The sequence below is a fragment of the Acomys minous genome (assembly GCF_964271855.1).
Source record: "Acomys minous genome assembly, chromosome: 12".
NCBI lineage: Eukaryota > Metazoa > Chordata > Mammalia > Rodentia > Muridae > Acomys > Acomys minous.
In genome coordinates this window covers 73,026,769-73,097,662 of record NC_140493.1, presented here as the reverse complement: position 1 = coordinate 73,097,662, position 70,894 = coordinate 73,026,769, and the positions used below count along the sequence as shown (strand labels likewise).

General features: G+C 44.7%; 2 protein-coding genes and 1 pseudogene across 3 annotated transcripts in view; 1 reads left to right on the top strand and 2 right to left on the bottom strand.

Moving 5' to 3' along the window:
* Nucleotides 1-23,372, bottom strand: part of ATAD5 (ATPase family AAA domain containing 5) — a 46,310-nt gene extending 22,938 nt beyond the window's left edge. Inside the window, exons 1-7 of the mRNA XM_084750416.1 lie at nucleotides 22,891-23,372; nucleotides 16,136-17,928; nucleotides 10,709-10,817; nucleotides 7,028-7,189; nucleotides 5,674-5,800; nucleotides 4,014-4,095; nucleotides 1,700-1,884 (exon numbers count right to left, since the gene is read on the bottom strand). Coding sequence (XP_084606542.1) covers nucleotides 1,700-1,884; nucleotides 4,014-4,095; nucleotides 5,674-5,800; nucleotides 7,028-7,189; nucleotides 10,709-10,817; nucleotides 16,136-17,928; nucleotides 22,891-22,959 — 2,527 coding nt within the window. The 5' untranslated portion in view covers nucleotides 22,960-23,372. The remainder of the gene's footprint in view (nucleotides 1-1,699; nucleotides 1,885-4,013; nucleotides 4,096-5,673; nucleotides 5,801-7,027; nucleotides 7,190-10,708; nucleotides 10,818-16,135; nucleotides 17,929-22,890) is intronic.
* An 8,488-nt stretch (nucleotides 23,373-31,860) lies between these two features.
* Nucleotides 31,861-34,450, bottom strand: LOC311578383 (transmembrane protein 256-like; annotated as a pseudogene). Its single transcript has 3 exons — nucleotides 34,434-34,450; nucleotides 34,175-34,356; nucleotides 31,861-32,290 (listed from the first exon to the last, which is right to left on the bottom strand). The product of its transcript is annotated as a transmembrane protein 256-like (transcript).
* Nucleotides 34,451-34,545: 95 nt separating this feature from the next.
* On the top strand, nucleotides 34,546-70,629 carry CRLF3 (cytokine receptor like factor 3). The gene is made up of 8 exons (XM_084750467.1): nucleotides 34,546-34,769; nucleotides 48,858-49,065; nucleotides 53,492-53,579; nucleotides 54,244-54,421; nucleotides 58,445-58,667; nucleotides 60,167-60,299; nucleotides 68,371-68,483; nucleotides 69,320-70,629. The coding sequence occupies exons 1-8, from the start codon at nucleotides 34,629-34,631 to the stop codon at nucleotides 69,580-69,582; spliced, it is 1,347 nt and encodes a 448-aa protein (XP_084606593.1). The 5' UTR covers nucleotides 34,546-34,628; the 3' UTR covers nucleotides 69,583-70,629.
* The last annotated feature ends 265 nt before the right edge of the window (nucleotides 70,630-70,894 follow it).

Genomic DNA, 70,894 nt, shown 5'->3' with positions numbered 1-70,894 from the left:
TAGCGTCTGTTTAAGGTTTTGATTTTTTGTTTGGTTATGCTGTTTGTTTTTAGACAGAGCCTCACTAAACTTGCTGTGTCCCTCAGACTGGCCATGAACTACAGATTCTCAAACCCAGCCTCCCAACAAACCCAAATTTAAACATTAGAACAATATCCTTCAAGGTCCCTTACATCAGAGTTGCAAAGATGACAAAGGGGTAAGAAAAAAAACCCTCTGCCTTCTTTGCTCTGCATAGGAGCATCATCAGTAAACTTGAATGTAGTGATTAGGAGGAAAAGGATAAAATACACTTGTAATCACTAAAAATCATCAGAATGCTATAGAGCCAGAAAAAGTACCCCATTTTTCTTTAAAAAAACAAACAAGCAAGCAATTTTTTGAGCTGGGCATGGTGGCACACACCTGCAATCCTAGCACTCTGGGAGGCAGAGGCAGGTGGATCTCTGTGAGTTAGAGGCCAGCCTGATCTACAAAGCAAGTTCCAAGGCAGCCAGGGCTACACAGAGAAACCCTGTCTTGAAAAACCTAAAACAACAACAACAAAACATTTATTTCTTTTTAAAGCATTTCTTTCTTTTTTAAAGACAGGGTCTCATAATGTAGCTCTGGCTGCCCTGGAACTTGCTATGTAGACCAGGCTGGGTTTGAACTCACTGACATCCTCCTGTTTCTGCTTCCTAAGTGATGGGATTATTATACTTTGCATGTGTTCCTGACTGCATGTTTAATGTTCTACATGTGCATAGGTGCCCATCAAGGACAGAAGAAAGTCTTCCCTCCTGAATACACAAATCCCAGATCTCCTGGAGTCACAAGTGGTTATAAGCCTCCATGTGGGTGCTGGGACTCGAACCCAGGTCATCTGCAAGAGCAGTAAATGCTCTTAGCCACTGAGCCTTTTCCCAACACTTTGTTCTTTGTAAAACAAACAAACAAAAAACAGAGTTTCCCCAGGTGGTGGTGGCACACATCTTTAATCCCAGCACTCAGGAGGCAGAGGCAAGGTGGATTGCTGTGAGTTCAAGGCCAGCCTGGTCTACAAATCAAGTTCAGGACAGCCAAGGCTACACAGAGAAACCCTATCTTGAGAAAAAAAAAAGAAGAAAGAAAGAAAGAAAGAAAGAAAGAAAGAAAGAAAGAAAGAAAGAAAGGAAAAACAAAAAAAGAAACAAAAAAACCAGAGTCTCACTATATAGGCCAGAAGGGTCTCAAACTCGTGATCCTCCTGTGTCACGCTCCAGGTGTTTGGGAAACAGGTGTGTGCCACTCTCCTTAAAGTGTATCCTTACCTTTACCTTTCACTGTGCTGAGGGTCAACCCTATGCCTCCCATATGCACGCAGGCAGGTACTCTATCAACTAGGGACACCCCCAAGGTGTCCCTATTTTTTTTTTTTTTAAAACACCATCTTACATAGTATCAGATTAGTTCTCACAGGGGAAGCTAAATACTTAGCCCATAATCCCAACACTCAGGAGGCTAAAGCAGAAGTGTGGCTGAATTTCAGGTCTGGAATACATTCGTTTAAAGCCACACTGGGCAACAGACTAAGAGACCCTGGCTCAAAAATAAATAATACACTCGAGGCTGGCCTGGTCCATGTAGTGAGTTTCAGGCCAGCCAATCTATACAGAGAAACCCTGTGTAAGTAAACAAACAGACCCACACATAAACACAAACAAGCAAACAAACTTACTGCCGTCCTTCTGCTGCACGTGCACAGCCCTCTGGAAACTGGTACTCACTGCATTGTATGACTCTAATACAGCCGCTTTCTTTGCAATCTGTCGTTTCAGTAAGTCTGGCAAACCACTCATTAGGAAATCACGCTTTGCTTTAAATTGTACATCACAATCATGAGTTTGTTCTGATGAGTCTTGACTTTGAAGAAAATTATTGAAAGAAAAAAAAAAAAAGCAAAAATTATAAGCACCTAAAAGAATAATTCCCAGGACCCACAGCATGGAGGTCATGTAAACAACTGTTTACATATCTATACAACATGTGTGTATAGACATGTAAATAAATAAATTGATTAATGTAATAAAAATAATATTTTCAAAGTAGCCAGGTACAATGGTGCATGACTTTAATCCCAGCATTCAGGAGGGAAAGGCAGGTGGATCTCTGTGAGTTCTGAGTCCAGACTAGTCTACACAGTTAAGATCTAGGACAGCCAGAGCTATACAGGGAGGCTCTGTGTTAAAATAAATAAAGTAAAACAAAATAAATAATAAACTATGTAGGGCCAGTGAAATGGCTCAGCAGGTAGCGGTACTTGCTACCAAGACTGATGACCTGAGTTTAATCTCCAGGACGAAGATGGGAGTAGGAAAAACAAATCTCTGGGCTATACACATCCATATACACAATAAGTAAATAAATAAATGCAAAAAATTTTTAAAGAATGAACTATCTAGAAAATAAATATTTTAGACTTTTATCTTCAGGCTAGTGAGACTGCTCAGTGGTAAAGATACTTGCCAGCTGAAGAGATAGCTCAGAGGTTAAAAACACTGGCTGCTCTTCCAAGGTTCTGAGTTCAATTCCCAGCAACCATCTATAATGATATCTTATAACCATCTCACAACCATGTACAATGAGATCTGGTGCCCTCTTTAGGTGTGCAGGCATCCATGCAGGCCAAACACTATATATGTAATAAAAAAATAAATCTTTAAAAAAAAGGTACTTTAGAAAGGCACTTGCCACACAAGCCTGATGAAACTGAATTCCATCCCTGAGACCCAAACAAAGGAAAGGACAATTCACCATTTTCCAACATAGGGATACACCTGCACAGACAGACCACACACAAGAAAAATGAAATCTTAAAAAAAAAAAAATTTCAAAACTAAGCACACCCAATGAATTAGATGGTAAGCCAGGCGGTGGTGGTACACACCTTTAATCTCAGCACAAAGTAAGTCCAGGACAGCCAAGACTAACACAGAGAGACCCTGTCTCAAACAACAACAACAACAACAACAACAACAACAACAACAAAAAGCTGGTAAAATTCTTTTTTGTTTATCTACTCATGTTAAAGACAAATATGTATACATTTAAAAAGAATGTCTACATTAAAAAACAAACAAACAAAACTGTCTTAGCAAGGCAGTGGTGGTGCGCATCTTTTAATACCAGCAGGCAGACCTCTGGGTTCAAGGCCAGCTTGGTTCTACAGAGTGAGTTCTAGGACAGCCAGGGCTACAAAGAGAAACCCTGGCTCGAAAAACTAAAATGATGATGATTAAACAAATAAAAACAAAAACTGTTTTCTGAGACAAGAGTTTTTCTGTGTGGCCCTGGCTGTCTTGGACTTGTTTTGCAGACCAGGCTGGCCTCAAACTTACAGAGATCCGCCTGCCTGTGCCTTCCGAGTGCCAGGATTAAAGGCGTGCGCCACCATGCCTGGCTTGACATTTTTTTATAAGTACACACACACATACACATAAAACAAAAATACCCCAAAAGACTTATTGTGTTAGCAAACAGCTGAGATCCCAGCATTTGGGAACAGAAGCTGAAAGACTGTCAGTCTCAGAACAGCCTGGGCTGTGTTTTCCTGCATGTATGTCTGTGTAAGCATGTCAGAAACCCTGGAACCAGAGTTACAGACCGCACCATGTGGCTGCCGGGAACTGAACCTGGGTCCTTAGGAAGAACAGTCAGTGTTGTTAACCACTGAGCCATTTCTACAGCCCCCATCAATAATATTTTATAAAAAGTTATCCCAGGGCTGGGGAGAAGACGTAAGTAGGTAAAGTACTTGCCATCCAAGTGTGGAAATTGGAGGTGTGATGCCAGGACCCACACAAAAGCTGGGTAATGGAGGCATCTGCCTCTAGCCTCCAGGTACACCATACACACACGTGAGCACATCACAAACAGGCATGGGCACACACACACACACACATTTCAAATGGTCATTCGAATCTAATTAAACAAATAAAAATAACTTGTAGTCCATAAAACATTTAATGTTTAAATATTTGTATTGAACTGACCTGCTGTCATCCAAATCAAAGACAGGAATGGCTGTTCTTTTAGTCTTTTTGGCAAGAAATAAAGGAGCAATTTTCATTTTTCCTTAGAAAAATCAATACTTCAGTTAGTATTAAATGTTACCATCCCCACATATTTTCAATTGTTTTCAAAATTATATTCTAAAAATTTTAGAATCTAGCTTCTTAATTATAAAAATACTATATAATAATGCTTCACCAACTTGGTAATGCCAGAATCCCCTGGAATACTTTTATTTTAACTACAGAATCCTATACAGTACGTCTCAAAATTTTGCTTAACATCTAGGGAAATACCTAAAGATTTTTTTTCCTTTTTTTTTTTTTTTTTTTTGGTTTTTTGAGACAGAGTTTTGTATCTTGGACAAGCTGAGTTTTATCCCTGAGGCTCAAGTATAAACCACAAAGTGGAAGGCAAAGACCACACCTGAATTGTCTTGCACCCATCTTGCAACCTCCCATGGGTGTAGACATACAAATCAAGCCGGGCGTGGTGGCGCACGCCTGTAATCCCAGCACTCGGGAGGCAGAGGCAGCTGGATCACTGTGAGTTCGAGGCCAGCCTGGTCTACAAAGTGAGTCCAGGATGGCCAAGGCTACACAGAGAAACCCTGTCTCGAAAAACCAAAAACCAAACAAACAAACAAACAAAAAAAGACATACAAATCAACCAATTAATAAATAAAAGATAATGAAATGTGTTAGTGAACACAGAAAAATTTGAAAGACAAGTTTAGGAGCTGCCAAGTATATTTATAGAAGTACAGTAATTTAAAGTATGTCCAAAAACAAAATTTAAAAATAAACATGTTCAGCCAGGCATGGTAGCGCATGCCTTTAACCCCAGCACCCGGGAGGCAGAGGCAGGAATATCACTGTGAGTTCGAGGCCAGCCTGGTCTACAAAAGTTAGTCCAGGACAGCCAGGACTACCCAAAGAAACCCTGTCTCCAAAAATGGAAACAAAACAAAGCAACTAGCCTGTAACAGGAAATCCTGTCCCACAAAGCAAACAAAAAGAGAGGCAGAAATGTGCTTGGTAGCATGCGTGCAATCCCAGCACTCTGGGAGACAGAGGCAGGTGGATCTCTGTACATTGCAGGCCAGCCTGGTCTACAGAGTGAGTTCCAGGATAGCCAAAGCTATCAGAGAAACTCTCTCAAAACCAAAAGAAGAAAAGAAAAAAGCCAGGCAGTGGTGGTGGAGCACACCTTTAATCCCATCACTCAGGAAGCAGAGGTCTGTAGATCTCTGAGTCTGAGGCTAGCTAGTCTATTGAGTGAGCTCCAGCACAGCCAGGGCTATATAGAGAAACCCTGTCTTAAACAAAAAACAAACAAACAAACAAAAAAACCAAATAAATAAACAATACCCTCCCCCCAAAAAAACCCAAACCATACCAAAACTAGGCCTGATGGTATATGCCTTTAATCCCAACATTTCATTAGGCACAAACAGACAGATTTCTGTAGCCAGTTCCAGGCCAGGGCTACATAATGAGAGACTATCTCAAAATAATAAAACAAACAAAACACCTAAAATTTCTATTTTATAGGAAAAGACATTAACTTTACACCAGAAAATTCAGAATTAAACGCTCCCAAACATTCTACTATTCATAAAATGGTATTAAATCCAATTACCAGGGCTAAGTTTAGAAGGCTTGTTAAGAGTTTTTCCTAGTACATCATTCAGATTCTGAAGTTTCTTCTGATTTTTCTCTGGTTGCTTTATAGAAGTTGGACTTGAATCTATTAGTATCACAGAGTCCTAAGAGAAAGGGGGGGAGGGAAACTTTAATACAATATTTTCCTCTCATTCTTAGCAGATTCTAATAATCCCAGTCAATGCCTAATCCTCAGATAGTTCTGAGCTAATTGTTTCCATATATATATATATATATACCTGATAACACAGCCTGTGACTACAACTTTTAGGGATTGGGGTGTAACAGAGAAAATGAAGGAATTCCCTTTTCATTATACTTGCAGATTCTTTCTTACTACAGATATTTGCAATTTCAACATATAGCTCGCTAGCTAGCTTGCTTGCTTTCTCTCTCTCTCTTTCTTCCTTTGAGACAAGTAATCTCACTTTGTACCCCTGGCTGTCCAGACCAGGCTGGCCTGCTTCTTTCTGGGGTGCCTGGGTTAAAGGCATGCAACACCATGCCCATCTTCTTTCTTTTGAAAAGGTTATTATCAACCAGGCACAGTCTTTAATCCCAGCACTCAGAAGGCAGAGGCAGGTGGATCTCTGTGAGTTCGAGGCCAGCCTGGTCTACAGAGTCCAGGATAGCCAAGACTACAAAGAGAAACCCTGTCTATGATATAGTAAACAAAAACAAAAACAAAATAAACAAAAAGTAGGATTGAAAAAGTTCAAAGCCTATACATAACTCTGAATATATTCCAACACACTGAACTACTTTTTTAAAGATAAAGTCTCAGGTAGACCAGACTTCCCTTGAACTTATTATGTAGGCTGAGACCACCATGAACTTCTGATCCCTCTAATATACGTTCCTAGTGCTAAGTAAGATTCCAGGTATGCACCACAACACTTTAAGTTTTGAACTGCATACTTAAATGGCCAACTCTACCGGATGTGAATTATATCTCAATAAACCTATTTTAAAAGATAGGAGGTAGCGGCTTTTAGAAGGACAGTAAGAGCTGAGTAGAGAATTCTCAGAGAGAAGACAATACTTGGAATGTGAACTTCAAAGTGAGAAAATAAAATGAAAAGTAGGCTATCTGGGAAGAAATGAGTAATTTAGTATGACCGTGGTAAAGAACTGCTCGAGAACCTGTTCAGTTTACAAGCCCCCTTGAATGACCTGAGACTTAGACTATATCCTGAAAGCCAAAGGCTTTAAAGCAGTGCGTCTAGCACACCCATAGCTCATCGCATGCGACCGTATTATAAAGGTTGCCCTCTCCTACTTCTGTAACAAAACCAACAGCGATTGTTATCAATAGATGCTTGAGCACTTACATCTGTCTCTGGTGACGTCCCCCTTTCAGGAAGTATCAGGTGCCTGGAGGACCGCCTCAAGGGGACCACTGTTTCCTCAGCCTCTGACCCATTGACTCGGAAAGCTTTTGCTTTCTCAATCAGTTGTTTTGCTTTTGATATACTTTTTGAAGTACTGTTTGCCTAGACAAAATTTCAGATTATTAATTCAGGTCACAGCAAGAATTCTTTTTTTGTTTTGTTATTTTGTGTTTTGAGACAGGGTTTTTCTGTGTAGCCCTGGTTGTCCTGGACTCAATTTGTAAGTCAGGCTGGCCTCAAACTCTCTGCCGGCCTCTGCCTCCCGAGCACTGGGATTGCCAATGTGTGCTACCCTGCTTGGCTTAAGAATTTCATATTTGGTGCCGAGCATGGTGGCGCCTGCCTTAAATCCCATCATTCCTGAGGCAGAGGCAGGTGGATTGCTGTGAGTTTAAGGGCAGCCTGGTCTACAAAGTGAGTCGAGGACAGCCAAGACTACACAGAGAACCCCTGTCTCGAAAAACAAAACTAAACAAACAAACAAAAAAAAAAAAGGAATTTCATATTTGGGGCTGAAGAGATGGCTCAGAGGTTAAGAGCACTGTCAGCTCTTCCAAAAGTCCTGAGTTCAATTCCTGGCAACCACATGTTGGCTCACAACCATCTACAATGAGATCTGGTGCCCTCTTCTGGCGGGCAAGCACACACACAGACAGGGTGTTGTATACATAATAAAGTAAATCTTTGGGAAAAAAAGAATTTCATATTTAATATTAAAAAACCAAATATATAATAGAAAAATACTTACATCACAATAATCAATCAAGAAATTACTGTTCGCCGGGCGTGGTGGCGCATGCCTTTAATCCCAGCACTCGGGAGGCAGAGGCTGGTGGATCGATGTGAGTTCGAGGCCAGCCTGGTCTACAAAGTGAGTCCAGGACAGCCAAGGCAACACAGAGAGACCCTGTCTCAAAAAACAAAAAACAAAAACAAAAAAAAAAGAAATTACTGTTCACAGCCGGGCGGTGGTGGCGCATGCCTTTAATCCCAGCACTCGGGAGGCAGAGGCAGGCGGATCACTGTGAGTTCAAGGCCAGCCTGGTCTACAAAGTTAGTCCAGGACAGGCAAGGCTACACAGAGAAACCTTGTCTCGAAAAACCAAAAAAAAAAAAAAAGAAATTACTGTTCACATTTTCACCAGGGACCCCAAATGCAAATGTATTCAGCAATAGTCTGCCTTTTTTTTTTTCCCCGAGACAGGGTTTCTCTGTGTAGCCCTGGCTGTCCTACACTCACTTAGTAGACCAGGCTGGCCACAAACTCAGAGATCCACCTGCCCCTACCTCCCAAGTGCTGGGATTAATGCGTGCACCACCAGTGCCCGGTCTAGTCTGCCTTTTTTTTTTTTAACCTATAATTGTCCTAATAAAGGTATCTACGTGTTTGTAAAATACCCAGAGGGAGAGGCTCAGTGTGAGAATTTAAGTTTAAAACCCCAGAACCAGATGGGCAGTGGTGGTCACGCTGTTAGTCCAAGCACTGGGGAGGCAGAGGCAGAGAGATCACTTTGAGTTTGAGGCCAGCCTAATCTATTGAGTGAGTTCTAGGACAGCCAGGGCTACAGAGACAAACCCTGTACCAAAAAGCCAATATAGATAAATAGACACAGACACACAGAAAGATAGATGACAGATTCCTATAAATGAATGAATGAATAAGTACCTATGAATGAATGAACGAACAAATGAAAGAAGCAAAACACCAGAACCAGGCATCCCATCATTCAGGAGCCAGAAGCAGGTGTAGCTCTGTGAGTTCAAGGCCACCCTGGTCTACACAGTGAGATCCTATCTCAAAAGGCTCCCCTTCCCATCAAAAAAAGCCCAACCCAGAACCTATGTAATGCCCAGCACGGTTGCTGCTATATACCAGTCTGTACTCCCAATGTTCCTATAGTGAAATGGCAGGATTCACAAGCTGGCAAGCCAAGACCATGTAGTAGCAAATGAAAAACCCTATAAGAAATACAGTGGACGCTGGGAGTGGTGGTGCCATGAATCCCAGCACTTGGGAGGCAGAGGCGGGTGGATCGCTGTGAGTTCAAGGCCAGCCTGGTCTACAAAGCAAGTCTAGGACAGCCAAGGCTACACAGAGAAACCCTTTCTTGAAAAACCAAAAAATGTCCAGGGGGTGGTGGTGGGGCACGCCTTTAATCCCAGCACTTGGGAGGCAGAGGCAGGTGGATCACTGTGAGTTCGAGGCCAGCCTGGTCTACAAAGTGAGTCTAGGACAGCCAAGGCTACCACAGAAAAAACCTTGTCTCAAAAAACCAAAAAAACAAAACAAACCCAAAAAACTAAAAAGTAAAAAAGAAAAAGAAAGGGCCGGGCATGGTGGCGCACGCCTTTAATTCCAGCACTCGGGAGGCAGAGGCAGGCGGATCGCTGTGAGTTCGAGGCCAGCCTGGTCTACAAAGGTAGTCCAGGACAGCCAAGGCTACACAGAGAAACCCTGTCTCGAAAAACCAAAAAGAAAAAGGAAGGAAGGACTGATGCCACAGTGTGTTGCTGCATTGCTATAAACATATGTTTGAGTACTATACATACTAATTAATATTAATATGCACAGATTATAAAACAAAAAATTTAGCTGGGCACAGTAAGACCAGGCCAGCATGGTCTACAAAGCAAATCTAGGACAGCCAGGGCTACCCATAGGAGCCATGTCTCATAAAATAAAAAACAAAAACTAAACAAAATGGGATCTATAATTTTCATTAGAATTGGTGGTTATTTTTCTACTACCTTGATGACTATGTATTCTTTGATTTTAGCCAACAAACTCAGGTAAAGTATGTTTCAAATACAAGTAGTTACTGTGCATACTGTATATAAGGCTCTCTTAATATATATATATATATATATATATATATATAATACATGTAAATTGGCTTTATAGAATTTAACTAGCTATGATAGGAAAAGAAAGAATTATGAACAGGCCGGGCGGTGGTGGCACACGCCTTAATCCCAGCACTTGGGAGGCAGAGGCAGGTGGATCACTGTGAGTTCAAGGCCAGCCTGGTCTACAAAGTGAGTCTAGGACAGCCAAGGCCAAACAAAAAGACTCTGTCTCGAAAAACCAAAAAAAAAAAAAAAAAAAAAAAAAAAAAAAAAAAAGAATTACGAACAGATCTGGGGAGCTGGAGAGATGGCTCAGAGGTTAAAAGCCACCTGCTCTTCCAAACGTCCTGAGTTCCATTCCCAGCACCCACATGGTGGCTCACAAACATCTATCATGAGATCTATTGTCCTCTTCTGGCCTGCAGGTGTACATGCAGGAAAAACACTATATATGTATAAATAAATAAATCTTTAAAAAAGAAGAACAGAGCCAGAGGCTGGGTGTGGATGGATCTCTGTGAGTTCAAAGCCAGCCTGCTCTGCATAGGGAGACCCCGAATATAAAAGGGGGTTAAGAAACAGGCAGAGGCTGAAGATGTGGCTCAGTAGTTAAAAGCACTGGCTGCTTGTCAGAGAGCAACAGGGAACAAATGGCATAGGGTGAAGGCAGTGGACTTATGACACACAAAAATCCTCTTTGACATGATGCCCAGCAACAGCTGCCAGTCCTTTAAGGAAGCAGTGCCCCCGTCAGGACTCCAGTGCTTTTAGTACCTTTCTCTTCTGAGCAGTGAGCTCTCCCTCAGTTGTTTCTGATTTCTTGGATCTTTTCTTGGACTTTTTCTTAGATTTTTTTGGAGTACTAATTCTAGTGAATTTCATTCTGGAAAAAAAAAGTGACACATAAATATTTTCGTAATAATGCACAAGGATCTTAAATATAAAAACAAACCAGTTAATATTCCAATTTAAACAAAAGAAAAAACAATTCTCATCAGTTTGATTCAACAGTAAGTTAAATTTTTTAAAATTTCTGGTGCTTGGGACTCCAAGCACCCCAGGTCCTGTATATGCTCAGCAGTCACTCTACTACAAAGCTACCCCGCCAGCTCCATGCTTTATCACTTATTACTTTATTTAGTGTTGTTTTAAATGAAAATCCCTAACTTCCTATTTTACCAATAAAGTCTCAGGAGCCAGATGCTGGGGTGAAAACCTGCTAGCTCAGAGAGGCAGGGAACGTTACCAGCTGAGCCTCCTCCCCACCTCACAATGGAAAAGGCCCAAAAGGCTCACTAGCTCAGCTGACAGCTCAGAAGAAAAAGGCCAAAAAACCAGAGGCAGAAGGCTTGCTAGCTCAAAAGCCAAAGGCCAAGGAGCTGAGGAGCTGAAGGTCCTGGAGAGCTGAAGAGCTAAAAGCCAAAGCCTTCTACTTCTACACACTATCTGAAATACCCCTCAACTCAAAAGTCCCCCTACTCTTTAATTCCTGTCAGCTGGTTTCTTGCTCCACCTCTTGACCTAGGGATAACTTTATTAAATCCTGTGTGCAGAAAGCTCTCGGGTTAAAGGTGTGTGTTAGTGTTGGGCATGGTGGTACATGTCAGAGGAAGAGGCAAGTGGATTCTGTGAGCTCCAGGCCAGCCAGGTCTACAAAGCGCATCCAGGACAGCCAAGGCTACACAAAGAAACCCTGTCTCAAAAAACCAAATCCAATGAGCCAGGTGTGGTGGTGCACGTCTTTAATCCCAGCACTCGGGAGGCAGAGGTAGGTGGATCACTGTGAGTTTGAGGCCAGCCTGGTCTACAAAGCAAGTCTAGGATAGTTAAGGATACACAGAGAAACCCTGTCTTGGGGGGGTGGAGGACGACAAAAAGCAAATCCAAACAAGAAAAAAAAAAGAGTGTTTGTTTTTTGGGGTTGTGTTTTTTTTTTTTAGTATTTATTTATTTGTAATTATGTACACAGTATTCTGCCTGCATGTATGCCTGCAGGGCAGAAGAGAACATTAGATCACATTACAGATGGCTGTGACCAACCATGTGGTTGCTGGGAACTGAACTTAGGACCTCTGGAAGAGTAGTCAGTGCTCTTAACCTCTGAGCCATCTCTCCAGCCACAACAGTTTTTTACAGTTCACAATCTCAGGGATCACAATGGGATCAAATATCCTGCAATAATTTAGAAATAATAAACATAGCTGGGCAGTAGTGACACTTGCCTTTAATCCCAGCACTCAGGAGGTGAAGGCAGAGGCAGGCGGATCCCTGTGAGTTTGAAGCCTAATTGGTCCACAGAGCAAGTTTCAGGACAGCCAAGGCTAAATGCAGAAACCCTGTCTCAAAAAAACCAAAAAAAGAAAGAATAAAGCCAGGTGTGGTGGCACACGCCTTTAATCCCAGCACTCAGGAGGCAAATGCAGGTGGATTGCTGCCAGCCTGGTCTACAGAGTGAGTTCCAGGACAGCCAAGCCTACACAGAGAAACTCAGTCTCGGAAAACCAAACTAAACCCAACAAAAACAAAACAAACAAACAAACAAAAAGAAAGACTAAAACTAACACATTTTCAGTATCCCTCTCTGCTGCAGAGCTTACTTTTCAATAAAATCTTGCTTGTTTGCAAAAAAATTAAAAATAATAGCCTTACCAGGTGTGATAAACACCATAATTCAAGCAGTTGGGAAACCAGAGGGGTCACTCATGAATTCAAGGCCAGCCTGGTCTATATAGCAAGCTTCAGGCTATCCAAGGGAGACCCTGTCTCAAAAACCAAAGAAAGAGGGACAGTAGAAAAAAGGGAGGAAGGGAGGGAAAGAAGAGAAGAGCCTACCTGCCTAGTATAAGCCTCACTCAGTATAGCAAAACCTGAAACAACAACAAAACAAAACAAAACAAAACAAGCCAAGCGTGGTGGCGCACGCCTTTAATCCCTGCCAAGAGCCGCCCTGTTGAGGGGGCTCACTAGGCATGTGGGCTGTCTAGGAGGTGATCTGGTGTTTGCAAGATCTTATACCATGATGTACCCCGAAACTACTTCCAGCCTCTGACATGCTGTCAGGAGCCATTGATTTGGGAAAATCCAGGAGGCATGAGAGATCTCTGGAGGTGACCCGATATTTGCAAGGTCTGTATCGTGATGTGCCCCAGAATTGCTTCCAACCTCTGACTACCCTGTCAATTGTGCACTGCTGCATCTCTCTGAAATCTGGCATTAGAGCCAGGCATGGTGGCACATGCCTTTAATCCCAGCGCCCAGGGAGGCAGAGGCAGGTGAATCACTGTGAGTCTAAGGCCAGCTTGGTCTACAAAGTGAGTCCAGGACAGCCAGGACTACATTCATGGCCAGCCTGGTCTACAAAGCGAGTCCAGGATAGCCAAGATTACACAGAGAAACCCTGTCTTGAAAAACCAAAAATAAATACATCTGGCATTGGTGTGAATTGTTATTTTCTGGGTACTGACCTCCAGATGCCTCACTAGGATAGCCTACCAGCAGATTTGTGGCTTCAGATAAGCCTCCAACGCAGATGGCACCACGAATCCTGGTATTTCACCATAAATATAGCCAACTTTGTTTAAACTCTATGTGAACCTATGTGGAATGAAGTTACCTAGAGATGTCTGAATTTACTCTGTTTCTTAGAATGAAAGACAGACAAAATTATTGTCCTGAGCTCATAACAAACTAAGAGATAGCTGGATAATGTATAGTCAGGTCCGTCCTAACTGATAAGTTGTATACTCTTGTAAGTTTCTGACCCTATTAACCTTAGACCCTGTCAATCTTTGAAAAGGAGAGAGCGGGAGAACAGAGGAGAAAAAATGAAGCAGCTCAACTTCAGTTGAAGTTAAGATGCCTGACTTCATCTACCTTTTCTCCTGATCCTCTTCTCTTGAATGTATGTGTGTGAGTGGTTTATTTTATATCTCTCTCTTACTTCTTATTTCTCTGTAGATTCGCAAATAAGTTAGCAGACTCAGGGCCATCAGCCTTCTATAGCTAATAAGCCTAAGTTTACACCAACTTATTGGAGATCTCCGTAAAGAGGCCTATCTACAGATCAAAGAGCCTCCTTTTACAACCCCGTGCAATTTCTAGCCAGAAGCCGCTTTTACAGCCTCAGCTATAGGAAAAAAGGTGGTCAGTTTAAGTTCTCCTCAGCTGCGATACAGCCAGTCCCTAGAGAAGAAACCTTGGGCTCTTTTTCCCTTTACTTCCTTTTTCTTCTTTCAATCCTGATCGGTTGCCTGAGCCATCAGCTCTGGCCACCCAAGAGATAAAGTGAACAAGAAGGGCACCCGCAATCCAACCCCAGAGAGAGAAACTACCCTGGACCCTCTCCAGAGCACTAGCCGGGCATTAACAAATCCCTGTACTGGGGAGGCAGAGGCAGGCAGGTTGCTGTGAGTTCAAAGCCGCCAGCCTGGTCTACGAAGTGAGTGAAGGACAGCCAGGGCTACATGGAGAAACCCTGTCTCAAAAAACCAAAAACAAACAAACAAATATAATAAAAACAAAAAAACTTCTGGGGGCTGGAGAGATGGCTCAGAGGTTAAGAGCACTGATGGCTCTTCCTAAAGGACCCAGGTTCATATCCCAGCACCCACACGGCAGCTCACAACTGTCTGTACTCTAAGATCTGACACCCTCACACAGACATACATGCAGGCAAGACACCAATACACATAAAATAAAAATATATTAAAAAAATTAAAAACCCAGTAATTCTGGAAGAAAACTGAACCTCACCCCTGTAATGATCACTGTAACATTAGACAAAGCCAATGCGCAAGAGCACACTCCATGGTATGCTGGTCAGTTTGCCTAAGAACAGCACTCAGCGGGCTGTAGTGCATGTCTTTAATCCCAGCACTCTAGAGGAGAGGGAAGGGGATCTCTGTGAGTTGGAGGCCAGACTCATCTACATAGAGTTCCAGGACAACTAAGTCTACATAGAGAGACACTGTTTTCAAAATAACAACAACAAAACACTCTTATAAACCAGGCATGGTGGTGCATACCTGTAATCCCAGCACTCAGGAGACAGAGGCAAGCAGATCTCTGTGAGTTCTAGGCCAGCCTGATCTACAAATTGAGTCTAGGACAGCCAAGGCTGCACAGAGAAACCCTGTCTCAAAAAACAAAACAAAACAAACAAACAAAACAAAAACTCTAATAATTTATTTTTAATCTCATTTTTGATAAATTCATATTTGAGGACTATTTCTCCAGGATTAACAACTATGACAAATAAGAGTTAGAACTCATTTGAAATATATCTGTAAATCTTCTGCAATAGACTTTAGTTATATTAACCAGGTGTGGTGGTACACACTGGCAATCCCAGCACCTGGCAGACGATTTTAAGTCCTAAACTAAGTAGCAAAAAATAGAATAAATGGGTTGGAGGGATGGATCAGTGGTCAAGTGCACCAGCTGCTCTTCTAGAGGTCATGAGTTCAATTCCCAGCAACCACATGGTAGCTCACCACCATCTACAATGTGATCTGATGCCCTGCAGGTATACATGCAGATAGAGCACTCAGAAATAGATTTAAAAACAAAAAAACAGAACAATTAAAAGTGTGCAGTGGCTCACAATAGAAATCCTAGTACTAAGGATACTGGAGCAGGAGGATTAACACAAGTTTGAAAGCATTTTAGGCCACATACGGACTTCCGGGCAAGAAGACTCTATCTCAAAACAAGCAAGACAAAAGCCAGGTTTGGTGACACTGGTCTGTCATCCTAGCTCCTTGGGAGAGTGTGCAGAGGGATAGCTTGTTTAGGTCTGGCTGAAAATCAAGGCCAGTCTGGGCAACCAAGAAGACTTTTTGTCTCAAAATGAAAAGATGGAGATGTGGCTCAATAGCAGATCACTTACCTACGTATGACGGCCAACCCTCAGGGCTGATACACATGAAAATTAACAATAGGTAAACTGTATTCTAGAAAATAAATGCATTCTACAATGCTTGGAGAATCCCCTTCCCAATTAATAATACATGTAGAATGCTCCAATTTGTGTAGAAAAACAAAACTTAGTCAGGCGTGGCGACGCACACCTTTAATCCCAGCACTCAGGAGGCAGGTGGATGGCTGTGAGTTTGAGGCCAGCCTGGTCCACAAAGTGAGTCTAAGACAGCAGGGCTACACAGAGAAACCCTGTCTTGAAAAACAAGCAAAACAAAACTTTACCTAATGGGGCTCTCCGAATCTGAGGATATTGTTATTAACTCTGCTGTATACAGGATGTGCTTTTCTGACACGCTGGCTGCTTTTGGAGTGGAAGCCTTCACTGGAGTAGTGTCCTGGACATCCTCAGACTCAGTACCTCTGACGGTGACTTTGGCTGGTGTGCAGCTACCTCGTACAGATCTCCTGGTTGGTTTGGGTGTGGAGATGTTCGCAGGCCTGCTTCCAGGCTCGGGATTGGAATGTGTAACCACACCCCTGGCTGGTGTGCTGCCTCTTCTTGATTTATTTCTGTCACACAGAGACATTTTTAGAGAGTCATATGCCATATCCTCACTGTTAAGTAATGTATTGCTTTCGAAAACTTCTGACTTCTGTCTTACACTCCTTCGAGGGCTAGTTTGCTTCTGTTTATCTTTCTTTGGCTTTTTACTTTTCTCCTTAGGAAAACTTGTTTTTTCAGCATGTGCCTGTGAAATGCCTTGATTTGAAACTGTTTGGATATTAGGATTTTCTTTGCTATTTTCAGAACTGTTACCTCCTTCATTTCCAGATTTTTCACTTGGGTCTTTTTGCTTCTCCAAAGGCTTCTTGAGCCCATTTTTTAGTGTTTCCGACGGTGCCTGCCTGAATGCTCTCATGAACTGCTGTCTCTCCTCCATGCTGCACTTGGGGACGGAAGCCCCGGCGCTCCCGGCTTCCAGCACAGCCAGCTCTAGGTGGCCCTCCTGGACCACAACATTCGATTTCCTTTTCTGAACTGTCTGCTCATTCTCTGGGTCAGAGAGACTACTCTCCAGCTCAAGCTGTTTCTGTTTCAAGAAAATGGGGGGTATTCTCCTTTTCTTTTTGGGCGGAGTGGGGTGAACTTGTGCAAGAACAGTAACTGTTTTAAGGTGGGCCTGCGGAGACAGCTCACAGCTCTCACATTCCCCCTCAAAACCACTTTTAACTGCTTCACCAGGCCCTGAAGGAACAGAAGCCAGCACCGCAGGGTCAGGTCGCTCTTCCACATTAGCTGCCTTGTGACTTTTTAAAAATTCCTCATAGGAGACAGTTATTGTCCTCTTGTTTAAATCAGCAATTTTGGTTGCATGAGCCCTGGAGTCTACATGATTTGCAGGGCTCTCATCTTCGTCAGGTAGGGAAGGGTTAGTCTGTTTACTGTCTTTACCGCCTCTCCTAAGCAGACTCGCTTCATCTGCCAACGGTAGACTTTCAGAGAGCTCCATGATCTCGCTGTGCTTCCCTTTTCTCAACTTTTTGCCATCATTTTTTGTAGTGCCATGTTTAGGATTTATCTTCTTGGAATTGTTTTTGGAGACCACAGTATTCGACTGATTTCTGCTATCTTGGATGCTTTCTGCAAGAACCTCCACATGTTTCCTGTAAAGGAAAACAGGAGTAGTGGTTTCCACAAAAGCGCTTAGACCGCATTCCTCCTGACTATCATCCTTACGCATTTCAACTGGAGACTCGTTCTCAATTTTAATATCATTCGGTTGGTGGGATACATTAACTCTCTTTCCTTTCTTCTTAAACTCGGTGCTTGAGAACACTTCCAAAGTCATCTTACAGTCTTTGCCAACAGCCAGTGGGGGAGATGGCTTTACCTTGCACTCCTTTGTTGACTGCAGCTTCTCCTTTGCGGGTGAAGTCTTTCTAAAATAATGCAGAATATTACTGGGTTTTGGTGGAGAGAAAGCCTTGTCTGCAGTCTTCCCTACTGGTGATAAATATTTGGTGATTGTTTCACAGGAAGAGTTGTCATCGTCTTTCCTCCGCTTCTTGCATGGCTAGCAATTTAAAGGGGAAAAACGTTTATTTCAAGTAAAACTGTATGAAGTATGAACTGTAAACACAGATTTAACAGTTTAACTGAACAGAAGAAGGACGGAGGACTACTTACTTGTGTGTCTATGTGTGAGGTGTGTGTGGTGTACGGGGGCACACGCGTAGACACGGATGCACGCAGAGGCTGGAGGAAGATGTCTGGTGTCCTGCCCTATTACTTTCAGCCGTATTCCCTTTAGACAGGCTCTCCCCTTACACCTGGAGCTAAGCTGGTGGACAGCAGGCCCCAGCACCCCTGCCTTTGATTGTCCATAGCCCTGGGGTCACAGGCCTGTTTAATCATACCTGACTTTTGCTAGGGATTTTAACTCAGATCATTATACTTAAAGCGTTCTTACTGACCGAGCCATCTCTCCAACACAGGAAGGCTATTTTAGGTGAAAAAATGACACATTAGAAAGAAAATGCAGCCCTTTAATCCCACCACCTGGGAGGCAGAGACAGACGGATCACTGTGAGTTCAAGGCCAGCCTGGTCTACAAAGCGAGTCCAGGACAGCCAAGGCTACACAGAGAAACCCTGTCTCGAAAAACAAAAACAAACACAAAACAAAAGAAAAAAATGACCTTCAATTTTAAACCTATATTCGAATTGTAATGTTATATCAAGTTGAATATGCAACTGGTATATTTTTCACCACACATAGATACACTATACTTCAATAAAAAGTTTATATTGCCAGATGTGATGGTGCACGCCTTTAATCCCAGCACTCAGGAGGCAGAGGCAGGTGGATCTCTGTAAATTCAAGGACAGCCTGGTCTAGAAAATGAGTCCAGGACAGCCGAGGCTACACACAAAAAAACTGTCTTGAAAAAATCAAAATAAAGCCGGGTGTGGTGGCGCACGCCTTTAATCCTAGCACTCGGGAGGCAGAGGCAGGCGGATCACTGTGAGTTCGAGGCCAGCCTGGTCTACAAAGTGAGTCCAGGACAGCCAGGGATACACAGAGAAACCCTGTCTCAAAAAAAAAAAAAAAAAAAATCAAAATAAAATAAAATAAAAAATAAACAAACAACTTATATTGAAATAAAACTAAACTTATAAGAAAACATAAATTTCTACTGTCCTGTTTATTTTGTTTGCTTTTATTTTGGTTTGAGACAGGATCTTTTTTTTTTTTTTTTAAATGTATACAGCACTCTGCCTACATGTACAGAAGAGGGCATCAGATTACATTATAGATGGTTGTGAGCCACCATGTGGTTGCTGGGGATTGAACTCATGACTCTGGAAGAGCAGTCAGTGCTTTTAACCACTGAGCCATCTCTCCTGCCCAAGGCTGTTCTGAAATTCATTATATGGACCATGCTAAAAAAATACATGGAAGAAAAAAAAAAATACATGGAAGCTAACACAAGATAGGAACCCTACAAATAATCCACTCTGCTTTACTTACTTAGTTAAAAATAAACACACCATTCTAAGTATCTTTAAGAAATAGTTATTTCCTTAAGAAGCCCAGGATGGGCCCAGCATGGTGGCGCACACCTTTAATCCCAGCACTCGGGAAGCAGAGGCAGGTGGATCGCTGTGAGTTCGAGACCAGCCTGGTCTACAAAGTGAGTCTAAGACAGCCAGGACTGTTACACAGAGAAACCCTGTGTTGAAGGGGAAAAAAGAAGGAAAAAAAAGAGCCAGAAGGCTAAAATAGACTCTATCAACTAGAACCACAAGCCGCGGCCTAGCGCCTGCCTACCCATAGCCCTTACTGAACCAAGGTGCTTATGACAGTCATATTTGGTTTTTGGGGTTTTTTTTGGGTGATTTTGTTTGTGGGGGGTGTTTTATGTTTGTTTGAGACAGGGTTTCTCTTGCAGCCCTGGCGGTCCTGAACTCGCTTTGTAGACCAGGCTGGCCTTGAACTCAGAGATCCACCTGCCTCTGCCTCCCGAGTGCTGTGTGAACAGAGATTATAATGAGCACAAGGTGGCTGATGACGACTCAGCAAGGCACTGGGTGCTAGGGAGAGCTCAAAATGGGAAATCACAAACCAGGTGATATTATCAAGAAAAACGTCGTTTTCATTGTTGTGACTAAGGTTAGGGAGGAGAAAGGCATGCACACAACTCTGGATTTAGCCCCTACCATTAAGTACAGCCAGCCATGGTGCACGCCTGCAATCCCAGCACTGAGGAGATGGAAGCAAGAGGATCAGAGACTCAACGTGAACTTGGTGAGTTTGAGGTCAAAGTCATAAGTAGAAAAATTAACCAACTTCCAGAAGTGGACTCCACTCAGACACGAATCAACACATAGATTCAATGCTACTCTCTGTGGCCCTAGAGCTAACAGACTTGATGCACCTTGAATCTGACTAGGGCTCATCCAGCGGGGGGGCTCACTAACAGAGACCCCACTTTTGACTGTACATATATCTTACAAAGGTTTCCTGGGTTTCCCTTTGAGTTCAGGTGATATTAATTGTGAAACATGGAGTAGCACAGGGCAATTTATCTGGTCTTATTTTCTGTGGTCCATATTTGTTTTCTTTTTTTTTTTTAAGTTTTTTATTATTATGCATACAGTGCTCTGCCTGCATGCACACCCGTAGGTCAGAAGAGGGCATCAGATCACATTATAGATGGTTGTGAGCCACCATGCAGTTGCTGGGAATTGAACTCAGAACCTCTGGAAGAGCAGTCAGTGCCCTTAACTGCTGAGCCATCTCTCCAGCCCTATATTTGTTTTCTTTCTTTTTTTTTTTTTTTTTTTTTTTTTGGTTTTTTCGAGATAGGATTTCTCTATGTAGCCTTGGCCTTGGCTGTCCTGGACTCACTTTGTAGACCAGGCTGGCCTCAAACTCACAGAGATGCCCCTGCCTCTGCCTCCCCAGTGCTGGGATTAAAGGCGTGCGCCACCACGCCTGGCCCTATATTTGTTTTCTTGACTATGCGCTCTAAACTTACTAGGTCAGAATTTCTAAGCCTGTTCTTAGAAGGATATTATTTCTCATTTTATTCCGATGTGTATTGTAGCCTTCAAGTATAAACAAAGCTGGGCGTGGTGACTCATCCCTGTAGCCTAGGACTTTGGAAGCCGAGGCAGGAGGACTACAGTGAACACAGGTTGCACAGTGAGGTCCAGGCCAGCCTGGACTACAGGTTGAGAACTCAAACAAGTCTAATAATATAAAGATCCTTAAGCCTGGGCTGGAAATTCACTAAATTAAGCAGATATGTTGTGGTAGTTTGAGTAAGAATGGTCCCCGAGACTCATATACTTGATTTTGTTTATTTTTCCAGACACGGTTTCTTTGTGTAGCTTTGATTATCCTGGAACTCACTCTGTAGACCAGGTTGGCCTCAAACTCACAAATCCGCCTGCCTCCTCTTCCCACAGGCTGTCCTCTGACCTTCACACATATGCTGACCACTGCACAACCAATCAATAAATAAATGTAACAAAATAATGTTTTAAAGAATTTGTAAGCGGTAAGAAAATGATATTCAAGTTAACAAGCAAAAGTAAGAAATAATAGTGGAACAAATTCTGATCATTTAGATAAATGAGGTAAAATACAAGTAAAATTACATATGTTGAAACAACTGAATTAGAAAATAATTTATTATTATCATCTATAAAGCTTTGAAATGGTGTCAGAGGCACCACACAACAGACACGGAAATCAAATCTAAATTCACATACCAGACCGGGCATAGTGGCGCACATCTTCAATCCCAGCACTCAGGAGGCAGAGGCAGATAGATCTGTGAGTTCGAGGCCAGCCTGGTCTACAAATTGAGTCCAGGATAGCCAAAGCTACACAGAGAAACCCTGTGGAGGGTGGGGGGTGGGTAGAAAAAACCCTGTCTGGGGGCGGGGGGCAGGTAGAAAATAACAAAAAAAAAGTAAATTCACATACCAGCCATGACATCTACTGGTATAGAAACCTTAAGCAAATCACTTTTTTTAAAAATGTAACTTAATGAGCTGGGTGTGATGGTGCATGTCTGTGATCCTAGAACAAGCAGGCTGGAGGAAGGTGGGTGGTAGATTTTAAATCAGCCTTCCTGGGCTACACACCAAATAATAATAAATATTCTGTAGTAGAAAAAAAAAGTTACTTAATTCTAAAAATTAAGAGATAGAATTTAAGTGAACACACAGCTCACTTCAAGAGCACCAGAACACATCAGTTAGAATGCTAGCCTGAGATACGGTATATATAAAAAAAAAAAACATAGCAGCTGTTAAGAGGCACAAGGCTGTAATGGTTACAGGAGGATCAGTAGGTCGCAGTCCAGCTTGGCTATTTCTGTATCTAATACCACCCACGTACTTTAAGATCCTAATCACTACTACTGAACGGCATAGAATGTCATTATGGCTGCTTAGTATGGTTTTCTTTCTTTCTCAGAAACCCAGGGCTTCCCACATTTAAGCACTGTGCCCAGGTTGGTGTATTCTCTGAAACATGGTAAATACAAGACACCTAAAGTGCCACAGACACTCCTACCTGGCGTAAGTATCTCACCTGATTCTTTTAAGTCACATTCTAAATGGAATTCCTAGGACAGGTATTTGTACGGACTAGCTGAACTCCAAGCTTTATCTTTTTCGCCGCTCTATGGGACTCCACATCAACACGAACAAAGAACGTGACCCCCGAAATCCTCGATGACACGTTATTCCACGAACGTTTCAGGACCCACCCCCCCCCCACCCCCGGCAATGGTGGTTTTCAAATCCTGCTTTACAGAGAGCCCGAAAATAGCTTACAATCCAAATGTGCGCGTGAGGGCTTACACGACACACCGAGGCAAATGTGTAACTGTGGGTCATCACGTCCCTCCACTCACGCCCCCAGATCAAGCAGGGCTCCACTCACCCCTCAACCCCCGCGCCCCAATTCCCCAACACAGGCAAGGCAGGAACTTGACAGATCGACCCTCCGGCCTCACCTCAATCTCGAAGTCCTCCTCCACCGGAGGGGGAGCTGCGGCCGCCGCCATAGTCAGGACCCCCACCATGATACCTGCCTCCTAAGAACCGCGGCCCCTAGGACCTCCAGCGGTCCGGCCCAGCCTGGCTGGAGCCCATGGAGGCGGCTGGTTCCAGTGGGGAGCAAGCTGAGGACCCCGGGGCTCCGCTCGAGTCCCCGAGCGCCCGAGGGCCGGGACGCCGAGTGCGAGCCTGGGCCCAGGGCGGTCGAGCCAGGCTCCGACAGAGGCGTGGAGAAAGCGCGGGCACGGGCCCCGCGGGGGTGGCCGGACGGTGCACGGTGCCCGCCGGGACGGGCGCTCCAGGCTAAGCGCTCGAGCCTGGGTCGCAGTGGACGCCGCACACCAAAGGCAAGCCGGGCCGTGGGGCTTCGGCGGGAGTTCTTGTCAATTGGGTTTTCGCGCCGTCCCGAGCGCACGGGGCGGAGCCGACGACTGCTTTGGGAGGCTGCGCGGACGGCGAGCCGCGAAGGCCAAAGTACTTCCATTGGCGAAACAGGTCTCCGGAAAAACCCGTTCTGTCTTGGAGTCCTAGTGAAATTTCGGAGATTCTCGCCTCAGTGTTAACAGTTTGACCACTGAGGACGTGATTTGTCTCAAGCTACTTAGGCACATGGTGGCCAAATTAAACATTAGACTTTAGCCATCCTTAAAATGATCTTTTTGGAGACGGGACGTGATGGTGCATGCCTTTAATCCCAGCACTCGGAGAGTCAGAGGCAAGCGGATCTCCGTGAGTTCCAGGCCAGCTTGGTCTACACAGCAAGACTACACAAAGAAACCCTGTCTTGGGAAAAAAAAAAAAATATATATATATATATAATTTTAAGCCAGAAAGTAGTAGTGCATCACTTTAATTCCACTGCCACTTGGGAGGAAGAACCCTTGAGATCTCTGTAAAACAGCCCAGCCTACTTAGAGAGTTCAGTTCAGCCTAGAGATTAATTAACTAATTTTAAACTAATTAATTAAAAAGTTAAGAAGAGGCAGTGGTGGCGCACGCATGCCTTTAATTACCGAACTCTGGAGGCAGAAGCAGCCTGATCTCTCTGAGTTCATGGCCACCCTGGTTCACAGAGCAAGTTCCAGTGCAGCCAGGGCTACACAGATAAACTCTGTCTCAAAAAAAGAAAAAAGAAAAAATGATAATGGAAAGACATCTCATATTGACCTTTAGACTCTACATGTACATACATGTATACACACCTGCACTAACTTATACAAATATATACATATCACACACACAAATATACGTATATCCATGAATATATTTGTATTGTTTTTTTGAGAGAGGGTTTCCCTATGTGGCCCAGGCTATTACGGAACTTGCTCTGTATTACTTTTTTTAATTTTTAAAAATATTTATTTTATTTTATGTGTATGAGTGTTTTGCCTACATGTATATATAAACAGCATGTGTGTGCCTGGTGCCTGTGAAGGCCAGAAAAGGACATTGAATCCCCTGGAAATGGAGTTACAGGTAGTTATGAGTTACCATGTAGGTGCTGAAAAACAAATTGAGGTCATCCGCAAGAGCAGCAAGAGTCATTATCTGGAAAGCATGTACCGTGTTACTGAGTTACATAGCCAGCCCATGATTTAACCATTGTAAACAGCGTTTGTAAAGCCCTGTGGCTTTACAGTGGTTTAAAGACTGAACTGCTCTATAGCGTCCCCTCCAACAGTACTGTTCCTTAATAGGCACACCGGGCATAACTATACAATGGAATCCTTCCCAGCTGGAAAAGGAGATGAGGGCCAGGGAGCTACGTCATTGGAAGAGCACCACCTACCACTCATGAGGTGGGGTCACCCGTGAGTACGCCAGAAGGTAAAACTACATGCGGACAGAGCACTCTATACATAATAAATAAATACGAACAGCATAGATAAAGGTCAGAATCCTCATTATGGAGCCAAGAATGGTAAAGTTACTTGTGAGTCAGGAGCAGAGCCCAGCGTGGTGGAGCAGCCTGCAATCCCAGCACTCAGGGGCAGTGGCAGACAGATCGCTGTGAGTTCAAGACCAGCCTGGTCTACAAATTGAGTCCAGGACAGCCAGGAATACACAGAGGAACTCTGTCTTGAAGAGCGAGAGAGAGAGAGAGAAAGAGAGAGAGAGAGAGAGAGAGAGAGAGAGAGAGAGGACAAAACAGGAGAATTTTGTGAGCTCATATTCAAGATGAGCCTCAGTAACACAGTGCAACTATATCCACCCAAAATTCTGTTTTTATTTTTAACTTAGTTTCATGTGTATGCATGTGTTGCTTGCATCAGTGTCTGTGAACCAGATGCATGTTTGGTATACCTGAGGAGGTCAGAAGAGGGTGTCAGATCCTCTGGAGCTGGGGTCACAGATGGCTCAGAACTGACACGTGGGTGCTGGGAACCAATCCTGGCTTCTCTGCAAGAGCAGCAAATGTTCTGAATTGCTTCAGCCCCCACAGAAATCCCTTAAAGCAGACTGATGGGCACCGGGCAGAAGCAAGGAGAAGAGGTCTCCAGAGACCTAGTTCCGGGACTGGAGAGATGGCTGCAGCCAGGTGTGGTGGCGCACGCCTTTAATCCCGGCACTTGGGAGGCAGAGGCAGGTAGATCTTTGTGAGTTTGAGGATACTCTGGTCTACACGTGAGTCTAGAACAGCCAAGGCTACACAAAGAAATACTATCTCAAAAATAATAAATAAATAGGGCCGGGTGTGGTGGCGCGCGCCTTTAATCCCAGCACTTGGGAGGCAGAGGCAGGCGGATCTCTGTGAGTTCGGGGCCAGCCTGGTCTACAAAGTGAGTCCAGGACAGCCAAGGCTACACAGAGAAACCCTGTCTCAAAAACACACACACACACACACACACACAAAAAATAAATAAATAAATAAATAAATAAATAAAAAGTGCTGGCTGCTCTTCCAGAGGATCCTGGGTTCAAGTCCCAGCACCCACATGACAGCTCACAACTGTCTGTAACTCCAAGATCTGACACCTTCACACAGACAAACATGCAGGCAAAACATCAGTGCTCATAAAGAAGAAAAAACACAGAAGTGAAAGTAGTGATAAAGGTAGAAGTAGGAAGTGGGAAGCAACAGGCTCCACTCGGCAGGTCTGGCCTTTGCTGGAAGCCCAGTGACCAGGGTTCAGTGCCTGGAACTCACATGATGAAAGGAGAGAGCTAGGGAGCTGACTCCCATGGCTTGTCCTCTGCCTTCTGCACACGTGGCGCGCACGCACTACCCCCCCACCCCCACCCCAACTCCCACCCCATACACAGAAAATAAGTCAACATTAGGAGGAATAGAGTCTGGAGCCAAGGCTCAGCTGTTAAGGAAACTAGCTGACAGGGGCTGGAGAGATGGCTCAGAGGTTAAGAGCACTGCCTGCTCTTCCAGAGGTCCTGAGTTCAACTCCCAGCAACCACATGGTGGCTCACAACCATCTATGATGAGATCTGATGCCCTCTTCTAGCCTGCAGGTGTACATGCAGACAGAACATTGTATGCATAATAAATAAATCTTTAAAAAAGAAAGAAAGAAAGAAAGAAAGAAAACTAGCTCTTCTTCTAGAAGGAGCTGGGCTCAGTCCCCACCACCCAAACAGCTGCTCACAACCATCTCTAACTCATGGGCACTGCATGAATAGGGTACCCAAACATACGTGCAGGAAAAATATCTATACACACAGGTAAAATACACACACGCGCGCACACACACACACACACACACACACACACACACACACACACACACTGGTAAATGTGTATCTGGGGTTAATCGGGTGTAGTGGCTCACAGCTGTAGTCACAGCACTTAAGAAAGAGAGGTAGGTGAAAGATTAGAAGTTCAAGGTTATCCTTCAGTGCATAGTATGTTTGAGGGTAGCCTCGGCTACATGAGACCCTATCTCAAAAAGACTACATCTGGGTTCATCTGGATTCTTCTTCTAACCTCAGTTCCTCAGGCATCTTCAGATGGCAGTTAAACCAGTTGTGAGTGGTTCCTCTATGCAAATTAGGATGCAACTTCCTTCTGTTGACACGGGCAGTTACACCTCTTTCATTTGCTTTCCAGTTTCTGACCATTTGCAAGCCTCTTTGATAGTCTTTTGTGCCCTCTTACTCGCTGGTGTTTCTCCTATTCCTTGTTCCAACATGAAGGTCCTCAACTACTATTAGACTGATTTTTGGAAAGGAAAGAAGAAAAACACAGATTGCCAACCCCAAAAGAACCACACGATTCAGCCTAGGGCTTACTTTCTCTAAACCCCTGCACACCTACTTTGCCTTGGTTAAAAGTTTGTGGTTTAGTTTTACGCTTTCTGCGCTTCCGTTGTACTTGGCGCACCATGTCACACATTTCTGCTTATGTCTGTGTCGCCATGGCTGGACTATGAAAGCAAGTAGAAGACTCATTTTGTTTTTTGTTTTGTTTTTTTAAATATTTTATTTATTATGTATACGGTGCTCAAAGGCCAGAAGAGGGCATTAGATCACATTACAGATAGTTGTGAGCCAACATGTGGTTGCTGGGAATTGAACTCAGAACCTTTGGAAGAAGAGCAGAACAGTCAGTGCTCTTAACCTCTGAGCCATTTCTCTAGCCCCAGAAGGCGCGTTTTTGTTCCCATTTTCTCTTTTAACATTTTGCATATGTATGTGTGCTGTTGTGTGCTTTCAAATAGCCCTATGATCCAGCCTTTACAACTAAACACTTTAACATTTTCCTTTCTTGGTGGTCAGTTTAAAAGAGAAACTACAGCCCAGAGGTATTTCTTTTTTGTGGTGGGTGGGTTTTTTGTTTGTTTTTGTTTCTTTCTGAGACAGGATCTATGTGGCCCTGGCTGTCCTGGAACCCGCAGAGATCCACCTGCCTCTGACTCCTAAGTGTGGGAATTAAAGGTGTGTGCCACCATGAGCAGCTTTTTAATTTTTTAAGAAGACGTATTGTTATTATTCTTTTTTTTTTTTAGAGGGGGGAGGGTTTGAGACAGGGTTTCTCTGTGTAGCCTTGGCTATCCTGGAACTTACTCTGTATGCCAGGCTGGCCTCGAACTCACAGAGATCAGCCTGCCTCCTGAGTGCGTCACCACCCCCAGGCTTACTGTTATTATTCTCACTGATGTGTATGAGTGTGTGTCTGTGTGTGCTATGCGAGCATGGCTGGGAGTGTGTGCAGAGGCTGGAGGCAGGAAGAACGGTACTAGGAGCCGCCCTGCTTGGGCACTGAGAAGCAATCTCAGTCCCCCTGCAGGAACAGTATGCATGTTTAACTGCTGAGCGACCTCTGGAGCTCCTCATTTTGGCTGTTTTTGTGCAGTGCCGGGGGTGGGGGGGTGGGGGTGGGGTGAGGGTCAAACCAAACAGAGGGCCTCGTACATCCTAGGTCTGTGCTTAGAGATATTTAAATTTACAGTGCTCTTTCCCCCTTCTCACAGCTCCCTTTTTCTTTATAATCCTTTCTCTTGTCATTTCGGTGTCCATACATTCCGCTGCTTGTCCCACTTACTTGAGGAAAGCTAAGTCCACTCTTTCCTCCGGATCTGCCTAATCTGTGCCCTGTCCCATGGCCAGCTGGCATCTGTCTTTGCTGTCCCTGGACTCTCTTCCTCTCTTACTTCTAGGGACAGGATGATTCACTCTTTAAGAATTCATGCTGTAAGGTTGAAAATAACCAAGGCTTGCCAGGTGTGGGAGTGAACAGCTTTAGTCCCTGAGGAGACACACAGGCCAGTCTCTGAGTTTGTGGCCAGCCTGGTCTACATAGGAAGAGGGTGGGAAGATGGGGGGAAGGTGGGGGGAGACAGAGAGAGAGAGAGAGAGAGAGAGAGAGAGAGAGAGAGAGAGAGAGAGACTGACCCTACCTCGAAAACAAACTAAAGCAGGGCCCAAACTAAAGAATGGGTAAAGGTCACTGATGACAAGACTGAAATTCTGGATTTGATTCCTGGGACTCACAGTGGTGGAAAAAGAAAACCTGACTACTGCAAGATAAAAAACAAACAAACAAGCAAGCAAATAAATAAATTTAAAATAAAATTATTCCTTTTTTAATTATGTGCATTGGTGTTTCGCCTACATGTATGTCTGTGTGAGGGTGTCAGCTCCCCAGGAACTAAAGATACAGACAGTTGTGAGCTGCCATGTGAGTGCTGGCAATTGAACTCTGGTTCTCTGGAAGAGCAGCCAGTGTTCTTAACCTCTGAGCCATCTCGCTCCAGCCCTGTAAAATAAAATTATAAAGCTCAAAAAGCAATGCACTCCCAGACTTCATGCCCGTGAGTAGTAGTTTCACATGATTTCATTCAGTTTTCCCCTTTTTCTCTTTTTTGTATGTGAGGATATCCCACATACAAATTTTTGCTTTCCATATCTATATCAAGAAAACAGGGGAAGCAGGGCACGGTGGAACACACCTGTAATCCCAGCACTCAGGAGGCAGAGGTGGGCTGATTGTTGTGAGCTCAAAGCCAGCCTGGACTACAAAGCCAGTCCAGGACAGCCAAGGCTACACAGAGAAATTCTGTCTCAAAAAACAAATGCACATAATTAAAAAAGGAACAAACAAAGAAAAAGAAAAAAAGAAAGAAAGAAAGTAGGAGTTGGAGATATGGCTTAGTAGTTAAGGGTACTGACTACTCTTCTAGAAGCCTGGGGTTCAATTCCCAGCACCCACATGCAGCTCATGACTCTGACTACAGTTCCAGGGGATCAGACATCCTCACACAGGTTGTAAATTATTTTTAAAAGAAAAAAAAAAAAAGAAAGGGAGGAAGAAAGAAACAAACAAAAAAGAGAAAGGAAAGAAAAGAATATTGGCCAGATCTGCGGGCTTACACCTGTAAACCTAAGAGGCAGTGGCAGGAGGATTGCCTCAAATTCAAGACCAGCCTGGTCTTCATGGTAAGTGCCAGGTTAGCCAAGGCTACAATACAAGACTTAGGAAAAAAGTCCCAAACACAAGCATTTAAATAGCCATGGTTTTTACTAAGTTCATTGCCAAAGCCCTACTATTGTCTTGAACTGTTTGACTAACTTTTCCCTTCTTTTTTTTTTAATAATTTTTATTTAGTTTTATTTCATGTGCATTGGTATGTAGGTGCCAAATGCCTTGGAACTGTAGTTACAGACAGTTGTGAGCTGCCATGTGGGTGCTGGGAATTGAACCCAGGTCCTCTGGAAGAACAGAGAGTGCTCTTAACCACTGAGCCATCTCTCCAGCCCCTTTTCCTTCTTTTTACTGTCTGCCAAACCTCTCTGATGGTCATCATCCTAATTCAAGCCTCTTTCTTTCATTTTTTTTCCTTTCTTTCTTTTTTCTTTTTGTTTTGTTTTGTTTGTTTTTTTGATACAGGGTTTCTTTGTGTAGCCCTGCATGTCCTGGACTCCCTTTGAACACCAGGCTGGCCTCGAACTCACAGCGATCCGCCTGCCTCTACCTCCCAAGTGCTGGGATTAAAGGCGTGCGCCACCATGCCCGGCTCAAGCCTCTTTCATAACTATCATAATTATATTAATGCCATAGGTTTTTTTCTTATTTTCCCTACTCTTTATATATCATATATATTCATTTCACTGAATAAACATTTTTGAGGACTTACTATATGCCAAGGTCATCATTATCTTAAGCTAAATAAGATGGATTCATGTCCTTCTTATCATTTACTTTCCTAAGATATTGGTTTACAAGCGACAGTGCACATGCCTCCCCAAGCCCTTCTCTGCTTGTCTTTGCTAGATGTTGCCCCGAGAGCCTTGGTCATAAGAGGCGCGATGGTTTGAATGAGAATAAGCTTCAATCAGCTCACAGATTCCAGTGTTTGGTTTCCAGTTAGTGGAACTATTTGGGAAGGATTAAGGGGTGTGGCCTTGTTAGAAGAGATGTGTCCGGGAGGGGCTGGAGAGACAGCTCAGAGGTTAAGAGCACCAGCTGCTCTTCCACAGGTCCTGAGTTCAATTCCCAGCCACCACATGGTGCCTCACAACCATCTATAGTGAGATCTGGTGCCCTCTTCTGGTGAACATGCAGGCAAATCACTGTGTATATATGATAAATAAATAAATCCTTAAATCAAAAAAGAAGAGGTGTGTCACAAGAGGGTGGGCTTTGAAATTTCAAAAGCTTACTCCAGGCTGAGTTTCACTCTCTGTCTGCAATTTATAGATCAGCTATGAGCTCTCAGCTACTGCTCCAGTGCCATGCCTGCCTGCCTGCCTGCCTGCTGCCACATTTCCCTGCCACAAGGATCATGCACTAACCCTCTGAAACTGTAAGGAAGCCCTCCATTAAATGTTTTCCTTTATGAGAGTTGCCTTGGTTACAATGTGTCTTCACAGCAACAGTAATAAAGACACTAGGCAAACGCTCTACAACCGAGCTACTTTAGTAGCTTAACTCTTGGCTGGTTGAAACAGGATCTTAGTGGGTCATTCAGACTGGCCTCAGTTGATCCTCTCCTGCGGCATTCTGAGTGCTGGAATTACAGGCTTATGTTAAAGTGCCTGACTAAGGTAATACTCATCCTAAATGTTGAGGCCCTTGCTCTTTCTTTGTTGTTGTTGTTGGTTGGTTGGTTTTTTGAGACAGGGTTTCTCTGTGTAGCCTTAGCTGTCCTGGAACTCTCTTTGTAGACCAGGCTGCTGGCCTCGAACTGACAGACATCCTCCTGCCTCTGCCTCCTGAGTGCTGAGATTAATAGAGTGCTGGCTGGTCCTGGCTCTTTTTAAAAAATAATTTTCTTAGCCAGGCAGTGGTGGCACATGCCTTTAATCCCAGCACTTGGGAGGCAGAGGCAGGCGGGTCACTGTGAGTTTGAGGCCAACCTGGTCTACAAAGTAAGTCCAGGACACCTAAGGCTACACAGAGAAACCCGTCTCAAAGCCTGTCTCTGCTTCCCGGGTGCTGGAATTAAGGAGTGCGCCACCACCGCCCGGCCCTTTCTTTCTTTTTTTAATGTGCCTTTTGTCTTTTAATTTCCTTTCTGCTTCAACATCTTCCCATCCGCCTCTGCTTCCAGTTATCGAGAAAGGCCGGGACTGGGCACTTAAACAAGAGCCGTCAAAAAGGCCAGGCCAGCCAGCCCAAGATTAGCAGGCTCCCTCCAACAGGCCCCATGGTCTGGATGCTAGTGTCACCACTCAGGGCCTGGTAGTAAAAGCTGGTGCAGAATACGGTGGTTCTAGAAGCTACCAGTAACCCTGCCCAGAGGGGTTTTCTGCAGTGGGGTACCCCTAACAGGACCAGGCTGTGCAAAAAGTGGTGTTTGTTGGCCTTGTCAAAGAGCTCCTTTCCTTAAGCATCTGCCCCATTGGGGGGCAAACCCAAGGCCCCAGCTCCGGACAAGGCACCTAAAGGGCGGCAGAAAGCAGCCCCTACCCGGGCCCTGGCTGTGGCTGGTCACTCAGCTCCTTTTCTTTAATCTTCAGCTTCCCAAATAGTTTGAAGTTCTATCCCCCTAGACTCATCTTTTTTGTTTACTGAAAGGTCTCCTTTTATTCTTTTTTTTTTTTTTTTAATAGGGCTGGAGAGATGGCTCAGTGGTTATGAGCGCTGACTGCTCTTCCAAAGGTCCTGAGTTCAATTCCCAGCAACCACATGGTAGCTCATAACCATCTGTAATGTGATATGGTGCCCTCTTCTGACTTGCAGGAGTACATGCAAGCAGAGCACTGTATACATGATAATAAATAAATAAATCTTTTTTAAAAATACAAAAATATAGTTTATTAATTTATTCATATTATATTTCAATTGTTATCCCATCCCTTGTATCCTCCCATTTCCCCCTCCCTCCCATTTTCCCCTTACTCTCCTCCCCTATGACTGTGACTGAGGGGGACCTCCTCCCCCTGTATATGCTCATAGGGTATCAAGTCTCTTCTTGGTGTCTCCTTTTATGCTTATCTTCAAGATCTTTCCCACTTTGTCTCATCTGAGACAGCACTATTCTTTGCTGCTCTCTCCTCCTGTTTTCTGCTTAGTTGGTTACTAACTTAATTCACTTAGCACATACTACTATTTAATAAGGACCAGGCTATGTTATCTTTAGGGTAAAATTAGCCCCTTTGGCCACTCTCCTGTTTTTTTTTTTTTTCAAAAGGACTTCCCCTCTATTTACTTTACTTTCTTATTTTATTTATTTGTTCATATACTTATTTATTTATTTATTTGGTTTTTCTCAAGACAGAATTTCTCTGTGAAGCCCTGGGCAGATGGAAGTCACTCTGTAGACCAGGCTGGCCTGGAATTCACAGAGGTTGTCTGCCTCTGCCTCTCAGGTTCTAGGATTAAAGGCATTTGCCACCACTGCCTAGCTATTTTCCTTAATTTCAGGTGTTTTTCAGTTTCTCTTTTCTCCTCTCTTCCTTCGCTTACCTCCTTCTGACAAAGGCTTTTTGTTTGTTTGTTTTGTTTTGGGTTTTTTTGTTTGTTTGTTTGTTTTTGGAGACAAGGTTTCTCTGTGTAGCCTTGGCTGTCCTAGACTTGCTTTGTAACCAGGCTAGCCTAGAACTCATACTGATCCATCTGCCTCTGCCTCCCAAGTGCTGGAATTAAAGGTGTGCGCCACCATGCCCAGCTTGACCACTTTTACAGTTTTTAAAAAGTTAGGAAAAAGTAGGCCATGGTGGCACTGGTCTTTACTCCCAGCACTCAGAGGCAGAGGCAGGTGGATCTCTGTGAGTTCGAGGCCAACCTGGTCTACAAAGGGAGTCCAGGACAGCCAGAGTGAGAAACAAACAAAAAACCAAAAACCAAAAAAAAAAAAAAAACCAACCAACCAACCAAACAAAAAAACCCAAAATAACCAGCCAACCAAATCCCCCCCCCAAAAAAACCATGTTGTGACATGTGAAAATTATTATGCCATATATAAATTTCAGTGTTTAAAGGTTTATTTTTACAGCCTAGTTGTCCAATGCAGCTCCTGGTTCCAAGCAATCCTCTCCAGTAGTTAGGACTACAGGAGCATGCAGCTCGGGGATAAATTTTTACTACACACGGCCACACCCGTTTGCTTAATACAGAGAAACACACACTTTATCACATGCCAAGTGGATATTTATTAGTGACGCTTACAGAAAGAACGTGCCATCACCCGCCTTGGACTTCTGCCAAGATCGCAGCACAGCTGGTCATCACTTGGGCCTCTCTCTTACTTCCCTGTGTCTAAGTGGTGGAGCCTGGGTCACAGTATCCTCCCAAAATGCCCGCCTCCGCTGGCATTTACCAGGGAGGTAGTCCAGCGACGATTTTACGGTCAGAGCTGTAGCCTCGGATCAGAGAGGATCGCGCCCTGAGCTTGGGAGAGCAGATGCCCCCCTCCGTGTCCCTCCACTTCCTCTTCTGTGCAGGGCAGATAACGTAGCGCCGTGAGATAAGTAGTGGGAAGCACTTGGCGACTTGTTCACGTGTTTCTACACACGCCTCCACTTGTTTCCTGAGGAAGTGTCCCGGCCAGCACAGGACAGACACCAGAGGAGCCGCTAAGCAGGCGACGCCGCAGCGCCCACTCACCCAGGACAGGACGCCATTAGCGCGTGTGCCCCTTCCCTGCCCCACCTCGCCCGGTCCCGACGCCTGTCAATCAAGCGGCAGCTGGGGGCGGGGCGTGACAGGCAGGGCAGGGCGGGGCAGGGCGGGGCGGTGCTTCCGCTGCGCTAGGCCGCGCGGGGCCGCTCGCGGGAACCCGGCGGGCCGCGCGGCGGCCGGATGAAGGGCGCGATGGAGCGGGATCCGGAGCCGGATCCTAAAGTGCTGCTGCAGGAAGCCCGCGAGAACGTGGAGGCGGCGCAGAGCTACCGGCGCGAGCTGGGCCAGCGGCTGCAGGGGCTGCGGGAGGCGCAGAGGCAGGTCGGAGGGGCCGCTGCGGGCCTTGGGGGGCGCGGGCCGGAGGGTGGGCGCGCGCGGCGGGGGCCGCCCGGAGCCTCTGAGGGAGGAGGAGGAGGAGGAGGTTGCAGACCTGTTGGACGGGACGTGGGGATGTGGGTGCTGCAGAAGATTTTTGAGCGGAAGACAAGTTTGGGGGGGGTCGAGGAAGAGTTCGGGGAGCGCTCCTAAGCCGCTGTGCGGGACACTCGGTGGGAGTAGGGATGGCGTCCGAGGGAGGGAGAGGGGAAGCGTGTGTGATAGTTACTCAGTTTAGAAAGCCTGAGGACAGTGACCTGGGGACGGTAAAGCTGGAGGCGAAGTAGACTAGGAGAGGGAAGAAGAGGGGTTGAGCACTAATAACATTAATGCTAAATGAATGGGGTTAATATTTTGAATATCTCGTGTGATCGGGAATGCCTTGAAAATCACTTAAGAGTGGTCTCTAGGCAGACTAGAACTTTTACGGCGAAGGAAGTGGAAGGACAGGAGGAAAACAAGATGGTTCAGGGAGGGTCTAGAAAGGTGAAGGGCAGTGGGGAAACAGATTTAAAGAGAGGACTGGTAAAAGAAGCCAAATATACTTTCAAGTGGTGCAGTTATCTCTCCGCAAGGAAAGGTCGAGCAGAGATACAGGAAAGCCGCATGGCTCCTCTCCGGTCTCAAACACGGTATATAGGAAGAGATACAGCCCTCTGCTAATGCCAGATAAGGCAGATTAATCCTCAAGGTACTATTAAGTGCCTAGTTAATGCTTTTTTTGGGTAAATGGAATCCCATTAGAGTTTCTCTAGGCCTAATTTGCCACGAATGCGTATCTGTACACTGGTCACTCCCGGGTTCCTGTGTGGAACCTGCAAATGGTGAAATAGTAGTGTGATCGTCTTTGAATGTCATCGTCATTAAGATGTCTTCATAAGCTTTGGGTTTTATGTATTTTGACTCTTTGTAGACATCATCATTTTAGAAAAAAAAAAGCCTCAGAACCTAGATATGACTTATGATTAAGCCTGATTTGGTGGATACTTTCAAGGTCTTCTGATGTACACATTTGGATTTCCTTTTGAAAGCATCTGCATTATTCCTTCTGCTATTGAAATGTTGAAAAGCTAGGACTTTATAAAAAAAAAGTTAAAAAGACTTCTTTTTATCTTTTAAACTTTTTTATTTATTTTTATTTTTTTAAACAGGGTTTCTCTGTGTCACAGCCCTGGCTGTCCTGGACTTACTTTGTAGACCAGGCTGGCCTCGAACCGACTGCCTCTGCCTCTCGAGTCTGGGCCACCATGCCTGGCTAAAAATACCCCTTTTTATATAATGTTGTTTATTCTGAGAATTTTGTGCATGTATACAGTGTATTTTTAACCTCCCATTCCACTCCTTTTTTTTTTTTTTTTTTAAGACAAGAGTTTCTCTGTGTAGCCCTGGCTGTTGTGGGACTTGTTCCATAGATCAGGCTGGCTTCAAACTCAGGGATTCCTGTTTCTACCACTCAGCCTTTTATTTTATTTTATTTTATTTTATTTATTTATTTATTAAATATAAGATCTTGCTAAGCTGCCAACTCTGTTCTAGGACTCCTTATGTAGCCCAGGCTGACAGCAAACTGGAAATCCTCCTGTCTCAGGCTTTGGGGTCCTGGGATAACAGGCATGTTCCACATAAAGTACCCCTAGATGATCCCACAGATAGTGGCGCACATCTTTAAACCCAGCACTCAGAGGCAGAGACAGGCATTTTTCTGTAAATTCAAGGCCAGTCTGGTCTACAAAGTCTAGGACAGCCAGGGCTCCATAGAGAAACCCTGTCTCAGAAAAAGAAAAAACACAAACGAACCAAAAAACATAAAAAAAGTAAACAAATACATAAAGCACCCCTTAATAAATGACTAACATTACAGCCAGTCCAATTTTTTTGTTTGTTTGTTTTTTGTTTTCCGAGACAGGGTCTCTCTATGTTAGCCTTGGCTGTCCTGGACTCACTTTGTAGACTAGGCTGGCCTTGATCTCACTGGGATCTGCCTGCCTCTGCCTCCCGAGTGCTGGGATTAAAGGCGTGCGCCACCATGCTGGGCCTTTCAGTCCAAATATCTTATACATGCGTGTGGCTGTTGTTCAGCTGCCTCAGCAATGAAGAAGCTTAGAGTTGGCACTAGAAGAATGAAGTAAGCACCTGGGCGTAGTACTTATTAATTTCATGTTTGTGTGTGTGTGTGTGTGTGTGTGTGTGTGTGTGTGTGAGAGAGAGAGAGAGAGAGAGAGAGAGAGAGAGAGAGAGAGAGAGAGATTCCCACTCTAGATAGCTAAATGTTCAATTTCTAAACCTAGAGAGAGAGAGAGAGAGAGAGAGAGAGAGATTCCCACTCTAGATAGCTAAATGTTCAATTTCTAAACCTGGGTGTGTGGGTGTGGCTCAGTGATAACAACACTTGCCTAACATCCACATCACTGAAAGGGAAAACCCAAACCTATGTTCTTTCATTTTATATTTATTTATCCATTATGTTGGGGATAGATCCCAGTGTTTTAGGCATGCTGGAAAACTGTTCCACCTCGTGAGCAGTTAAGTTTTGAATCCAGTAATTTAAGTAGAGAACACACTCCCGTAATTACTGTGGTTCGGTATGGTTTTCGTTTTGTTTTGTTGTTGAGAGGCATTGTCTCATGCTTGACACAGAAAGTCCTAAGAGCGAATCCATCACAGTTTTGATTTCTGATGACGTTGCATTCTGACTGCACAAAATAATAGTGTCCTCTCTTTTTTTGTCAACCGGAATGTGTTTTTGTTCCAGTTGCAAGTTACCATAGCTGCTTGCAGCTCACTGTGCTTGTTTGGATTTGTAGACTAAAGTCCCTGTCAAGTCCAGTTTTAAGATAGTTCTATGCTACAAAAATGTCACCGAAATAAGCAGGTGCCTTTGTTTGGTAGTTAGGGTATCTTAGAGTTGCAGTCGTGTATGGCTTCTGAGTGCCACTGCTGCTTTGAGAGGGATGAGCGGAGCAGGGAGAAGAGGGTGCTGAACTGGGTATATATTTATTTACTTTTACTTCCTTTTGACATTTATTTATTTATTTATTTATTTACTTGGGTTTTCGAGACTGGGTCTCTCTGTGTAGCCTTGGCTGTCCTGGACTCACTTTGTAGACTCACGATGCAGAGAAACTGTCCTCCCCAACCAAAAAAAAAATTGTTTAACTGTTTCAGAAATTCATGGCATACAATTTATGTTTTCTTTCTTTCTTTCTTTCTTTTTTATTTTATTTTATTTATTTTTTGGTTTTTCGAGACCGGGTTTCTCTGTGTAGCCTTGGCTGTCCTGGACTTGATTTGTAGACCAGGCTGGCCTTGAACTCACAGCAGTCTGCCTCCCAAGTGCTGGGATTAAAGGCATGTGCCACCATGCCCGGCTGCAGCCAGTACTCTTGACTGCTGAGCCATCTCTCCAGCCCTTTGCTTTGCTTTCTTGCCATTTAAAAATCTCTCATAATTTTTGTTGAATGTTAAGAAATGGCGTATATGAAAGCTGGAGGAAGAAGGATAAACATCTTTTAAATTATAATGTTAAAAACATGTAGCAGTTTCTCCTCTGTGGTTAGTTTAGGCCCTACCCTCTGTTTTCAGAGAAAAGGAAGTTCTGAGTAGGAATGCAAGGGTTGTCTCTTAACTTACTATTTTGTGTTTTTGTTGTTCTTGTTTGCTTTTTTTGAGATAAGCTTTCTGTTGTCTAGGCTGACTTTGAACAGGTTTTTTAGATGAAGATGATCTTAACTCTTCCTCCCTCTGAAGTGCCAACAATACAGACCTGTCACCCAGCTAATCTTACTGCTTAAGTATATTAAAGGCTAGAGATACACTTGGTTGTCAAGAAAGCAGATAATGTTCACAGCCATTCTATTCTGATATGCAAATCATTAAGAAAGCTCACTGGAAGCTGGGCATGATGGTGCACACCTTTTATCCCAGCACTTGGGAGGCAGAGGCAGGTAGATCTCTCTGAGTTTGAGGCCAGCCTGGTCTACAAAGTGAGTCCAGGACAGCCAAGGCTACATACACAGAGAAACCCTGTCTCAAAAAACCAAGAAGGAAGGAAGGAAGGAAGGAAGAAACCTCACTGGAAGCCGGGAGGTGGTGGTGCATGCCACCTAGCACTTGGGAGGCAGAGGCAGGTGGATCTCTGAGTTTGAGGCCAGCCTGGTCTATAGACGAAGTTCCAGGACAGCCAGGGCTACATACAGAAACCTTGTCCCCAAAAACAAACAAGCAAACAAACAAAAGGCTGGGCATGGTGACACCCACCTTTAATCCCAGCACTCAAGGCCAGCCTGATCTACAAAGAGAGTTCCAGAACAGCCAGGCCTTTTGCACAGAGAAACTCTATCTCGAAGATCCACCTACCTGCCTTTGCCTCCCGAGTGCTGGGATTTGAAAAACCAACGTTAAAAAAATAAAAGAAGAAGAAACTTCACTGGAGTCCTTGGTACTAAAAAGTGACTATCAAAGAAATGAACTCCCACTCTCTTGTTCAGTCACTCAGTACATATTTACTATGTATCAGAGATACTTCTAGGTCCGGTATTCTGAGTTCAGGGGAATGACCTTCACGATTTTACTCCAGCCCTGGTGCCTGATAAGTCGGGCATCACCCCTAAAAACAAAACACTCAAGAGAAGCCTAAGCCATCGCATTCATTTTAGAATTTTACCTTTGCTGTACTCTCGGTCGTTTGTGGTATTTCTATTGGTTTCTGCTTGTAAGGAGAGATGGCCCATCAAGGGTGCCAGCTGTCTACTCAGCCTAGCGACAGCAGTTCGTAGAGGACATCGCTGTAGTCTGAGGCCTAAGACTTTGGCAGATCCAGAAACTCTGCCTTTCATCAGTAAAGGGGCCAGTGTGAGGTACCAGAGAGCCTCTATAGTGAGAGCTGCCCGGGCTTTAGTCTGTTTGCAGTTCCAGTTCACTCTCTAAATTGACTCTTGCCTCTCTGGTGTCTTTCAGTAGGGTGATTGCTTTAGCCTCTAGGCATTGACCAACCCAAGTCTTTGCTCTCTCAGAGTACACGCTGAGATCCTAATTGTAGGACTGTTCGGTTAAGCCTCTACCCAGCTCTGGCCAGTACTTGCTACTAGAGCCATGGCCTGTGAATTGCAGCACCTTGGCCTTTAGACCAAGGTGCGATAAAAAAGCATGTTGTAAAGGTCTGGAGAGATGGTTAGTGGTTTAGAGTGCATACTGCTCTTGCAGAAGACCTAGGTTGTTTCCAGCACCCGTCAAGTGACTCACAGCCACATCCAGAGGATGCAATGCCCCTGCCTCCACCCATTCCACAGTACCTGCACTCACTTGCACATACCCACTGAACACATACATAGAACTAAAATGAATAAAATACGTGAAATAAAAAGAACACACATGAAAGACTGAGGTGCACGCACGTTACCACTTCAGCAGTTCTTCGGTCATTTCTAGGGTCACAACTAAGTTGATTCTCATAAGTTGCCATGTTTTTTTCTCCAGGATTAAAATGTTTGGGGAATGGTGGTGCACCGGGCTGTGGTGGCCCACGCCTTTAATCCCAGCACTCGGGAGGCAGAGGCAGGTGGATCGCTGTGAGTTCGAGGCCAGCCTGGTCTACAAAGTGGTCCAGGACAGCCAAGGCTAACACAGAGAAACCCGGTCTCGAACACCCCCCCCCCAAAAAAAAGAGTTTAGAGCTGGGTGTGGTGGTGCACGCCTTTAATCCCTTTAGTCGGGAGGCAGAGGCAGGTGGGTCGTGTGAGTTTGAGGCCAGCTTGGTCTCGAAAGTGAGTCCAGGACAGCTAAGGCTACACAGAGAAACCCTGTCTCGAAAAACAAAAAACAAACAAACAAAAATTTAGAGGAGGAGGAGACGACAAATTCCATGCTAGCTTCAGGGACCTAGTGAGACCCTGTCTCACAACAGTGTTTGGAATATCACACATATGCACCTGAATAACTGATGATCTTTTTTTTCTGAGATATGTAGCTCTGGCTGTTCTGGAATTTACTATATAGATCATGTTAGGTTGGCTTCGAACTCACAGAGATCCACTTTTTTTTTTTTAATAATTTTTATTTAATTTTAATTTATATGCGTTGATTTCAGATCTTGGAGTTACAGACAGTTGTGAGCTGCCATGTGGGTGCTGGGAATTGAACCTGGGTCCTTTTGGAAGAGCAGGCAGTGTTCTTAACCACTGAGCCATCTCTCCAGCCCCCCAGAGATCCACTTTTTTTTTTTGAGACAGGGTTTCTCTGTGTAGCCTTGGCTGTCCTGGACTCACTTTGTAGACCAGACTAGCCTTGAACTCACAGCAATCCACCTGCCTCTGCCTCCCGAGTGCTGGGATTAAAGGTGTGCGCCACCACCGCCCGGCTCAGAGATCCACTTTTTAAAGGCTTGCCTCAACATCTCCCTGAATGAATAATTGATGATCCTAAGCCAATTCTCCTGCATATGTCTTCTGAATAGTTTGTATTATCAATCCATGCCATCACTCTGGCTAGCATCTTTTAGTATCTATAATGTGGCCAGTCAGTGAATAGGTTTTCTTTTTTTCTTTTTGGTTTTTCAAGACATGGTTTCTCTGTGTGTAGCCTTGGCTGTCCTGGACTCACTTTGTAGACCAGGCTGGCTTCAAACTCAGAGAGATCTGCCTGCCTCTGCCTCCTGAGAGCTGGGGTTGGTTAAAGGCGTGTACCACCACGCCCAGCATGTGTTTATTTATTTATAATATTTGTGTGCGTGTGTGTGTTTCTTTCTTTTGTTGGTTGGTCTTTGAAGTGTGGTCTGATTCTTTCTCTGATGGGTCTAGAACCCACTGTGCAGTGCAGTGGTTTAGTCTAAAGAGTGCTGGGAGCCGGGCGGTGGTGGCACACGCCTTTAATCCCAGCACTCGGGAGGCAGAGGCAGGCGGATCACTGTGAGTTCGAGGCCAGCCTGGTCTACAAAGGTAGTCCAGGACAGCCAAGGCTACACAGAGAGACTGTGTCTCGAAAAACCAAAAAAAAAAAAAAAAAAAAACCAAAAAAAAAAAAAAAAAAAGAGTGTGGGGATGCCACCGACACAGAGCTTTGCTTTTGTGTTTGAAGCAAGGTCTCACTGAGCTGCCTTCCTGGGCTCAGAAGATCCTCCTGCCCTAGCCCTGTTAGTAGCTGTGTCTGACATAGTGTTATGTTATGCCTAGCTTACTATTTTTAGATAATTGATTTCATATCACTTTGAGGATTTAATTAGTATCCTTGTTACTGTTTTTCTGTGTAATACCAGGTTCTCTATAGATCTTTATTCCCACAGGATTTGAGAACACACAGCAAACTAAAGACTCATGAAGAAAAACAGATTATTTCAGAAAACCAAGACAGGAAGTCTTAGTAGCTCAGTGAAGAGAAGAAAAGCTGTTATTGCTGCTTTTATCTCTCACTTCCCCTTCTGTTACCATTTTCAAAACAGAGCAGGAATCTCTTTAGATGTAATTTGGTACAGCAGTAACGCTGTTACAGTACCCTAAGAAAACATCTAGATCTAAAGCTAATCTAGGGAAAGCTAAGAACAAATAAAACAATTGAAAAAAACCTATAATTACAGTCACAGACAGCTGTGATTAACATTTTGATGTATCTGTCAATGCATATTCTACAGAGGTGAGAAACTGCTGTGTATTTAATATGTATCTAATATTTTTCTTTTGATTAACAGTATAAGTATTAAGAATATTTTCTAGCCCAGTGGTGGCACATGCCTTTAATCCCAGCACTTGGGAGGCAGAGGCAGGCAGATCGTTGTGAGTTCAAGGCTAGCTTGGTATACAAAGTACGTCTAGGTCAGCAAAGGCTACACAGAGAAACCCTGTCTGAAAAACCCCCAAAACAAACAAACAAAAATAAAAAACAGAGAGAGAGCGAGGGAGAGAGAGAGAATGAGAATGAATATTTTCCAGCCAGGCTTGATGGTGCAGGCCTTTAACCCCAGCACTGGAGAGACATAGACAAGAGGACATGTATAAGTTCAAGGCTAGCCTGGTCTACAAAGCCAGAGCTACAGAGAGAGACCCTGTCTCGGGGAAAGAAGAAGAAGGGGAAAAAAAAAAAAAAAAGGAATATTTTCCCAGGCTTGGGATTTAGCTCAGTAGCCAAGTATATTATGCAAACATTCTACCAACAGAGATTCGTTACCAGTTCACAAATGGCCTGTATTTCATTTATTTATTTTTTGTTTGTTTGTTTGTTTGTTTGAATGATTGATATAGGGTTTCTCTGTGGGTAGCCCTGGCTATCCTAGAACCTATTCTTAGACCAGGCTGGCCTCTAACTCAGAGATCCTCCTGCCTCTACCTCTCAGTGCTGGGATTAAAGGGATGTGTTACCACTGACCAGCCTATATATACACATGTACTTTCTTTTATTTTTTTATTTTTATTTATTTGTTTATTTATTTTTTGGTCTTTTGAGACAGGGTTTCTCTGTGTAGCCTTGGCTGTCCTGGACTCGCTCTGTAGACCAGGCTGGCCTCGAACTCACAGCGATCCCCCTGCCTCTGCCTCTCGAGTGCTGGGATTAAAGGCGTGCGCTACCAGGCCCGGCTCTATTTTTTTGTTTTTTTGATACAGAGTTTCTCTGTAGTAGCCTTTGTAGACCAGGCTGGCCTTGAACTCAGAGAGATTTGCCTGTCTCTCCGTCCAGCAACTGACATGTAATTTTTTTGGGGGGGGGGTTTTGAGACAGGGTTTCTCTGTGTAGCCTTGACTGTCCTGGACTCACATTGTAGACCAGGCTGGCCTCGAACTCACAGTGATCCTCCTGGCTCTGGCATGCACCACTACGCCCAGCCACATGTACATTCTTAAAATTATTTATTTTGAGAGAGAAAGTACGTGTGTGTGTGTGTGTGTGTGTGTGTGCGCGCGCGCAGCGCGCGCAATGTCTGTGTACCACATTCGTGCATCCTCTATTGAGGCCAGAAGAGGGTGTTAGGGCCATTGGAACTGGAGTTAAAACTGTGAGTGAGCTGCTTGCTATAGGTGTGAGGAGCTGAACCCAGGTACTTCAGAAAGAGCAGTGAGGTCTTGTAGCTGCTGAGCCTCCCTCCAGTCCATATTCATGTTATGTCTTTTTATTTTATGTATATGGTGTTTGCCTGCATATCTGTGCATTGTGTGCATCCTGTGCGTGTGGAGACCAGAAGAAGGTGTCTGATGCTGCAGACCTGAGTTACAGATGGTTGTCAGCACCATGTGGGTCCTGGGGGCTGAGCCTAGCTTTTCTCCAAGAGCAGCATGTGTTCTTAACCACAAACCATCTCCACGGTCCCCATCATATATATAATTTTGATAGAGAAAAACTACACTTATTTTAAAACTGAAAGTGCAGGTAATTTGCTTTCTGAAAAGTCCATCAAATGTAGGGTAATCTGTTATTGAGGGTTATTGGCGAGCCATTAGTTATTGCTATTATGTTATTATCCTTTTTAGTCAGGAGAGAGAGCAAAATTTGACTTCTCTGATTTTCAGTTTCCTTATCTGTAAATGAAGGTAAAATATAGTGCTGACTTTACCTGTCCAGTGTGGGAATTAAAATAAGTCCAGCTGGGCTTGGTCGTGTAGCCTTTAATCTCAGCACTTGGGAGGCAGAGGTAGTTGGATCTCTGTGAGTTTTAGGCTAGCCTGGTTTACGTAGAGAGTTTCACAACCGCCAGGGCTACTTAGAGAGGCTGTCTCAAAAAACAAAACAAAACCAAAAAGTAAATAAAATGAGAAGTACTGGAGGCTGGAGAGATGGCTCAGAGGTTAAGAGCACTGCCTGCTCCTCCAGAGGTCCTGAGTTCAATTCCCAGCAGCCACATCTATCATGAGATCTAATACTCTCTTCTGGTGTGCAGGCATACATGCAGGCAGAAGACTGAATAAATAATAAATAAATAAATCCTTATTAAAAAAAAAAAAAAGAAGTGCTGTGGCCCCTGAGATGGCTCAGCAAGGACAGTGCTGCAGCACACGCCAGAGGACATGAGTTTCATCCCTGGAACATGTGTTGATAGGTGGGAGGAGAGAGTAAGCCCTCAAGGTTGTCTTTTGACCTTCACATGTGTACTGCGGCACACCTGTCCACATCCATCATGCACACACAGAATAATAAACAAAAAATTTAATGGGATATTTAAAGTGTTTAGCATAATGCCCAGGACATGTTAGTTACAATAAAAACTACTAAAGATTGCTATTGAAGATGATATCTCTTGCTTTTACTGACAGCTCATTATTTATTTATTTATTTTTAAAGATTTATTTGTTTATTATTTATACAGTATTCTGCCTGCATGACAGAAGATACTAGATCACATTATAGATGGTTATGAGCCACCATGTGGTTCCTGGGAATTGAACTCAGGACTTCTGGAAGAGCAGCCAGTGCTCTTAACCTCTGAGCCATCTCTCCAGCCCCAACAGCTTATTTTTTAAATGTCTGCTGTGTTTTCCCCAACAAAATGTCCTTTTGGAATTCTGGTGGTAGTTTTTGGCTGTCTATTTCTATAAGAACTTAATATTTTTTAATACAGTTACTGGTAAGCAAAACTTTCTATCTCTTTTCCAAAATGAAAGTTCTTGGTTTGTGAGGTAGGTTGGCTTGAAACTTGTGGTATTCCTGTCTCGGGCCCTGGGATGCTGTGATTGTGAGTGTGTGCCACCATGCCCAGTAGAATGCGTTTTTTGTTTTTTTTTTTAAGGCCAAGATCATGCCTTATTCTTTTTTTTTTCCTTATTCATTTTTACAACCTCAATTTCTGGCATATAATAGACCTCAGTAAACATATGAATGAAGGCCTTTATATAAATGTTGTGGGTGCACTTTTGCATAGCTCCTTCTTAGACTGTAATCCTGATTTTATGCATTCTCTTCGTTAATGCAGTTAACCGAGAGTTAAGCTTCTGTCTCATCATGTGGTTTAGTTATGTCCTGCTGTATAATAAACTGCCAAAGTTCACCAGCTCAGGAGCAAAGATTGAGGTTCTCTGGTGTGGCCCACTCATATCCTAAGGCTGAGGAAGGAGGATTCCTAGGAGTATTGGGCCAGCCTGGGCTATATCAGTTTCAGGCCAAGGCTACACACTGATACTCTTTAAGCCCTCTCTCCCCACAAAGAAAAAGCAATCATTTCTCCTCAACAGTTCTGGAATTTAAGTGGGGCTATATTTGGCAGTTCTGGTTTTACTCGGCAAAACTTTTGATACTACTGTCGGATTACAGTGAGTGGCCAACGTAGAATGTTTACTCTCCTTTTCAGAGCCTTTGTATTAGGGCTCCAGGAGAGGCCTAACGACTTTGACGTCAACCTAGTCTTCCTCTTTCCCTTTCTCCCCACCTGCCTTCCCCAACCTTTTCTGTCTTTCCCCTTGTCTGCCATGACAATCACACTTTCATAGTGCGCCAAGGACTCCAAAAGCACCATTCGCCAGGTCTTAAGAGTGAGGCCTGGAAATAGCGTGGTAGTAGTTTCATGAAACTGCTATGAGCATGTGACTGTTGTTGTCAACTCTAGGTAGGGAGGACTGTGCTAGTCCTGGAATTTCATAAAGTGTTTCCGGGAGCACTGATGTAGCAGACTACCATATCACGGCATATACTTCTTCTTTTTGAAACATTTCTAAAAAGCCAGGCATGGTGGCATGTGCTCTTATCTCAGCACTCAGGAGACGGAGGCATGGAGAGTTCTGTGAATTGGAGACCAGCCCTACTTAGTGAGTTTCAGGATAACCTAGGCTATGGAGATATGAAGGGGGAGGGGAGGAGGAAGAGAGAGAGAGAGAGAGAGAGAGAGAGAGAGAGAGAGAGACACACAGAGAGAGACAGAGAGAGAGAGACGCTCTATATCTAAAAATAATTTTTGTCTCTCTGTGCAGCCCTGGCTGTCCTGGACTCCCTTTGTAGACCAGGCTGGCCTCGAACTCACAGAGATCCGCCTGCCTCTGCCTCTGCTGGGATTAAAGGTGTGCGCCACCATGCCTGGTGCCGTGTATATTCTTAAATCTGCTTTGCTACAAACAGATATTGTCCCAGATCAGTGGTTCTCAACTTTCCTAATGCTGTGACCCTTTAATGCCGTTCTTAATGTTGTGGTGATGCCCAACCATAAAATTATTTTTGTTGCTAATTCATAACTGTAATTTTGCTACTGTTAGAATCTTCATGTAAGTATCCGTGTTTTCCAGTGGTTTCAGGTGACCCCTGTAAAAAGGTCATTTGACCCTCAAAGGGGTCACAGCCCGTAGGTTGAGAACCTCTGTTCTAGATGGCCAGGCGGCAGTTGAAAGTTGACAGTTGTTAAATACATTATGATTTATGCAGAGTGCACGAAGCCGTGGTTGGATCCATAGCACCACATAATGTCTGTGTAATCCCAGCACGTGGGAAGAGCGTCAGTTCAAGGTCATTTTTGAGTGAGCTGCATAGCAAGTTGAGTGCCAGTTTGGAATACATCTAGAAAAAAAAATTAGACGGTAGAATAGAAAGTGTCTTCAAACAGTACTGCATTTGCTGGTTTTCCTAGGAGCCATTTATTTATCAACATTGTTTCATAGTCTAGCACTGGCCAGCCTGGGACCGAATGGACCTGGCTCTTGCCTCTGCCTCTCAAAAAACCTAAATAAATAAATAAAGTCAAGGCTATGTACTTGATTACTTATATGGTTGGATTAATGTTGACTGAGCTTTAAATTAGGAACTATTTTTAGAAGACGAAAATAATCTAAGGCAAAAGCAGGTTTGAATTATCAGTGGTTGGTATTCTGCGAACAGAAGACTTCAGATTTATAGTGAGTACACAGGAGGCACGGTTAGAAATGGGTTTTCCTACCCACAATCCTCTCTGCTGATGCTTACATACTTCCCTCTCCCCCCCCCCCCCCCAGGTTCTGAAACAAAAACAACATAACATGGGCTTGCAACGTCTGGGGGAGCTTCTGACCTCTTTCTAAAGAGGAAATTGACTTTACCTAACCAGTGCACTTCCTGCAAGCACTGTATCCGTTAAAGGCCCTTAGAGCGAGGTCTGAAATGCAGCACAGCGCTGACTTGATGACTGTGTGCTCCCTGTACTGCGTTTATAAACCAGCTGTGGCCTTCAACAATGCAGGCTCTGGGGCTGGGAGTTAGCTCAGTTGAGAGAGTACTTGGCTAGCATGCCGGGCATGGGGCACCCTACCTGTAATACCAGTGTTGGCGAGATGGAGGAAGGAGGATCGGAAGTTCAAGGTCAGCTTAAGCTACAGATGAGTTTGAGGCTTGGTATCCATGAGATCTTATGAAAACAACAACCAAAAAATGCCGCAGTCTGGAGCCCAATATGGTGCATTGCTAACACTATAAAAATCAGAAGGCATTCTTTCTGTAGTTTTTCCTTTATTTTTTGGTTATTAAGACAGGGTTCCTTTGTGTAGCCTTGGCTGTCCTGGATTCACTCTGTAGGCCAGGCTAGCCTCAAACTCAAGAGATTTGCCTGCACCTCCACCTTGGAAGGGAAACTGTGCGCGCGCATGTGTATATGTATGTACTTCTAACACTCTGGTCAAGAGAAAGCTGGTGGGGGCTGCAGAGATGGCTCAGAGGTTAAGAGTACTGTCTGCTCTTCCAAAGGTCCTGAGTTCAATTCCCAGCAACCACATGGTGGCTCACAACCATCTACAACATGTGGCTTTATAATAACTCAGTGGTGGAATGCTTGTCCAGCCTGTGTGAGGCCCTAGGGTCAACCCCAGCATAGCACACAATGTTTTTAATGAGTGGGAGATGATTGTCGTGTGGTACAGTTAGGTGATTATGAACAGTGCCTATGCTTTAACTTCTTTTTTTGTTTTTGTTTTTGTTTTTGTTTTTTTCCGAGACAAGGTTTCTCTGTGTAGCCTTGGCCATCCTGGACTCACTTTGTAGACCAGGCTGGCCTCGAACTCACAGAGATCCGCCTGCCTCTGCCTCCCAAGTGCTGGGATTAAAGGCAGGCGCCATCACGCCCGGCCTAACATTTTTTTAGATTCTAAATTTGAGTTTTTGTGTTCTTTTTAGATAAAGGAGAGTGCTTCGCAGACAAGAGATGTCCTCAAGCAGCATTTTAGTGATTTAAAAGGAACCCTTGGGAAACTGTTGGATGAGAGATTGGTGACGCTTTTGCAAGAGGTGGACACCATTGAACAGGAGACGATTAAACCACTGGATGACTGCCAGAAGCTCATCGAGCATGGCGTCAACACTGCGGATGACCTGGTCCGAGAAGGTGGGAGTCCAGGGAACCCCTCACATCCTTACGTTCTGATTGACACCAGCCAGTTTCTCAGGCCGCTAGCGGGCTTCTTACCGTCTGGGATGTTTCTGTCTTGAAGTAGTTTATAATACAGGACCACAGATGAAATGTGAGGAGCCTAGTCTAAGTATAATCAAAATATTGACTGGAACCATTTGTAAAACAAAGAGTGATTGTTACAGAAGGTTCTATGATCATGGTATCTAATTCACAATTTTTTTTTTTCCTGGGACAAAGTTTCTTTATGTAATTATGGCTGTCCCCGAACTTACCCTGAAGTCCAGATCTGCCTGGCTATGCCTCTCCAGTACTGGGATTAAAGGCAATGTACCACCAATGCCCTGCTTAACTATTTTTTTTGAAGGGGTTACGCATTACATTTAAAAAACTGCATTCTGTCTGTGGCACTCTGCATGCCACACGATAAGCATAGAGTCAGAGGACAGCCAGCTGAGTTGGCTCTCCACTTGTATTGTACGTATCCCGTTGACAGAGCTCAGATCAAGATGGCTTGGCGGCAAGTACCTTTCCCCGCCGAGCCGTCTTACTGGCTCATGTGTTACGTTTTCAATCGCTTATTCAACATGTAATTTCAAATTCACTTTCACAGCTTTTGATAAGTTTTTGTATATTTACTGTTTTGTTTTGTATTTTTGAGACAGAGTCTCCTAGTATTGTGCAAACAGCCGTGAATGAATTCTCGGCACTCCACCCAAGTGAGCAGCATGGGTGCTGGGCTCACTGGTGTCAGCCGTCCGTCACACCTCCCTTCACTTTGAGTTCTTCTGTTGCAGTACGTAGGCAGGCTTACTTGCTGTGGCTCAGTCCCACGGAGGTCTAGTGGTGCGTGCCTGTCTCCTTCCTTGATGCTGGCCTTCCTTCCTCCAGGGCAGGCGTTTGCTAGGTATAGCAAATAAAAAGATGGCAGTTCTGCTCTTTGGGGTTTGTAATTCGTGGGAGTCTTGCTGAATAATATCTAAAATCTTACTACAGAACAAAAGAGTCTGTCTGGGGAAGTCTGGGACAGCCCCGTGTGGGAGTTCTGCAGAAGCTTGAGGAAATTCATTAAGCAGAAGAAAAAGAGGTGGCAGAAGTAACTTCGGGAGTGGAGCAGATGTCACAGATCTGTGTCAGTGAGAGTTATGTAACCAGCTTGGCCCAGGCCTCATGAGTGCTGTGTAGCTAATTGTAAGCCTCAGTGAGACATGTTTATTTTTTACTGACATAATAGTGCCTTTGAGAACATTCTTTTTAGCAGAACCACAGAGCTTCTTCCCCTGGAGGCTGTAAATTTGGACACAGACCCAGAAGCAGGCCAGCACAGGGCAGGAGGGTGCACACCCATCACATTGAGGGCAGTGCTTTCATTTTTGAAAATAAATCCTTTGAGGCATGTACTTGTTTGTCATAGCATTTAATGCTTGAGTCTTTTTTTTTCTTAATAATTCAGAAATATTTTTAATTTTAAACTCTTTCCTCTTTCTCCCAAGAGATAAAAGCTTCTCTATGTATTTTTTAATTTATTAAGTTTTTTCATTTTGTTTATATAACTGTTTTGCCTGCTTATATGTGTGCACCACAAACATGATTGGTGCCGATGGAGACCAGACCCCTGTAAGCAGGGTTACAAATACTTGTGAACCACCATATGGGAGGCAAACCTAAGCCCTCTGCAAGAACAATTGCTCTTAATCTCTGAACCATCTTTCCAGTACCCACTTGTTTTGTTTTGTTTTTGTTTTTTGAGACAAGGTCTCTCTGGGTAGCCTTGGTCATCCTGGACTCACTTTGTACACCAGGCTGGCCTCGAACTCACAGCGATCCGCCTGCCTCTGCCTCCCGAGTGCTGGGATTACAGGCATGCGCCACCACGCCTGGCTCCCCACTTTTTTTTTTTTAAATACAGAGCCTCATAACCCAGGCTGGCTTGAATTTTGTATTAGCTAAGGGTGGCCAGAGTCACCTTGCTTCTACCTCTCAAGTGCTAGAGTCCTTGAGGCAGCGTTCAGTATGTTGTTTTTCTTTTAGTAAAGAAGGTCATTCTGTCAGAATACTTGAGTTGGGGCTGGCAAAATGGCTCACTGAGTAAAGGTACTTGCTACCAAGCCTGATGACCTGAGTTTGATCTTGGTGGAAGGAGAGGACCAAGTCCTGTAAGTCATCCATCCCCTGACTTTCGCTCACAGGCCATGGTGTGCATGCCCCCACACATATAAATACACAGACACAGAAAATCAGTACGTGTATGCATAATTTAAAAAAGAAACCTGGGCTGGAGAGATGGCTTAGAGGTTAAGCGTGCTACCTGCTCTTCCAAAGATCATGAGTTAAATTCCCAACAAGCACATGGTGGCTCACAATCATCTATGATAGGATCTGGTGTCTTTTTCTGGCATGCAGGCCAGAACACTGTATACAGAATAAATGAATAAATAAATCTTTTAAGAAAAAAAAACCCCGGGAGGCAGAGGCAGGTGGATTGCTGAGTTCGAGGCCAGCCTGGTCTACAACCCGAGTCCAGGACAGCCAAGGCTACACAGAGAGACACTGTCTCGAAAAACAAAAACAAAACCACCAAACACCATTAGTAACTCCAGGGTGCATTCTGATAATATAACAGTGTCCTTCATCATTGTCTAGGATGTAGAGGTTGGCCATTTTCTTTCTTTCTTTCTTTTTTAATATTTGTTATTTATACAGTGGTCTTATGTACATCTGCAGGCCAGAAGAGGGTGTCAGCTTACAATACACATGATTGTAAGCCACCATGTGGTTGCTGGGAATTGAACTCATGACCTCTGGAAGAGCAGTCAGTGTTCTTAACCTCTGAGCCATCTCTCCAGTCCGAGGTTGGCTGCTCTGTTGGGTAATTTCTGATCCAATATATAGTGCCCTTTTAAGGGAACCTGACTGCACTGTTTGACTTTCTAATTTTTTTGAGACAGGGTCACATTATATATCACAGGCTTGTCTCAAGCTCAAATTTATTCTTCTGCCTCAGCCTCATAAGTGCTAGTATAAGAGGCACGCACCTCCTTAGTTGGCATCATTTGGCTGTTTAAGATCCTAGGTCTTAGCCAGATGTGGTGGCGCACGCCTGTAATTCCAGCACTCAGGGAGGCAGAGGCAGGCAGATCTCTGTGAGTTCAAGGCCAGCCTGGTCTACAAAACAAGTCTAGGACAGCCAAGGGTACATAGAGAAGCTCTTTCTGTTCTTTGTTCCTGAGCTAGGTGTGGTAGCGCACGCCTTTAATCCCAGCACTTGAGAGGCAGAGGCAGGCTGATCTCTGTGAGTTCGAGGCCAGCCTGGTCTACAAAAAGAGTTCCAGGACAGCCAGGGCTACACAGAGAAACCCCGTCTCGGAAAACAACAGCAACAACAAAACTTTGTTCCTGTTACCACTGACAAAAAGGAGCCAAAAGTGTGTGGTGGCTCACCCCTGGAATCCCAGGAGTCAAGAGTTGGAGGCAGAAATATCTTGTGATTTGAGGCCAGCCTAGTCTCCATAACAAGTTTCAGGCCAACCAAGACTAATATAGTGGTATTTTACCTCAAAAAAGTCAGAAAAGGGCTGGCCAGGTGGCTCACTGGGTGACGGAGCTTGGTGCCAGGCCTGACAGGTGACATAGGTCCCCGACACACTCACATGGTAGAAAGATCTAACTCCCACAAGCTGCCCTCTTGATTCCCACGAGTAAACTATCTTCCCCAGTTAATTAATTAATTAATATAAGAAAATAAAGCCGGGCGTGGTGGTGCACGCCTTTAATCCCAGCCAGCACTCGGGAGGCAGAGGCAGGTGGGTCGCTGTGAGTTCAAGGCCAGCCTGGTCTACAAAGCGAGTCCAGGACAGCCAAGGCTACACAGAGAAATCCAGTCTCAAAAAAACCTAAAAGAAAAAGGAAAAAGAGCCGGGCGTGGTGGCGCACGCCTTTAATCCCAGCACCTGGGAGACAGAGGCAGGCGGATCGCTGTGAGTTCGAGGCCAGCCTGGTCTACAAAGCAAGTCCAGGACAGTCAAGGCTACACAGAGAAACCCTGTCTCGAAAAACCAAAAAAAAAAAAAAAAAAAAAAGAAAGAAAAAAAAAGAAAAAGGAAAAAGAAAGAAAGTAAAGGATGAACCCTCCCCCCCAGAGAATTGATATAGAAGACTGAGAAAATGTCCCCGGCCTTCTGCCAGGTTTCTGAGCTGGATTTGCAATTGTAGAACAGACTCTTTGCCAACCCCTTTTCTCTCTGGCTTACCAAGTCATTTTGAGAGTTTGATTGTATGTCACCTGGGAATTAATTTTCAACAAAGCAAGAAATCTACGGAGGACATTGGTTGTGTTGGCTACTGTACAGTAATGACTTTAAAATGTGCCTTTACTCAGCTGGCTTCTTGCCCTCCGCTGTAGGTGAGATCGCCATTCTTGCTGGTACAGAGGTGCAGAGTGATAAACTATGGAGCTTTACCAAAAAGGCCTCGCACATTCAGCTGGACAGGTAAAGGCTTGCTCCTGCCTGGACTCGCTTCTTCCCCGTCTTCTGCACTCTGACTACAGGAAACAGAATCTGTTTTAAAGGTCTTACTGCCCGTTGTCATCTCTGCTCGTGTTCAGCCGTTGTGGTTGAAGTCTTTGATGTAGTATTGTTACACATCTTTTTCAATTCCGGTAGATAAAAGAATTGTTAAATTCTGAAACTTCCAAAGCAGCACATGATGACTCTAGAGCAATACATAAGAAGTTGTCATGGTTTCTGCACACACACACACACACACACACACACACACACACACACACAAAATACATTTTGCGTGCCTTATTGAGGTCTTTTGATACAAACTCAGCAGTTGTGAGTTTATTGACTTGGTCTTTTTTTCCCTTCGCTGTGTATGTAGCCTCTGGCTTGTAACTCTCCTGTCTCAGCCTCCCGAGTGCTGGGATTGTGAGCATGCACTACCACACAGCTTCCATTTTTTGTCTTGCTTATAATTATTTGGGAAGAGAATCTTTATGTAATGTAAAGAGGAAGGCCCCTGACATCAAAGGCTTCTTAATTATTTGCTGAGGCCTTTAGGATTCTTCCAACGTGTGACCAGTCTAAAATAGTCCTTGCATTTTGATCTCCGGGTTAAGCCTTAAACACTCACACTTTGTTTCCTCAGCTTGCCAGAAGTGCCTTTGCTAGTGGATGTGCCCTGTTTGTCGGCTCAGCTGGATGACTCCATTCTCAACATAGTGAAAGACCACATTTTTAAGCATGGAACAGTAACTTCCCGCCCTCCGGTACAGATTGAAGAATTAATAGAGAAACCTGGAGGCATCATAGTGCGCTGGTGTAAGGTGTGTGCTGAGTTGCAGAAGTAGTTTCAACATTATGGGTTTGTAGTTGTTAGATTTTTGTTTTGTTTTGTTTTGTTTAATTTTTTTGGTTTTTCGAGACAGGGTTTCTCTGTGTAACCATGGCTGTCCTGGACTCACTTTGTAGACCAAGCTGGCCTCGAACTCACATCGATCCACCTGCCTCTGCTTCCAGAGTGCTGGGATTAAAGGCGTGTGCCATCATGCAAGATTGTTTTTTATTAACTAGTATTTTCTTCTCTTTCCAAACAAAAGTCCCCCCAGCCCTTTTCCACTTTTAATCCCAGTACTCAGGAGGTAGACACAGGTGGATCTCTGTGAGTTTGAGGCTCGATTGGTCTGTATATTGGTCTAAAGCCAGCCAGGACTACATACTACTCTGTCTCAAAACAAACAAAAACTGATGACACAAATATTTCTGAAGTTTTGTTACACTTGGTATTGCTTAGGATTTTGTTCTTTTAAATATATATACTTTTCATATAGACATATATTTAATATATATTCTTTAAATTAATATATGTAAGTTACTATATTTTACTCATACACACACACACACACACACACACACACACACACACACACTACTATATTTTAACTAGAAACCATGTCCTAATTAGCCATTGTATCTTGGCTGTTGATAAATCATCAGGGCCAGCAACATAGCTCAATAGGTAAAGGTACTTGCCACCAAGCCTGGTGAGTTTGATCTTAGGGATCCACATGTTGAAAAGAGAGAACTAAGCCAGGTATGGTGGTCCAGGTCTTTAACCCTGGCACCTGGGAGGCAGGTGGATCTCTAAGTTCAAGGCCAGCGCAGTGTAAGAGTAAGCTCCAGGGCAGCCAAGGCTACACAGAGAAACCCTGGTGTGCATAGCCACTGTCTTCACCAGTACTTAGGATTGTGAGACTTACACTTTGCCCAAGCGCTATTTCATTGTGGTTCATGCTTGTGGTCTTGGCTGTCCTGGACTCACTTTGTAGACCAGGCTGGCCTCGAACTCACAGTGGTCTTTGCTTTTGTGGGTTTCTTCTTTCTTCCACCCTTTTTCTTCCATCTTTTCCATCCCCTAACACTAGGTAAGAGAAGAAAAAGGACAGAGAGGAAAGGAAAGAGACCCCTGAGTAAAGTCAGGGGTTGGAAAGAGGTGGATATGATCGTTAGGCCACTTCCTGCTGATTGGGGCCATGCAGCTCCTTGGGCAAGTTTGGTCCTCACCAGCAGGGTGACTGATGTCTTCTTGTTTCTTCTTTGCTTGTGATACATAACAAACCACAACCAAAAACAACCAGCAACCCACCAACCTGGGTGCTAGCATTTTGAAAACTTCCAGAATTCCAAATATCACAGTCGCAGAAACTATCTGCAGCTGGCAAAATCACGCCTCTTTAGAGCATGAGGCAAATCATGGCCACCTGCTGTGGACAATCTGAAGCCGACCAACACATTCCCGTAATATTTCTGTTTTTCAAACTGAAACTCCAAAATTGTCACTACATTTTTCCTTTAAGTTTTTTCTGTTTTTGTTTTTTAATTTGAACTTGAGTTTGTCATGTAGCTGAGGTTGGCCTAGAACTTTCTGTGTAGCCGAGGCTGTGACTCAGTGGTAGAATGCTTGTCTATTACAAGGTACTGGGTTCAATCCTAGCACTATACACACAGAGAATAAATAACAATTTGGTGTGTGGCCGTGGCCAATTTCACACTTGTGATCCCCTTGCCTTATCCTTCCAAGTGCTGGGGTTATACCTTTGTGCCTCGGTTCAAATATTCTTTCCCTCATTTTCTTTTCTTTTTCTTTTTTATTTGTGTGTGTGATGTGGACATACATGCCACGTACTGGAGGGTACATGTGTGTGTGATGTGGACGTACATGCCACGTACTGGAGGGTACATGTGTGTGTGATGTGGACGTACATGCCACGCACTGGAGGGTACATGTGTATGTGATGTGGACATACATGCCACGTACTGGAGGGTACATGTGTATGTGATGTGGACATACATGCCATGCACTGGAGGGTACATGTGTGTGTGATGTGGACATACATGCCACGCACTGGAGGGTACATGTGTGTGTGATGTGGACATACATGCCACGCACTGGAGGGTACATGTGTGTGTGATGTGGACATACATGCCATGCACTGGAGGGTACATGTGTGTGTGATGTGGACATACATGCCACGCACTGGAAGGTACAGTCTTAGAGGAGTTGCCTCTCATATTCTACCATGTGAGTCTAGTGGATTGAACTCAGGTCTCCTGGCTGCGTCAGGCACCCTCCAGCTGAGCCATTTTTGAGACAGAATCACATGTAGTCCAAGCTACCCTTGAACTTACTATGTAGTTAAGGCTGAGCTTCTTGCCTAGTGTCCCAGCTGCTGTGATGAGAGGCAGTGTCACCACCCCCAGCTTCAGCATCCATAATATTAAAGACATTTAAAAATATATATATATATATATATAGTTTTTCAAGACAGGGTTTCTCTGTATGTAGCCCTGGTTGTCCTGGACTCACTATGTAGATCAAGATGGCCTCAAACTCACAGGGATTCTCCTGCCTCTGCCTTCCGAGTGTAGGGATTAAAGGCATGCGCCACCATGCCTGGCTCTCAAAAAAAATTTTTTTTAATGGTTTTTCCAGACAGGCTTTCTTGCCAGGTGTGGTGACGCATGCTTTTAATCCCATCATTCGGGAGGCAGAAGCAGGCAGATCGCTGTGAGTTCAAGGCCAGCCTGGCCCCACAGCGATCTCCCTGATTTACAAAGCAAGTCTAGGACAGCCAAGCCAAGGGTTTCTTTGTCTCGAAAAACCAAAACACAGGCTTTTTCTGTATAGCCTGGCTATCCTGGACTCACTTTGTAGACCAGGCTGACCTTGAACTAACAGAGCTCTGTCTGCGTCTGCCTCCCGAGTGCTGGGGTTAAAGGGGTTATTTTGTTTTGTAAAGGAGAAAGCTGGTAAGGTGGCCTGGCAGCCGAAGGCACTTGCTGTGAAGCCTGACAAACTGAGTTTAATTCCCAGCGCCCACACGGTAGGAAGGACTGACTCCTACAAGCTGTCCTCTGACTCACATGTTCTTTGTGGTACATAAGCCTAAGTATGTGTACGCACACACACAAGCCAGGCTTGGTGACATAGCATTGGGATGCCAAAGCGGGAGGATGGTAAATGCAAAGCCAGGCTCGGCAATAGTGTAGGACTCACTCTCGAAAGAAAGAGAAGCTACTGGGTATGGTAATGCATGCCTATAATCCTAGATTTTAGGAAGTTGAGGCAGAAAAATCACCATGAATTCAAGACCAGCCTGAGCTATGTATAGTGAGACCTGACCTCAGAAAAACCAAAAGGGGGAACTGGAGAGATGGCTCAGAGGTTAAGTACACTGACGGCTCTTCCAGAGGTCCTGAGTTCAACTCCCAGCAACCACATAGTAGCTCACAACCATCTATAATGAGATCTAATGTCCTCTTCTGGCACTGCACTGTATATATAATAAATTAAATTTTATTTCTTTCTTTCTTTCTTTCTTTATTTATTTATTTTTGGTTTTTTTGAGACAAGGTTTCTCTGTGTAGCCTTAGCTATCCTGGACTCAATTTGTAGACCAGGCTGGCCTCGAACTTACAGTGCTCCGTCTGCCTCTGCCTCGAGAGTGCTGGGATTAAAGGCGTGCGTCACCACACCCGGCTATAAATAAATTTTTAAAAAGAAAAAGAAAAATGGAACATTCTGGGGGAAGCATAGGCAACACGCTATCAGTATTTTCTTTCCTTCCCATTTTGTTTTGTTTGTTTTTGTTTTTCGAGACAGCGCTTCTCTGTGTAGCCTTGGTTGTCCTGGAACTCACTCTGTAGACTATGCTGGCCTCGAACTCACAGAGATCCGCCTTCCTCTGCCTCCCGAGCGCTGGGATTACAGGTGTGCGCCACCACACCCAGCCCTCAATGTCCCTGTTGGGTCTGTGGATTTTACTTAACTTAAAAATCTTTCTTTATAGGTGGACGATGACTTTACAGCCCAAGATTACAGGCTCCAGTTTCGTAAATGTTCTGCAAATCATTTTGAAGACGTGTATGTAGGTTCTGAAACTGAATTCATAGTGTTGCATATAGACCCCAATGTCGATTATCAGTTCAGAGTCTGCGCCCGAGGAGATGGCCGGCAAGAGTGGAGCCCGTGGAGCGTTCCGCAGACAGGTCATTCCACACTGGTGCCTCACGGTATGCACTCAGCCTGTCACACCTGAGACTCAGTGGGCTGTAGGAGGGGACCTTCTGGGCTGGGAGTGCTGAGCAGGTAACCACATTCCTAAGAATAACCCTGAACTGAGGGACCCAGGAACCTGCCTGTACTCAGATCACTTCGTGCAAATGGTTTACATCAAATCTTGCCTTGGGAGTTGAAGATGGAGCATCACCTAAAACCACACATTGAAAATGTTGCCTAGGATACTGATTTTTCCAGATTCTTGTAACAGTCTTATGAACTTGAAATTGTTCTGTCTCCTCTATTACTGTTTTAAAAGACATACCTGGTTACATATACAATTAGTATACGCTTATTATAGTTGTATTTTGTTTTGTTTTTGGGCTTTTTGTTGTTGTTTTTTTTTTTGTTTTGTTTTTTGTTTTTGTTTTTGTTTTTTTGATTTTTTTGATTTTTTGAGACAGGATTTCCCTGCATAGCCTTGGCTGTCCTGGACTCGCTTTGTAGACCAGGCTGGCCTCGAACTCACAGTGATCCACCTGCCTTTGCCTCCTGAGTGCTAGGATTAAAGGGGTGCGCCACCACACCTGGCTTTTTTTTTTCTTTCTTTTCTTTTTTTAATTTAAAGATTTGATTTAATCTTTATTTGTGTATATGTGTGTATTCACGCGTTTGCTGGTTTTATGTCGGCCACTGGGGTCATAGGTGGTTATAAGCTGACTGAAAGGGTTGTTAGGAATTGAACTTTGCTCCTCCACAAGTGTTCCTTACCACCGAGTTCTCTCCAGCTGTTTTGTTTGTTCGTTCCTAGCGTGGTGCTATGGCTTGCCCTCAGCTCCTTATACACGCTAATAGCTATGTGCTCTATTACAGAGCCTGTCTCCACCCCTTATTCATTCATTCTTAATCAGGTTGGGATAGCCTCAAACTATCAAATCTGAACATGATTTATTTATTTAGTTAGTTGTTTATTTTATTTTTTTTTTTTTTTGGTTTTTTGAGACAAGGTTTCTCTGTGTAGCCTTGGCTGTCCTAGACTCGCTTTGTAGACCAGGCTGGCCTTGAACTCACAGCGATCCGCCTGCCTCTGCCTCCCGAGTGCTGGGATTAAAGGCGTGCGCCACCACGCCCGGCCTTAGTTGTTTCTTTTAGATAGACGATAGCCATCATTTGACTTTTTTCAGATTGTACAGGAAGTTACCAAAATCTTTTTTGTAATTTGTGCATCTAACTTCAATACCCTGTTACTAAACCTTTTATTAAATTTACTCAGGGAGCTGGGCATGGTGGTGCATCCTTTTAATCCCAGCAGAGATAGAGGCAGAGACAGGCAGGTTGCCGTGAGTTCAAGGCCATCCTGGTCTACAAAGCAAGTCCAGGCTACGTGTAGAGAAACTCTGTCTCAAAAAACAAAAACAGAAAGTTTTTACCCAGGACTGAATCCTATTTAATAGGTCTGTATTCGGTATACCTTTGAAAAGACTAACAACATTTATTGCCTCCCCTTTTACAGAGTGGACAACTGGCTTTGAGGGCTACAGTCTGAGCAGCCGAAGAAACATAGCTCTCCGGAATGACGCTGAGTCCTCGGGTGTTCTCTACTCCAGTGCCCCCACCTACTTCTGCGGGCAGACGCTAACATTCCGGCAAGTAGACTGCCCGTGCCTGCCTGCCGGGCCCCTGTCAGTGCCATGCGTGTGTGGGCGTGCGTGGGTTGGATTCGACATACCCCAGATTCAGTCACTCACAGTGTCAGTTTGCCGAGGTTTTTATTGTTTTGTTTTATTGAAACAGGGTCTCACTCTATAGGCCTGGCTGGCCCAGAACTCACAAAGACTGGACTGGGCTCAAACTTAGAGAAATCTCTTGCTTCTGCCTTCCAAGTGCTGGGATTAAAGGTGTGCGCCACTACACCAAGCTTTCGGCCAGGGTTTCAGTTTTTCCCGTTTCAACTTCTCATCTGTGTCTGTGGGGTTTATAAGGTGCTCGGTACTTGATCTGCTTGTCTCTTTCGCTCGTGGTTGGTAGGGATAAATAGAAGGCCTCATGAAAATGCTTGTAAAAGTCAGAGGCCTGGGTTGTGGCCGTATAGACCTGTCACCCCAGGCCTCAAGGGTGGCCTCAGAGGCAGAGCAAGGCCGGGGGCCACAGGACACCCTGCTGTACAACAAGCAGCCCGGAGGCCACAGACTGTTTCCCCTGTTCTGAGAAGCAGCCCCCACACCATGCATGGAGCTCTTTGTAAAATACAGCTGAGAGCAGCTCCTGCCACCAGTTTCCATTACCTGCTCTTCTGTACAGGAAATCGGGAAGTGTTTCCTCCTTGTTAGCCGAGCAGTGTGTGCTGTGGTCGTATTTCTACCTAAGTAGCTCCTTGTAGAAGACCAAAGCCCAGATATTTTGCTTTGTTTTCTTTTATTTACTTCTGGCAAAGCCCATTTTTGATTTGAGCAATCAAGTGTATACCTGGTTTTTACCATGATCACTTCAGTGTAGCAAAATCTCCTCTAAGGTTTGAGTCTCAAGATTATTCATTACTGCTGGGCGGTGGTGGCGCACATCTTTAATCCCAGCACTCGGGACGAGGAGGCAGGCGGATCGCTGTGAGTCTACAAAGCGAGTCCAGGACAGCCAAGGCTACACAGAGAAACCCTGTCTTGAAAAGCCAAAAATAAATAAATAAATGAATGCTTTTAATTGCATGTGTGTGATTTGGAGGACACACACCTGTAGGAATCTGTTTTCTTTCCACCATGTAAGTCAGTTCCAGTCCAGTTTCTTAGGCTTGATGACCAGTATCTTTAGCCACCGAGCCATCTCACCAGCCTCATACGATAGGGATTTTTTCTGCTTTGGTTTCCTTGTCTAAGGCGTGGGAGAATATCTGGGAGTTTTGTCTGAGCTGTTTCCCTCCAGCCAAACCATCTGAACTGACCCTCGCTGTCAGCCTGTGCTTGTTTATGCTTTGTCTCACTTCTGACTCCCCTGCTCCCCACTAAGTCATGAAGAGAGAATGACTCCCCTGAGAAATGCCAAGAGGGAGGGAAACCAGTCTGTGCTGGCTTTCCACTCCTACAGTAAACACTTGAGGAGAGGGCTGGCTGCCTCACCTTTAGCCCGTGACATGGGGGCTCTGTTTCTTTCGGGCTGGTGCCAGCAGTTAACAGTGGCAGGATTTTCACCCATTTCTAACAATGCCAGCTGAGGGCCAAACCTTTGACACTTGTGCCTCTCAGGCATTCCATATCTAAATACGGCAGGACCTGAAACCCAAAACCTACCTGTGCCCCACATAGTGGTCTGTGTCTGAAACTCCTGCAGGCTGGGTCAGCTGAAAGACGGTATCAACACACCATCTGAGACTCGATAGATGCCGGCCCGAGGGCTGAAGGCAGTAAATAGCCGCAGCTGCTGTCTAAGTGGGCTTACTCTGTGCCAAGTGTGTGTGGCTCGTGTGTCCTGGCTATGTAGTGAGAAACCCTTGAACTTCTGACCCTGCTGCTTCCCAAGAGCTGGGGTGAGAGCTGCGGGCTGCTCTGCTGCCTGACTGGTGGGTGCTGTGGCCTGAGCCCGAGGCTCTGTAACAGCAACCCTCATTTTTGTCGTCTCCTCATTCATTCATTCATTCATTCATTCAATCACTTTACAATCCCAGCCCCTCCCTCCTCTCCTCCCAGTCTTATCCCCTCCTGCTCCCCCATCCGCTCCTCTCCTCCCAGAGAAGGGGAGGCCCTCAGTTGGTACCAATCCACCCTGGTATCTCAAGTCACTCCAGGACTGAGCACATCTTTTCCCACTGGGGAGTGACAGGGCAGCAGACAGCCCTGACTCCTATTGTTAGGGCACCCACATGGTGACCAAGGTACACGCTTGCTACATATGTGTAGGTGTTCTTGGTTCAGTCCATGCAAGCCCCTTGGTTGGTGGGTCAGGCTCTGTGAGCCTCCGTAGGCCCAGGTCAGATTACTCTGTAGGTCTTCTTGTGGTGTCCTTGACCCCCCGGCTCCCTCTGTCTGCCCTCACACTCTTCTGCAGCGCTCCCCACGCTCGCGTATTGCTTGGCCTTGGGTCTCAGCTGCCAGAGGAAGCCTCTCAGAAGACTGTGATGCTAGGCTCCTGTCCGCAAGCACAGCCTCAGTGGTTTGCCTTCTCTCAATCTCTGTTCCATCTTTGCCCTTCGCTTCTTGTAGACAAGACATATTTTGGTTTTTCTTTCTTTCTTTCTTTTTTTTTTTTTTTTTGAGACAGGGTCTCTCTGTGTAGCCTTGGCCGCCCTGGACTTACTTTGTAGACCAGGCTGTCCTCGAACTCACAGCGATCCGCCTACCTCTGCCTCCCGAGTGCTGGGATTAAAGGCGTGTGCGACAAGACATATTTTGGGTTGAGAGGGTTTTGGATTTTGTTGTTGTTTTGGTGTTTTTTTTTTTTTTTTTTTTTTGTTTTTAGACAGGGTTTCTCTGTGTAGCCCTGGCTGTCTTAGACTCACTTTGTGGACCAGGCTGGCCTTGGAACTCACAGGGATCAACCTGCCTCTGCCTCCTGGAGTGCTGGGATTAAAGGCGTGCGCCACCTCGCTCTGCTTGGGTCAAAGGTTTTATGTGCGTCCCCTCCCTCCTATGAGAGTCTTCCCTGGCTACAGGAGGTGCCAACTTTATGCTCTTTCACTCGCTATGCTTGGAATCTCAGCTAGAGTCATCCCCATGGACTCCCAGGAGCCTCCTCCCTCTCTTCTCTCCCCGGCTCTGCTCCTCTCCTGCCCTCGTTCTAATCTGAGGGTGACCGAATTCATAAGGGTAGTTGGCCATTTGAGGATTGAGGCACAACGAAGTTTTTGTTGTTTTTAAAAAAAGATTTATTTATTATGTCTGCAGTACTCTGCCTGCATGTACACCTGCAGGGCAGAAGAGGGCATCATGGCTGTGAGCCATCATATGGTTGCTGGGAACTGAATCCAGAACCTCTGGAGGAGCAATCCATGTCCCCAACCTCTGACCATCAAGGAAGTTTATAACTCATTATTTCATGGCCGATAGGTGCCAAAGCTGGAATTGAAATCCAGAGTGCCGATCTCCAGAGTCTGTGGCTGTGAACTCCTGCCTCAGGGTGCATTACCAGAGAGTCATGGTCTTAGCACTACTCACTGCATCTCCTTTGTCATTTTTTGAGGAAGTAAGTGTGATTCTTCTCATGTGGAGACTTGTAAGGCAAGGACTGTACCCACTGAGCCTTCTCTCAGTCCTTGTTGTTTGTGTCAGAGACAGTCTGGCCCAGGCTGACCTCAAGCTCTGCTCCTTTATACTAGGAATACAAGGATGCAGCAGACGAGCTGGGTGGTGGTGATGCACACTTTTAATCCCAGCACTCAGAAGGCAGAGATAGGGCAGTCTCTGAGTTTGAGGCCAGCATGGTCTATAGAGTAAGCAGCCAGGGCTACACAGAGAAACCCTGTCTTGGGGGAAAAAATGAAAACAAGCCAGGTGCTGTTGGCAGCGGCACATGCCTTTAATCCCAGCATTCGGGAGGCAGAAGCAAAGGCAAGTGGATCGCTGTGAGTTTGAGGCCAGCCTGGTCAACAGAGTGAGTCCAGGACAGCCAAGGCTACACAGAGAAACCCTGTCTTGAAAAAAACAAAAAATAAAAGTAAAAACAGGTACACACCAACCATGCCTGGCGTTTTTCTTTTGTCAGTCATCTCAAACCTGAAGCCTCTCGTATACAGGGCAGGGTTTTTGGCACTGAGCTACACCCTCACTGTGTTCCCTTTTCATTAAATATTAATGTTCTTATCCTTTCAGAACGGACTTAAGCTCAGGGAGATCCTTATTTTTCATAGAGACCTCATCTCTGCCATTACTAGGTATATCTTGTCAGTTTCGTATATTCAAAACGCTGACTAGGGCTGGAGGGACATACACTCCGTGGTACCGTGTGCAGTTAGTATACAGAAGACTGAGTGTGATACCCGGCAGCAAACAAAATACCCAAAACCTCCAGCATAATTCAATATTTCCTAGATAAGCTGCTCGGGGAGGTTGCTTTGTTACAGAGTTGTTTGGGTGAGGCACAAGGTGTGTGATTATCTGTCTGAGCACCAGAGAGGCCGGGGCAGGAGAGTCATGAGGCCAAGGCTGTTTTAGGCTCCATAAACAAGACCTTAAGTCAACACAAAACAGAACTGAAGTTAATTTGCTTTTAACTAGGATCTTTGAATTTTTTTTTTTAATGTTGTAGAGGAGTTTATTAAATAAGCCTGGGGGGAAAAGGGAGAAGGGGTACCCCAGAAAGAGACAGACAGGAAGAGAGTGTACAGAGAGAGAGAAAGGGAGGAGAGGGCGGATCTTTGAATCTTGTCTGGTCCTCCATATGTTGTGTGGAGAGACAGCATAGCCCAGGGAGAGTGTAGCTGGGCTAGGGTTTGTATTGTTACATCAAAACCCCCAGAGATACAGAGACCCTATAAAGCAGGCTCTCATTACAGACCTGGGAAATGTCACCCAGAGGAACACCCCACACACACTCTACCCCACCACCCGCACTCTATTACAGTGTGGGGGAGATCACTCCTGGGCTTTTGTGTACAGAGGGAGGATTATGTTTAGTCAGGGACATTCCTTGCGGTATTCATGCACAGTCCCCGTTATGACAGAATTAATTAATAGACTTTCTTCTCTATGTTTCCTTTGTTTGTTTTTCAAGACAGAGTTTCTCTGTGTAGCCTTGGCTCCCTTTGTTGACCAAGTGGCCTTGAACTCACAGAGATCCATTTGCCTCTATCTCCCTGAGTGCTGGAATTGAAGGTGTGAGCCACCACCACCCAGCTTTCCCCTGTTTCTTCTTAGTTCTAACTGGATTACATTCTGAAGAAGTTGGCCCTTTTTTTGGTGTGTGTGTGTGTGTGTGTGTGTGTGTGTGTGTGTGTGTGTGTGTGTGTGTGTTTCTCCTCTTGCCTGGGGGGCTGATGGCCACCAGCCCACTGAGGCAAGAGGAGCAGAAGACAGGATGCAGGGCCTGGAAGGCAGTAAGCATGCAGGATGGAGATCAAACACTGTGGGGACCACTTGAGGAGCTAGTTCAACTTTACTCGGTAAAACAAAGGTTCTATAGCCCTGGGGTTGGGGGGGTAGGGGGGCTTCCAGGACAGGCATTCCCAATTGGTTGAGACCAGGCACTTTTTTTTTTCCTTTCTTTTTTTGTTTTTTTGTTTGGTTTTTTGAGACTGGGTTTCTCTGTGTAGCCTTGGCTGTCCTGGACTCGCTTTGTAAACCAGGCTAGCCTCAGATTCACAGTGATCCGCCTGCCTCTACCTCCCGAGTGCTGGGATTACAAATTATGCACTATACCCGGCATCTCCGGCTTCTTTTTAAAGATAGGGCTTGTTTTAGCTGGGTGGTAGAGGCAGAGGTAGAGGCAGGTGGATCTCTGAGTTTGAGGCCAGTCAGAAAACAAACAGGGCTGGAAAGATGGCTCTGAGGTTAAAAGCAGTGGCTGCTCTTACAAAGGTCATGAGTTCAATTCCCATGGTGGCTTACAACCATCTACAATGAGATCTGGTTCCCTCTGCTGGCCTGTAGGGGTACATGCAGGCAAAGCATTGTATACATAATAAATAAATAAATGTAAAACAAACTAACAGAAATCAAGCTACTAGCTATGAAAGATGGTCTTTGGATAAAGCTGCTTGCCAAGTAAGTGTAAGAACCTAAATTTGAAGCCCCAGAATACACAGGAAAACCAGACATGTAACAGTAGCCTCTTTAACCCCAGTGTCTTAATTAGGTTGTTGTTGCTGTGGCTTGGGGCGGAATGGGTTTATTTCACTCGCAGGTCCGTATAGCAGTTCACCATCAAAAGCACCAGGAGCAGGAACTCAGCAGGAACTCAGGCAGGGCAGGAACCTGGAGACAAGAGCCGTGGAGGGGAGCTGCTTGCTAGCTAGCTCAGCCTGCTTTCTTACAGAACTGAGGACCGCCCACAATGGGCTCCATCAACTAGCTTGTATGAGGCTGACATGAAACTCGCCAGCACACCTAGTGCCTCCATAGGAAGTTGGGATGGGGACAGTGGATCCCTGGAGTGTTAGAGTGGCTGGTGGTGGCTGAGCTCTACTGGGACTCCTAACTTCTGGCCAGACTAAGAAGAGAGCAGAGAGCAGGAAAGGCTAGAGTTCTCAAAATTTCTCATGGTCTACAAAGCGAGTCCAGGACAGCCAAGGCTACACAGAGAGACCCTGTCTCGAACCCCTCCCCCCCCCAAAAAAAATAAAGATTTCTCCAGCACCCCTCACCCCCGTCTTCTTTTAGTCACTCTGAGGCTGTGGTGATGCCAAACATGTGGACAACCTCTTCCTTCTTAAGATCTCAGAAGTGCCTCCCGCTAGGCGATGGCTGTGGGTTTGCTTGCTGCTGCTGTTGTTTCACTTTTTTGAGATGGGGTCTCTCTGTGTGGCCCTGGCTGTCTTGGAACTTGCTCTGTGATCCTGGTTGGCCTCAAACTCACAGAGATCTGCCTGCCTTTTTGGGTCCCTGCCCTTCCCACAAATTCAAGAATTAAAGATGTGGAATTCTTTGCCTGGCTTCCTGGGTCAAAAGCCAGTCAAGTTGACAAAATTAAACACCATTGAATAGATGTTGATATTTTTAATTTAAAGTTTTTATTTTATGAGTGTTTTTGTCTGGGTACTGTGTGTATACAGTGCCCATGGATGCCAAAGGATCCCCTGGAGCTGTGTAGGTGCTGGGATTGAACCTGGGTCCTCTGGAAGAACAGCCAGATGGTGCTCTTAACTGCTGAGCCATCTCTGTGCACCATGACCAGATACTGTTCGACACATTGACTCTGTCGAGCATTTAAAGTTGCATGGGGAGCCGGGCTCAATGGTGTATATCTGTGCTCCCAGCACTCAGGGAGGCAGAAGCAGGTGGATCGCTGTGAGTTCAAGGCCAGCCTAGTCTACAAAGTGAGTGTGAGTCCAGTACAGTATTTCTTTGAAAAATCAGTCAAATAAATAAATAAATAAAGTAAGCTGCATGGGGCATAAGTTTTTAGTCATTAGCTATTATTTAGAAAATGGTAGTTGGGGTGAAATTGGCCCTTTAAATGTAGTAACTGTTGGGGCTAGAAAGATGGCTCACAGGTTAAGAGCACAGAGGTCCTAAGTTCAATTCCCAGCAACCACGTGGTGGCTCACAACCATCTATAATGTGATCTAATGTCCTCTTCTGGTATGCAGGCATACATGCAGGCAGAGGAATATATACATAATAATAAATAAAAAGAATGTAACTGTTAAAAGTCATGTTTTATCTATTTACTTATTTGTTTATTCATTTATTACTTTTTGAGACAGGGTTTCTTCATTTAACCCTGGCTGTCCTAGAACTGGACCAGGCTAGCCTCGAGGTCAGAGATTCTCCTACCCCTGCCACTCAAGTGCTGGAATTAAAGGCAGGCACCACCACAGCCCGGCTAACATACTCTTTTTAAAATATTTTTTTTAATGTGTGTGTGTGTGTGTGTGTTCACATGTTATGTGTGTGCAAATGTCTGTGGAGAGCAGAAAGTATTGAATCTCTTCAAATTGGAGTTATGTATGGTTGTGAGACACCTGATGTGGGTGCTGGATACTGAGGTCTCGTCGTAACCACTGAGCCATCTTGCCATTGCCATGTTGCACTTAAGAGAAGGAAAGCTTAGATGACTTCTCCGCTTCGATTACAGAGTTGAAACGGTAGGACAGCCAGACAGAAGAGACAGCATAGGAGTGTGCGCCGAGAAGCAGAACGGCTGTGACTCCCTGCAGCGGGACCAGGCTGTGTGCATCAGCACCAACGGTAAGACACACGTGGCCGTACCCTGAACACAGACCACCGGCTGGAACTGACTTGAAGCCCTTCTCCCCAAGGACTAACTTCCCGCTACCACAAAGGAGGGAAGCAACCAGCAGTCCTACTCAGTTATGGGGAAAAAAAAACATGCACAGACTGCCTTGGGCTGGGGAACTGGCTAGCCAAGTAAACCCTTTGCCATGCAAACAAATCCCATAGCCTGGAACCCACATAAGGTGGGAAGGAGAATCAATGAAGCTTCCACATGTGTGCCACAGTTACATGCACATGTGTGCCACAGTTACATGCACATGTGTGCCACAGCATGCACAGACCACAGTTACATGCACATCACATACATAAAATACTTACTTTTTACCTCCTTACTCCATAGTTTTTATGTTTTCAAAATCACTTGTGGCGGCACACATCTCTAACCTCAGCACTTGGAGGCTTTTCTCTTCCATCAGTGGAAGAATAAAATAAATAAAGTCCTTCTAAGCAAACAGTTCATTTTATATGGCACAAACTCAGAATTAGATCAAGATTCTTGTGTATTACCTAGGAAACAGTGTTGCTGTTGAGGGCCGGGCTCTGGTGTTTCCTTCACTGCGTTCTCAAGGAGTCTCTCCTGGAAGAGCCCAACCCCCAGGCAGAATCCTGAAATGCGACTATAGCTCTGGTATTTGCTCCAGCTGTGGGGATGGGGCTTTTTCTCTATTTAAACACATTTTTAGCTTTTAGTTTTCTGGAGTGTTTCTTTTTCTGAATTAGAGCCGGCCTCTGTTTTCAGTAATCTGGAAGCTGTTTCGTTCCCTCAGCCATTGCCTTTAACTTTTTAGGTGCGGTTTATGTCAATGGAAAAGAAATGACTAACCAGTTGCCTGCAGTTACCTCCGGATCCACTGTAACTTTTGACATCGAAGCTGTGACTCTAGGGACGGCCACCAACAGCGACGGGGACGGCGGGAGCCTCAGGCTCCGGGTAACCATCAGCTCCAACAACAGGGAGGTGGTGTTTGACTGGCCGCTGCAGCAGGCCCATGGCTCTCTTTACTTTGGATGCTCCTTTTCCTACCCCGGATGGAAAGTGCTGGTGTTTTAGCGTTTTTGAGGGTTTGGCTTTGGTCTGAGGGTTTGCTGTTTCTGTCCTCAGCCTAGTTTAGTTGTATCTGAGTTTGAAAAGGTGAACTTACCTCTTGGGCCCCCAGAGATGGAAACTGTTGCTGGGTTTGCATTGTAATGTCTCAGTAAGGAATGAGCTGAGTGGCGGGGGCAAAACTTTAGTTCAGTTGTGTTTTTAGCATAAATAGAAAACTAGCTTTAAATGTCTCCTCTGTTCTTCCTAAAGCTGGTTGTTAGGACAGAGAAATGTCACATTATGAAATCTTGATCAAGATTGAAGGCCAGAAGGAAACAACAGAAAAAGCCAGCTGGAAGCCAGGGTTCTGTAGTGCTTGTCCAGGCAGGTGACAGCCGCTGCTCCTCCCTGCTCCCACCCCTCAGTGCCAACTTTGCTCCTCTGTTCAGTGGTCTCTGGGTCTGGAAATCTCAGCGGACTCTGCATTTTCACAGTGTCCGAGCAAGTATTTGTGGTAGCCAATGTTAGCATCTTTTCTATTTCATGGCAGCGTGACAGAAGATAGAGCAGAGGGTCTGTATTCCTCAAGGTGAACAGCAGTGTTAGCCAGCGCATATGGGCACAGCGTGCACTCACGTGCACCCCGCCTCAGCCACGCACATGGACTGTGCGGTGCATTACAGTCCGATGTAATGTCAGGGTGAGAAATGGTCTTTTTAGTGGACCAAAGAAACAAAGGGTAAATACTTGACCTTTTTTTTTTTTAAACTTAAATTTGTGTACAATATTTATTTGACTTACTTAATATGTAAAAAATGGTAGTCTTGTTATACCAGCGTACAGATAATCATTAATGTGAATCTTTTTCTTGTTTTTACCAGTAGTAAAAAAGTGGAAAAGCAAGTGTGATATTTTTGTAAGATAATTTATTTGGGGATTCACATTCCCTTTTGGACAATCAAGACCTTTACGTGTAACTAAGTGCCCTTTCTCAAGTTGGTGAGATGTTCTAGAGTGTAGGTGCCTTATCCAGCCTTCTGAAACAAAATAAAAAATGAAAAATTAACTGTATTCTGTGGGGTTTTGTGAATATAACGAATCCAATTTTAATATGCTTTTTATTAGAAAATAAAAGGCTTGTTGTAGCTCCAGGTAGTTTTCATAACTATTATTGTAGCGTGTAAACGGCTACTTATATAGGCTTACATCCTATAGCTGATCTCACATTGAACACAGCGCCTTATACATAATCCAAGCACAGTAAATGTGGATTCAATGAATAGATGATCATTTCCTCCTGACATCTTTATCTCTTCCCTCATTCATTAAATACTAT

Coding starts and splice junctions, on each gene's coding strand:
- CRLF3 (XM_084750467.1), top strand. CDS start 34,629: ATGAAGGGCGCGATGGAGCGGGATCCGGAGCCGGATCCTAAAGTGCTG. Junction 53,580..54,243: donor TCGCACATTCAGCTGGACAG/GTAAAGGCTTGC, acceptor TTGTTTCCTCAG/CTTGCCAGAAGTGCCTTTGC. Junction 60,300..68,370: donor GGGCAGACGCTAACATTCCG/GCAAGTAGACTG, acceptor CTTCGATTACAG/AGTTGAAACGGTAGGACAGC.